At 35.7% G+C, this 68,474-nt stretch overlaps 1 protein-coding gene and 1 long non-coding RNA gene across 5 annotated transcripts in view; one reads left to right on the forward strand and one right to left on the reverse strand.

Moving 5' to 3' along the window:
• The first annotated feature begins 339 nt into the window (after positions 1 to 339).
• On the forward strand, positions 340 to 32,425 carry LOC138697536 (uncharacterized). 4 transcript variants are annotated; one of them, XR_011331583.1, is made up of 9 exons: positions 340 to 641; positions 19,390 to 19,540; positions 20,579 to 20,628; positions 21,864 to 21,912; positions 23,936 to 24,016; positions 25,319 to 25,568; positions 26,619 to 26,759; positions 28,571 to 28,715; positions 32,153 to 32,425. It is a non-coding gene; the product is annotated as an uncharacterized lncRNA (long non-coding RNA). The 4 variants fall into 4 exon arrangements; XR_011331582.1 differs by having other exon boundaries at positions 341 to 641; positions 23,936 to 24,080; positions 28,571 to 28,651; XR_011331581.1 differs by having other exon boundaries at positions 346 to 641; positions 28,571 to 28,651.
• A 2,785-nt stretch (positions 32,426 to 35,210) lies between these two features.
• The window catches only part of LOC138697535 (Kv channel-interacting protein 4-like), an 80,719-nt gene continuing 47,455 nt past the window's right edge, over positions 35,211 to 68,474 (reverse strand). The window contains exons 3-7 of the mRNA XM_069822856.1: positions 44,985 to 45,188; positions 43,580 to 43,718; positions 41,856 to 41,994; positions 41,508 to 41,570; positions 35,211 to 35,830 (exon numbers count right to left, since the gene is read on the reverse strand). Of these exons, the coding sequence (XP_069678957.1) occupies positions 35,783 to 35,830; positions 41,508 to 41,570; positions 41,856 to 41,994; positions 43,580 to 43,718; positions 44,985 to 45,188 (593 nt within the window). The 3' untranslated portion in view covers positions 35,211 to 35,782. The remainder of the gene's footprint in view (positions 35,831 to 41,507; positions 41,571 to 41,855; positions 41,995 to 43,579; positions 43,719 to 44,984; positions 45,189 to 68,474) is intronic.

The following is a 68,474-nucleotide window of genomic DNA, read 5'->3' on the forward strand; positions in this document are numbered from 1 at the left end:
GCGGACGGGAAAAAAATGGCTTTGACGGGTGACGGATTTTCTGACGGAAATTACGATTTACATCGTCTTTTGACATTTTTAATTGTTTAATTTTTTAGAGATTTTACTTCTTATTTGAACAGCCCTGCGTAATCCGTAAGAATCTCCTGTTTCAGATTTCCTCGTAATCAAGTTAGATTTTGAAGAATTATTATTTTAATCAGGATTTGTAAGTAAGTTGTGTTAAAATTTGCTTTATATTAGGCCTATATTGGGTCTTATTATTATTATTTTTTTAATTTTGACGGATTCTGACGGATTTCCAGGAGTTATACTGACGGGGATACAATTTATGTGTTGGCAACACTGCTATTCGCTGATGTAGCAGCCATTTAGCCGCCATTCATTAATCACACAATATAACTGGAAAGAGCTACCGGGACATTTTTTTGGTTTTTTGGTAAAATGTCTGGAACAGAAGTAAAGAGAATAGCTATTATCAAAGCTCTTCGTACTTAGGGCGAGGAAGGATTGACGAAATATAAATTGCAGTTAGCGATGAAGCTGGATTCTACAGTCAGATCTATCAATATCGATGTTGCTCTGAAGTCTTTGCAGGAAAATGGAATTGTAAGGAAAAATGGGCTACTGTATTACCTGATGTAAGTAACTCAGATCACATGTTTAATTTACTGTTTTATAAGTTCCAACTTTCAGATCTTTTGACAGCACACTAGAACTAGATGACAAAAGCTTCTCAACCGAAAAATAACAGGCATTGTCCAATTATTTATTCTGCATTTAATTTCCTGCCTAGTGTCATTTATATTTGTTACTGTTGCTCCAAGATACTTAAATATTTCCACCTCTTTGAAGGACAAGTTTTTATATTTCCATTTCGTACAATATTCTGGTTACGAGACATAATCATATACTTTGTCTTTTCGGGATTTACTTCCAAACCTATCACTTTACTTGCCTCAAGTAAAAATTCCCGTGTTTTATCTCATCGTTTGTGGATTTTCACTTAACATATTCACGTCATCCGCATAGACGAGACAACTAGAGATTACATATCCACAAATATTATTTAATGAACTGAATTCACTGTAGGGTCTAACTCATTTTTGGAGTTTTTTTCCCCTCCATCATAACATAAATAGAGTGTTAATTTTAACTTGTTAGAGCCTGGGCCGTATTCACTAACGTTGGTAAAAATTTTATCTCGGTTTTTAGCTACAAAAACTTAAATAGCTAAATTTGTATTCACCAACAAAATTATCTCGGTTAATTGGGATTATCTCTGTTTAAAATTTTACCGGAGAATTGTTGGCCGATAAAATAGGAAAAACTGAGATAATCGGAATAACAAGATGGCTCGTAGACGACTGGAATATTTAATTGATGAAAGGTAAAATGACAGTGATGAGGAATATGGTCAAGAATACAAAAGACGACGTCCTAGGTGACTAAAAGAACGCGCCACTTACTTTCAGGACTACAATGACTCAGATTTTGTAACACATTTTAGATTATCTAAAACTTCAGCTTTATCAGTCTTATCAATGATAGAACATAACCTGGAATTTACAACAAATAGGTAAGCTGAATTCTCTACAATACCTATTGTTTATACCAGAGACGCAGCAAAAAATTACCGTACTTTACAAGGGATGTCGGGGAACAGATCGCAAGCAATCGACTCACCGATCAGCTGTAGCAGCGCGTGCGGACCGAGCATTCAGTTTCATTACGGTAGACCTAAATTATTAGTTTCTCGCCATTTTCTGAATAACTTGGTTATGTATTGCCTCGAAGGCATTTCAGCGTCACGAAACTGATGTAGAAATTTGCGAACAGTACAGTCATAAGATTTGTTGGTCAATGTTACTTATGTCCCGCCCACTATAGAGACGTAGGCCAATTTTACACATATTTAGTATAACTTGTTGCTCCTTTGACAGGTTAGGTTTGGTTAGTTTAGGGGGAAAATTTTAAGAACACGGATTGCACCTACCAAATTATGTCTTAAAATACTAAAACGAGCAGATTTGTCTGCGTTTGTCGAATGCGCATCATTATATTTACGAAAAGGCACTTTTCAGTGCCAATAATTTATTTTGTGCGCACAAGGTTGGAATTTTGAAGTATGAGGGAAAGGGTGCAATCCAAGTTCTGGAGTTAATAACGTGCACTCAATAAACACTCCACTCGTCAACTAAACACTCCATACGCTTCCCGCTGTCCACACACTCAATCCTCACCACTTGGAATTTTAGGCCTACCGTAATAAAACTGAACGCCTGGCCCACCCGCGCTGCTACAGCTGACCGGTGAGTCGAGCAATGGATTGCGGACAATCTGTTCCCCGACGTCTTCTGCATAATGCGGTAACTTTTCGCTTCCTCTCTCTGTAGTTACCCAATTTATATACCTATAAGTTAGTGCTATAAATACACACACGTGCATATACATGCATACTAACGATCGTATTGACAGGCATCGTGGTTGGCTACGGCATGTATCTTTACATTTTTTTTCATAAAATTAAGAAAATTAAAATTTGAATAAGCAGTCGTGGACAGCCGATAAGGGGTGGTCCTCCAGCTTGGGGGTTGGGCGAAGGGCTAACAACCCATCACCGTAAAAAACAGCTTGTTACGAATTCCTACAGTAAGCCTCGGCAGAAATGCATATAGAGTGTTAGTTGGGAGACCGGAGGGAAAAAGACCTTTAGGGAGGCCGAGACGTAGATGGGAGGATAATATTAAAATGGATTTGAGGGAGGTGGGGTATGATGATAGAGACTGGATTAATCTTGCACAGGATAGGGACCGCTGGCGGGCTTATGTGAGGGCGGCAATGAACCTTCGGGTTCCTTAAAAGCCATTTGTAAGTAAGTAAGTAAGTAGTGACCAGCTCAGCGTTGCAGATTACGCTGGTGTTGGTCAGTCTACAGCTTCTCGAATTGTACATAGAGTCAGCAGTGCCATAGCTGCTTTACGATGCCAATATATTAATCTTCAAACTGTACTTCAAACGCAGATGCGTTTTTACAAAATAGCCAGATTTCCAAAAGTAATAGGAGCAATGGAGTGTACCCATATTAGGATACGATCCCCTGGAGGTAATAATGCGGAACTCTTCCGAAACAGGAAGACTTTTCGCTAAATGTACAAGCAATATGTAATGCTAATATGGAATTTAGCGACATAGTGGCTAGATGGCCAGGCAGTAGTGACGACAGTACCATTTTCAATAATTGTGTACAATGAGCCAGGTTCGAACAGGGGATCTACGGGGAATTCAGTGTTACTAGTAGATGCAGGCCACCTCTGTAGATCTTACCTAATGCCTCCTCTGGATATACGTAGTTCATACACCAGCAGAGAATCTCTATAATGAATCGCAAATCAGATCAAGAAATGTAATAGAGAGAACGTTTGGCTTATGCAAACGAAGATTTCCGGTTCTTGCTTTGGGGATGAATGTAACATTAGATCATATGTTTGCCGTGACAACTGCTACAGCAGTAATGCATAATATTCTTCGTCGAGCTGGAGAAGAATTACCTCAGGACGATCCACGTCTACAGTTCGCTGCACCATGGGCTGAACTCTTAGGAGAAGGGCAGATTGATGGACGACTGTATCAGCAAAATAGACCTATATCTCGCCGCGACAATCTAGCAGTGGCGGCTGATTGACTGAGGCAAGTGAGGCCGGGCGTCAGTCACTTGGCTTAACTGAAATCAAATTTTGTGTTTATTTGAATGAAGCATATATCGCTGTAGAAGCATTTGAAAACTTTGATGTATATAGACCTGTTTTGCAGTAAAATTTGTTCCTGAGGCCGGGATCGCTCGTGCCGGGTCTGGCTTGTGATGTATATAGACCTGTTTTGCAGTAAAATTTGTTCCTGAGGCCAGAATCGTTCGTGCCGGGTCTGGCTTAATGCATTTCATGTCCTTTCGCGGGCTTTGAGTTTACGCTTAAAACGTTGTAGCTGAGGCACAATTCGGCTGGCCTGGTCAGGTTTCACTCCTCCCATCCATGGGCCGGCCTCAAGGGTAGAGTGGGGTGGGAATAGCAGTGGTGACTTGTCTTCCGAACTAGGCCATAAATAACAAAATTCCAGCTCTTTGGCAGGCAGAGACCCACTCGAGATTCTCTCTCCTTATGTCTCAGTTTATGACATAAGCGAGGGTGTTCTACTATTGTACTTCGTAGTACAGTAGTGAATCTGGGCCAATGTTATGTATTTCGGGAAAATATAAACAGAAACAAATGAGAGAAATAATGCTGGTGCAGTTAATTCATTGTTAGTGTCCTTTTCCGAGAAGAAATAATACTAAAAGAAAGGAAGTTTTAAATAAAGAGAGAGACTACGGAGATACCTACAACATCGCTGATAATTTTTCTGACACATAATCTTAAAACGCGAGTTTCTATTGCATCCTGGTATGGACAACATAAATGGTTATGTGGTAATATGATGCAAAATAAACTTCTCTTGGCCTTGTTTGTTGCTGTCAAAGGAAAAAAATAAAAAGAAAAGAAAGAAAGGGGAATTTCAACACATAATATGGGATGCTTCATCACACTGAAACAATCACTGAAACTCAGAGCATAACAGCTTATTTGGTGAGTGAAATTATTATTTTTTCATTGATAGTAATAAGAATAGACTAATAAAAGTAATAATAATAATAATAATAATAATAATACAGTAATAATGATATTAATAATATAATAACAATAACAATTAATATCATAAACAAACATTTCCTATCAGAGGCACTTAAGCTAGTTCCATCTGGCCTCACTGAGGATTTGGATCACCGGCCGCTACTGCAATCTAGTGAGACGAACATTAATTGATACCCACTTTAGAAGTCTCCTACCACAGTAGCAGCACAGCATTTTACATTATTAAAAGGTCTTGCATAAATGTTGTCTATTTTTTATTACACATTGTTGTTTTATTACAAAACATAAGAAATAATTTGCTTTTTTCATGGTTCAATTCTGTAAACAAATGTACTATTTACATATTACTTATTCATTACATATTAAGACTTATTTATATTCCTTATTCTTTTAATGTACTGACACGGCTAAATTATTTTTTCATATAATGAAAACAATGAAATTGAATTAATAATTATCAGCACAATGCATTGTAACAATTTTAATTGTTGTTTAATAATATTTCAGTTTTCATTTTCTCGTGTTTGAGTAGTTCATTTTCTCTTTCAAGTTTTACTCTTTCGATTTCGAGTTTTAATTTTTCCTGCTCTAGTCGAAGAGAGTGAAGCTCCTTGTTCCACAATGTTCTTGTGTTGCTTGTTCAATGCTCTTCATTATTGCCTCAGCCTTCAACGTGTGGATTTTTGCTAAGGGCTCTTCTGACATGCTAAGCATTGGTCTTCTGTGTGTAGTCCAGCTTGGGGGGACATTTTTTGAAGTTGAAGGAGATGTAACACTGACGTTGGTCGAGTCGTTACAGGCAACTTCACTTGTAGCTTCAGTGGAGCAGTTTTTTATGGCTTGAACATTAGCGCTGTCGGCGGCTGTACTGCAGCTTGCAGTCACAGTCGATTGTAGCGCTGGATGCTTGGAAGACTTAAGCATATTTGGTGTATATTGACCCCAGTTGAATTGCGTTGGATGAATTTCAAAATTACTACTTATTTCCGCGGATTCTTCTGTCAGCACAATTGTATCACCATTATTAACTGCAATATCTAACGGTTCATGTCACTGTCATATGGGTTTTTCAGTCCCTCTACTGAAGGCCAAATAAATTCTATTACCCTTTCAAGGATAGGATCATTTGTAATAACCTTACTTGTGCCCCCACCTGTTTTCAATGCTTCCATCTTGATTTCCGCCGATGCCTTTCTAGAAGCCTTCTTTAAACTTTCCCAAACATTTCTCAAGTTTGTAGCATCCCGAATAGGCCCGTTTCCTTGAGAATTAAAACTAATTGAAATTGTTTGCCACTGTTAATTTTTCATTTGAGTTGTTACACCATCTGTTATTTTATTTTCTATCACATTTATATTTTATGCCACCAAATCCAATAACAATTCCTTCTCTTGACATGTCATATTAGGTTTCTTTCTACGTTTCTGATCAACACTAGCCATAACTTACTGTAGATAAACTATTTTCGCACACCTAACCTACATACACTCGTAAACTTGTTTATTTTTATCATGAATTTATAGTTTCCATGGCGTTAGTCAATTGTTTCCCCTCTATGCTTTCCGTGCTTCGTTATGAAAAAATTAACGATCAAATGCAGTCTGAAACGAAAACTTCGTTTTTGAAAACCAGGATAATAAATTATGTGGTGAATACAGAACTAAGCGTTATCCGAGATAATGGTATTATCAGAGTTTTAGAAATCTGAGATAATAGCAAATATTACTGACGTTGGTGAATACGGGCCCTAGTGTTTGAGTACGAATTAATACGCATCCTAGTTTTCAAGACAACATTTTGTAAAAACAAATGTGCGTAGTCTATTATAATCACGCAAATACGGTTTAATGTGTGTTCATTAAGATGTGGCCGGTTTTGAAATTCTTGGAAATTCGAAGCTGCCCATTCTTGTCTCCGCACGTGGTAGCTAAGTAGCTTCAGTAAATCGGTTATGCGCCAGTAGGAGAATAAATTCCGAGAGGGAAGAGAGTAGGGCTATGTATAGAGGGAAGATGTAGAACATTTTAAACAATGAGAATCCAAGTCCAAAGCTGTGACCGTACTGAATACAACTATCCTAACATCCCTGCAAACTGAAAATATTTTGACAATTGACTCAACCTGATATGACGAGAAGGTTGCTGATTAGTTTTTGAACTCCAATGAGTGGAAGAAAGAGAAAATTTGTAAACTAGCTTTTTTTTTTTTTTTTTGTAAAATAATCATATGTTATTAAGTAACTATTAATGCTATTTCAGATGTAATTAAATGTCATTTCAGTTATGTTTCTTTCTTCAGACTCCCATAAAACCACATAAAGTTTTACTGTAGTATAAACATCAGTAATTATCTCGAAGCTTTAATGCTATGACACAAATTTTACTGTCCTTTGAATAGTACCGTTTTATTTGCTATGTTTATTATTGAAACAGCCCTATCCACAGATTTTTTTTGCAGATATAAAAAAGACGAATATTCAATGATGTGGTCTTCATTAAATACACAGAATATGTTTGCAGTGGTTCTTGTAAGGAATCATGTCGATTTAAGCATGGGAGCATATTACTTGCTTCCCCAATAAATTCTTGCATCACGAGACTTGCAGTTTTATCAACACCTGCTAAAATATTTGAATCATTAATATATATAAACAAATTTATACTTATGTAGCAAAATCAATTTCACATGATCAACATGGGTTTATGATTGGAAGATCAACTGTTACAAATTTACTACATTTCACTCAATTTGTTTCAACCCAACTAGATAATAAATTACAAGTTGATGTTATTTATACAGATTTTCAGAAAGCATTTGATAAAGTTGACCATGATATTCTTTTATTAAAATTGAAACAATCTGGATTTTCTTTCTCATTGCTATCGTTAATTAAATCTTACTTGAAAGGAAGAGTACAAGTTGTGAACTTTCACGGACATACTTCTAAGCCTTTTACGGTAAATTCTGGTGTGCCTCAAGGATCCAATCTTGGTCCATTATTGTTTTTATTGTTTGTTAATGATATTGTGAATTGTGTACAACATTCTAAAATTTTATTATTTGCGGATGATATTAAATTGTATAAAGAAATCAAAACTATATCAGATTGTAAGCTACTTCAAACAGATATTACAAACTTACATATTTGGAATATTAATAATAAATTGTTATTTAATATTAATAAGTGTATACATATGACCTTTTCTAGATTGAAAAATACAATTAAATTTTCATATAAAATAGAGGCAAAAGTTTTACCAGCAGAAAATGAACATAAAGATTTAGGTATATTATTTAGCAGTAATTTTACATTTCATAGTCATATTAATATTATTATAAATTTTTCCTATAAAAGTTTAGGTTTTGTTATGAGAAATGCTTGTAATTTTAAAGTCAAAACTATAATAATTTTGTATAATTCCATTGTTCGATCTAAATTAGAGTATGCTGCTGTTATCTGGAACCCAGTTACTAACAAATATATTCTGTTACTAGAAAAAATTAAAAACTTTCTGTGCTGGACCCCGGACTCATTTCACTGGCATTATCACCTTCATCTCATTCAGACGCTAAATAACCTGAGATGTTGATAAAGCGTCTTAAAATAATCCAATGAAAATTACTACATTAACACATTTAATATACCACAAGACATAGAATGAACGAATTAAATGTAATTAATATGAAAAGCACCATATTTTATTAATGAAATTACGATCCACTTCCATTAGATGGCTACCGACAACAGCAGCAGGGCTGGCAATACATGCAAACGAAATTATATTAAACGTTAGGAATGTTACTACAGGTTTGTAGTATGTGAATTTATTTTAACTCAACAATAGGATTTTATTCTTCCAACAATAATTCCTTTCTACAATTCACCTTAAACGCTCTCGTCAACAATTGGATTTTCACTCAACACAGTATTCGTTATAGCACTCCACCGACGACAATGACAATTTACTTGGACTATTACGAACAACAATGAACTGTTAATCTTAACTAATATTTACAAAGCACTATTTACAAATCAGAACTATCAGTTCTCAGTTCACAGTTCTTCTAGCTCAGTCACTCGAGTTCATCGTATCTCGAACCACAGACCTTCAGAGACAGTTCACTGTACTCGAACTCAGGTCCCTCCAACTGGGGTCCACTGCACTCGAATTCAGATCCCTCCAACTGCGGTCCACTGCACTCGAACTCAGGCTTTCGGATGCTGGCACAGTTGCGGACGCACACTCAAGTCGAACTCCGGTACACAAGACTGGCTAGCTTGCTCTGTTCACTGGCTTACTAATCAACTGAAAACTGCTACTGCAACTGCCCAAGTTCGCTGGCGTTTCTTCCTTTATAGCCACAGTGACGTAGCCTGGAAAGTTCGACTTCTCGAATTATCTCGCATGCTGCTGCTCTTCGGACGGACTTCTCTAGAAGATTCGGGAGGGTCCGTCCCTCCTTCACCGCGCGTAGCCATGCCCCAGGAGGCAGATGCGCGCGCACCCCACCCAACACAAGGCCGACTTAGCCTCTCCTCCGTCGGTCGTGAGATCGAATCTCACGTGGGCGTCACAGTATTATGCAACAGGTTAAGTCAGTTTAGATTAGATCGTGTATTAACTTATGTGACAGGTTAGGTTTGATGTGTAGTTATGAGAAAGGTTAGGTTAGGTGTGTAGTATAGTCACGAAGCTTGAGTTTATGAGGGTTGTAGGAACAATAAACTATGCAGGTACTATTTTACATTGTCTGTAATGAGGCGATAGTGGTAGAAACTATCTATGGATGCATATTTACTACGTTTTGAGCTTCGATATAATTCATCAGTTATTTTGAAACTTATATTGAACCTTTTTCTGATGTCAAACAGGACTTCTCTGCTGAACAACCCCTACCTAATTTTGCTATATGACAAGGGTCAAATATAGTCCAAGCCTTACAACCTAAAGCAGTGAGGATGGTGATATTGGGAGATAAACCATCACAAGTAATTGACCATATTTAATACCTATTTCATGCAATTTAGTTACGCATATATTCAAAAGCTATGCCTGGACATTAGAATTTACTTTGTCAGTAAAAAAATATGCAACAGGACATTTAAAATCAAGTTTAATCGAAACTATCATAAACACCAATGCTTCTGTAGCTAGTACATCTTTCTCGTCTAATTCAACATAACCAGAGTGCCGTGAGAGTGTAGTGTCCCATTGAATTTGTTTTCTCAGTGACATAGATTTAATTATAAGTGTGCAGTCTTTAAGCCATGGTTTTTCTGAAATATTAGCTTTTAGATATTCAGACACCTCACTTATGAAACCTGGCTCACATTTAAATTTAGATAAGTAACTACTCAGTCTATTTGGGTGAGGCAATTTAAACATAGTTCTAACATATCTGTAAGCTTTAGGTGACTAAAAATAAAGCGTAAGAGAAAATTGCTTGATAGCTTCAGTGTACCTGGCACCATTCTTTTTTTACATCTTAATTTTTGAGTTCATTTTGTAATAGTTCAAATGGAAATTCACTAAAATAATTATGTAACGAACTATTTCCTTCAGGTGCAGAGTTAGTCTTACTCTTTAGTTCATACAACTGAAGGCTTAAAAAAAAAAAAAAAACAGTAAGAACACTGAGAAACCTTGACAAACATCCTATGATTCAATAGTAATTTTCTAAAGATACTTACCTTCTCTGGTACAACTGAAGTATTTCGAATAAGAGGCCTTCTCCTTTTTATAACTCTATGCAGTCGTTCTGGATAGTATAATTTAATAAAACCAACAATAATGATATTAAGCTCATATTAGTCACCTTTGCTATACAATATATTAAATTTTATTCAAAATAAAGTTAAAGAAACGAAGTAAACAAACCAACTTTAAACACAGTAAATTAAACTTTCAAACAATACAACATTGGTATTAATACAACAATAAAATTAAGTTCATATTAGTTATATTTATAATATATTATAAAATTCTAATTGTACTCAATTTATACCGCATTTTTTGGTCCAGGGAAAATACTAGTCTTTCACAAAAACACATTTTTACTAGTATTTTCCTTGGACCAAAGAATTAAAAACAAAATTGGTGTAAAATTAGCATTTTACCATGGACCTCACTGGAGATGTTCCGTTTCATCTTCTCCGTTATCCAAGTGATTTCACAAAGTGCTACGATACAGCGTTCCTGTGTCTATCATTTAATACCTTGTAATTTCCAATGACATCTCCACAGGAGTTCATCTCGTTTACTTTTAAATTTCTTCAGTCTCATCCCAGGATTGCATGTTTCGCAAAACATTTCACTCCTAAGTAAACCATATTCGCATAAAAAAACCATAAACATAGCCTATGTCTTTATTCATGGATAAAGCTACTAAAAAATTTACAACTTATTTATAATTCCATAATTTCCATTTCGAGGCCTACATTTTAAATCAAGAGGGAGAATTTGATCCACTTCTTTTTTTTTATTTATCTATAGCATTCGAAATTGCCGCCATGATTATGATCAAACTAATTTACTACAATATTGATTGGTTGGCAACATAATGAAAACAATATATATCGATCATTTAATTGATCGAAACGCAACTTCCGTTGACCTTTTTTTTGTGGCTTAGCATATTTTTATATTTAGGTTGGGTCCTATAATGCATCTGTTCCGGATTAACTTTGCGCCATTGTGATTAACAAAATGCAACTTAGAAGCCTTGAAAATTGACTTCATTCTTGCTTCGGTAGACTGCTCCACTTGCTACCTTGGAGGAAGTTCATAATTTATCACAAAAAGTCAGGGCCAAAAACTGAATCCGCCGTCACTGTAAACATGTAAATCATGTGATCGATAGTTTTAATTATTGACGCTTTTTGTAAGATCTAGCCGCGTTTAGTTGAGAGTAGTTGCTGTGAAGGTGGGGCTGATGAAGAGGCGGGATCACATTCCTTTTGCATGTAAGCTTTTTGATAGGTAAATAGGAAGCTTGTGTTCGTAAGGTCCGAGTATCATTGACATTAGGTTTGGTTAGTTCAGATTTTGTGTGCTTTGCACATAGTTTGGTCAGGAAGTTGGATGGGTATGGATAGATAGGGTCGATTGCAGAAACAATATTTAGACAATGTTTAAGGTTAAACAACGCCTAAGTATGGCTGCCACGTTGCGAAGACGATGTTTAATAGTAGACAATGTCTAAAACCGATGTTTAGCAGTCGGTTTAAACACCGTCTAGAACACTGTTTAACCTCAATCTCACACAAGGAACGAGTGTATCAGTGTAAATTCAATGGAGCACGTTAATTATATTGGTGTGTTGAGACGGTTCCGGAGATATTTATTTCTACTTCGACGGCCTCCTCTACGTCGCAATCTTTTGCTTGATCGTAGTAATCCTTTTGAGACATATGGAGAAGCAAAATTTAAAGCAAGCTTTCGCTTTCTGTTATTTTCCTCCACGCCGCCTTCTTCTTCTCCAAAGTTTCACTGTTGTAGGACTTATTTTCTACAACATCGTAATTTCTTACAATGTCCGACAACACGGTCTTTTCTTCCTTTGAAAAGTTCGAAACACGTGTCGCCATTATGCCTGTTGTGAATCAGCTGATTTTAGAGATGGCCTATATTTCACAAACCGATATTTTGTCAGGTATTTTTTTGTCACAGACAACCCTGTGACTGATGACGCGAAATATCTGTGACAAAATATCGCTATCGAAATCTGCTCCGTATTCTGTGTGTTGCAACGTCTGCGACTGATATTTTCTCTTCTACGTCGTGGGTTTGCGCATGCGCACCATACAATAACAGCAATCGGGCGGTGGTATTTGATTATTTTTTCGTGACATTTTGTTCAATATTATTTTTTTCAAAGTGATAATATAATCATGAATCTAACATTTTGTTTTCATATTTAGTCTGCATATATGCTTTATAAATATTTTATGTATTCCCCGAGATCTTCACATTTTCATACTACTGTGAATTTATATTAATGTGTAAGTATTTTCCACCCAATTTTTACGCAGTAACAATATTTTTTTTTTAGTTATACTATTAATTACAAACAGAATAGGCTAGTCACAGGAGCCTACATTATTTTAATAACTTTACCGTCCTGTACTTCTCTCATTTATGCATGATCCAGTTTTAATGTATAGCTCCAACACGAACCGTGCAGGGTAGTATTAATTAAAATAATTAAACTTAAAATAAAATTATTTTTGTAATAAGTTCTTTACCGGTATGTTGTTTATGGTTATTAACTCTTATGAAATCGCACAGTGCTTCCTAACATTGGTACTTGTGTGGGGTGTTATTTCACCCCAATTAATAGGCCTAATCAATGCTCTAAACTTGATATTTAGTGATTTTTATCTTGATATTGTTAAAATAATCAACTTGCAAGTAATTTTCAACTTTTAAATATATTACTATGGGGCAGTTAGCAAAAATTGTCAATTTTATAAATTCCAAAAAGATTGACATCTAGCAGACACTGCTCCATCAAATCGTTCTCATTGCCCTTGCACACTTTTAAAATAGGCCTACACTTACACATAAATGGGATAATTAATTACATTTGAAAATAAGGGGCATCAAACGTAAATCATGTTAATTCACTCCGTGTTCCTGAACGTTATGTTCTTCCGAACTTTCGAAGCATTTCTCACAAGCCGACAACAGCATCTAGGCCTATATAATTAAAACCGAACGAGACAAAACTGGCTAATATGATGGGCAACTTATTTGGCTAAACTAACTTTGAGATAGTTTCCTTCGTATTCCCCTTATACACCTTGCATATACGAATCTGTGACAGGTCAGGTTTGGTTGGTTTAAGCTTTTATTATGCCTAGACATATACGATCAACGACTAAACTAGCGTTTAGGTAGTTCCCTTCGTACTACGCATATACACCTTGCATATACGAATCTGTGACAGGTTAGCTTTGGTTAGTTTAGTATTTGTTATGCCTTGGATATACGATCAACTGAATCTCCACAAAAAATCAAAGTCGACGACTTTCACTTCCGAAATCACCGAAACTACCTCAGCGTTAGTTTAACCCAAGCAACTGTCTCTCCGCAAAAAAAAAAAAAAAAAAAAAATCCTTACAAATGCAACGATTTTCACATCCAAAATCGCCGAAACTACTTCAACGCTAGTTTCACCATCTTATTATGAATGATATAGTGATTACACGATTAAATAATACCATTGGTTACCAATACTTCATCTTGTGTAAAATTCTGTCTGAACAACCGTTTTGTTTTGTTTTGTAATTATTTTCCATTGTTTTTCCGAATACTTATGTTTCGTTAATTTTTATTATGACTCAGTATTATGATGTTAATGCACGACTTAAAATAATTTATCCATTATATTATATACAATAAAAAGGATCAATTTTTAAAACGATTAGGATAATCACATAACCTCACTTTCTCCATACCCAACTACATTACAAAATTATCAATTGATTCTATATCTACAATCAATTACGATATAACGTCTTGGTATATGAGGTTAACTTTTTACATGTTACTGTTCAGTTAGATTAGTATTTATTTGTTAATGGTACATGTACATAAGTTATTTGTTGGATTTTCCCATATAAACCACTGATGTGTGGCGTGTATAGAGAAATCGTATTCACATTGCACTGCTCTTCAATATTTCCTGTTAATTTTTATCGGTGTGACAAGATATCGGCGTAATTCATGCATATTGTGCTTACTTATCGATATAAAATATCGGTGTGACAAAATCACAGGTAAAAGTCACAGATATTTAATTGTCACAGTCACAGATACTTGAAAATATCGTTTAAGCTCAACTCTAGCTGATTTCCATTTGGCGCCTGCGTTAATGAAACGTTTCCATTGGCTCCGCCATTGTTGATCGGCAAAGAATCTAAATGCAAGATACTCCATACTTCTCCTTCCCAGCTAAAACCGTAACTAAAACGGTATCTTACTAAACACCGGCTGAACAGTGTTTAAGCAACGGAAATTCGTACATAACTTAGACGTTGTTTAGTTAAACAGTGTCTAAGACTTAAAATCGGTCATCGTTTCTGCAATCGGCCCATAATGTCTTCCTTTGGTAACGTAATGGTAAATAATTACAGTCAAATTTTACCTTTTTCATGTAGACTGTTCTTTCGACATTTCTTTAGGTGTGTCTATTGATTGTTCTCTTTTTGTTGTAATAGAGAGCATGTAGTACGTACGGGCGAATCCAGAAATGCATATAGTGTTAGTAGGGAGGCCAGAGGGAAAAAGACCTTTGGGGTGGCCGAGACGTAGATGGGAGGATAATATTCAATTGGAGAGAGGGTGGAGGGGAAGGATGCAATCCGCGTTCTGGAGTTTATCCCAATTAGATTTGAGGGAGGTAGGATATGATGATAAAGACTGGATTAATTTTGCACAGGATAGGGACTGATTGCGGGCTTATGTGAGGGCGGCAATGAACTCCATTTTCCTTAAAGGCCATGAGTGTATTAATGTTTCATGGACCTGACCCGAAATGTTTATAAATTTGTTGTAAAAAAGTTGGAAATTTTGTTAGTATCTGAAAGGACTTTCAAACAGCACATAGGCCTATAACTGGGAAGATCAGGCCTGAGCGAAACACGTGGAGAGGGAAGGCATTTTCTTTCTTCTGTCGGCCATTACAGAGCAGATGATGTCACAATCGTTTCGAGGGCTGGACCTGGGACACCCATCCTTATACTTAGGCATGCTTTAGCCCATTGTGTGCCCTATGTATGTGACAATTATCGAAGTCCAGCAAGTAGCCTGGGTGATATTCACGAATCCGACGCTGATAGATGGGCCATCCTGCCTCATCGGAACTCTGTACTACCCCAAAGACTACACCTCAGCCTATTTTTTACAAGGCTTATTGTAGATGATTGATGGAATGAGAGGGAGATGGAGATTTTTCGTGAAATGATTGAGGGAAACAGGAGCCTTATTCACATTTGTTTTAGAAATAGTTATTTGGAAGTTAGAATAATGATATATATATCAAATTAAACAGAAAAGAATGTATAATTTTATAGCATAAAAATCGAAAAAAAAAAAAAAATTCAAGAAATTTTGCCTACCGGATCCCCTTAATAGGGAAAGGCTCTACGTGGCAATGGAAGAATTGAATACCTTTCCCCATACCACAAATAATACAACTTTCATAGAATACTATAGTGAGGGTCACATAAGAACAGTTCCTAAACATCAAATATTGTCGTCTTGTCAGTGTTGCCAATTGTTACCAGATATCACATGATCCATCGTACTAAATGACTTATTTACTTACCTTACTTTATGTTGGAAGGTTATTCTAAATAATTCAATAATTTGTAACATATTTTCGTAGGCAAACTATACGAGAAAGGAATCAACATGTCAAGTATTTTATCTGGCAGTACGAAATTCATTGGTTTGACTAAACCATTGACTCACAAACCTAACCTAAAAATGTAGTTTGTTTGACCACATGAAATTGTTAGTACCGGTACTAGCTCCGAAAACTTACCTGACTATAGTCTTGAATTATAATCACAACACAACACATAAAATAATTATTATGTATTAATATTAATACTGATATTAATAAATTATTAGTACCGGTATGTTCAAATTTCATTAGTTTTCAGTAACAGGTTCCGAAATCTAGTACAATTTCAATTTCATGGAACTCCAGTACCGACAAATATTGTCGATATTTGTCTCAGCTGCCAACATACTAGTTACAAAATCACTACTGTTTGTAGTATTTGTCAGTATCGAAATTCGAAACGAAGTTGGCAAAAGAAAATTCAACTTGCAAACTAGAAAATCACCATAATCCACTAGCATATGTAGTAATGGGGGGAAAATGGTTAGGTTTCACCCTTAGGGTATGAAGTAAGCTGACCTGGACTATATAATATGCCACACTGTCCAATATTTTCTCGCTTTCCACTATTTTGTGTCCAGTATGAAATTTTCCAAAAAAAGTATAACCACGACATCACAACTTTCAACAAACAAGAAATACACACAGGACAACGATTTAGAGAATTTATAACCAATATAGAAGAACAGGAGACCAACACAATACAGATATACACCGACGGATCCGAATCCAATGAGGGCGTGGGGGCAGCCTACGTAAACACGACAGTGGAGGTAGTGGAAAAATCAAACTTCATCATCAATCATCCATTCGTACAGCAGAATTATTTACAATACGGCAAGCTCTGCTTTCAGTCAAAAACCTTACAGGAAAGCACTTCCTCATCTTTGTGGATTCCCTCAGCACCATAGAAAAAGTAAAGAACAACAACCTATCAACGAAAACTCCCTGGATAGTAATAAACATCAAACAGCTGATGCATAATCTAGGAAAACAGAATAACATAAAACTAATATGGATACCAGGTCACAAAGGGATTCAAGGAAACGAGACTACAGACTCAATGGCAAAAGCAGCCATAACAACCAGTTTGCTCGCACCAGTAAATATCCAGGTCCCTGACTTAATAAAACACATCAGGTAAACGACCACAGAAGTCACCCAGACAGGCAAACCACGGTATTTACCAAAAAAAACTAACGCTTCCATTCATATCGGTTATCAACAAACTTAAACACAATGCAGCCATAACCCCAAAATACCTACACCTCATTGGAAGGGGGGGGAATAGCCATTGTGCGAGTGTCACAAACAGCCAGGAGAAATAAATCACATGTTCTTCCAATGCCAACTACCGTACATAAACAACAGGAGTACATCGAGAAAAATCCTCTGTCGTAGTTCCAGTGCAATGAGTTGACAGCGAAATGAGTGTAATGTTGAAAGGTACTTGTGCAGATATGAACATATCATACTCGTGGGTTTTAGTTCGATCTTAGTTTTAAGATACAAATTAGAATATTTCGAATGTTATTTTAAGTGATCATTTCATTTAATTTAGTATATTCCCTGTTGTTGTTGTTATTATCATTGTCATTATTGAGTGTAATTAGTTACCACTGCCACCGGGTATATACCCATTGCAGTGTGAATAAATACATACATACAAATCCGTCCTGATCTGGCCCAGGATCGAATTCATGCCACCTGTGTTGAAGATCACTTGAGCCTCAGATGCAGTGTCTACCGTGCATGTCAATGTTTGACTCAGGTCTTACTCTCAGGCTGTAGAATTTTATTTTTAAGCTATAAGTATCACTACAGATTTAATATTGTGTTGTATAAAATCATCACCAGTAAGTTTCAGATAATGTCAGCTATTCATGTCTGAGGTTCAGACATGTATCGTGCGTTTTTTTTTAAAGCGCTTCAGTAAAGCACTTCATGCCTTTGCTGCAGCAAAATGAGAGTCGAAAAAAACGTAAGTAGGTCAACTGACTGCAAAATGGTGGACAATTAATATTGGCTTCTATTTCTGCCGTAATAAATTTAACCCTAAAAGAACCGAACATGTTAAATAGTTTCGACTTCTATGATAATGACATGGAATTATTATTACTAGACGATTTTAACAATAATAAACGTTGCAAAAGACCAGATATGGAGGGTAGCTGCGAATATATTGAATAATCAGTCGTGGACAGCCGATAAGGGGTGGTCCTCCAGCTTGGGGGTTGGGCGAAGGGCTAACAACCCATCACCGTAAAAAACAGCTTGTTACGTATCCCTATAATAAGAATAAATATGGGAAACGCGTGTTATTATTCGGTTGAGAAGCTCTTATCATCTAGTCTGCTGCCCAAAAATCTGAAAGTTAGAATTTATAAAACAGTTATATTACCGGTTCTTCTGTATGGTTGTGAAACTTGGACTCTCACTCTGAGAGAAGAACATAGGTTCAGGGTGTTTGAGAATAAGGTGCTTAGGAAAATATTTGGGGCTAAGCGGGATGAAGTTACAGGAGAATGGAGAAAGTTACACAACACAGAACTGCACGCATTGTATTCTTCACCTGACATAATTAGGAACATTAAATCCAGACGTTTGAGATGGGCAGGGCATGTAGCACGTATGGGCGAATCCAGAAATGCATATAGAGTGTTAGTTGGGAGACGGAGGGAAAAATACCTTTGGGGAGGCCGAGACGTAGATGGGAGGATAATATTAAAATGGATTTGAGGGAGGTGGGGTATGATGATAGAGACTGGATTAATCTTGCTCAGGATAGGGACCACTGGCGGGCTTAAGTGAGGGCGGCAATGAACCTTCGGGTTCCTTAAAAGCCATTTGTAAGTAAGTAAGTATGCAAAAGACCAAAACACACATTCTGTCATGATGGATCGTGCAGCAAACTTGTAAAGCGAAGTTTTGATTTGCTGCACGGTTGCTACAGCGACGGTGAAGCAAATGTAATAAAAGAATGGTCTTGCTGCAGCGCTTTACATCTTGCTTTAAAAAAAAACACATGGGTAGTCATAGTGTTATGTTCTATTGAAGTAATTGAGTGGACTGGACCAGTGATGAAAGAATATGTGTTATGAGAAAAATGATTTTTCTTACATGCACTACCAACTGAGGCATTGCTTCCATCAATACTGACTGCATTAATTTGTTTTAACATGTTGAAGTTCCTAGTCAAATCCAGTATACAGATGATGATACTTGGAGATTGACTTTTTCTCAGGTAAGAAATTTTTATTGAACTTGAATATAATTATTTCATTTTCAGACATTGATAGCCAAGCCAAGGAGAATATTCTGCACAGATCCGGATGAGTGGACACAGACGATTGTGAGACATTGAAAATAAAGTACAGAGACTGGTGGGCAGGTGTGTCCATAGGAATGCTGTGCGAAGCATTTTTTCTACACCTCAGCCTGTAAGTTAAAGAGACATATTTGAAATCTTCATCATAGGTGAGATGTGATGTAGTTTCCGGTTCCTCAGATTACATGTAGTGCATCTCATTTTGAATTTATCAGTCGGCTAGTGCATCTGGCTGCGAAACCAGGTGGCCCGGGTTCAATTCCTGGTTGGGGCAAGTTATCTGGTTGAGGTTTTTTCCAGGGTTTTCCCTCAACCCAATATGAGCAAATGCTGGGTAACTTTCAGTGTTGGACCCCGGACTCATTTCACCATCATTATCACCATCTCATTCAGACGCTAAATAACCTAGATGTTGATAAGGCATCGTAAAATAACCTACTAAAAAATTATCAGTTTTTTTTACAAGTAATGAAGTTCTGATAACACAGTTCTACAATGAAAAAAAATTGAGAGCTTTTTGAAATCTAATAACTTACTTACTTACAAATGGCTTTTAAGGAACCCGAAGGTTCATTGCCGCCCTCACATTAGCCCGCCAGCGGTCCCTATCCTGTGCAAGATTAATCCAGTCTCTATCATCATACCCCACCTCTAATAACTGATTTTGTATATTAAAACTGTATGGATTACAGAAATGACTTCCATTTTCCTGTATCACATCCCAATTCTAAAAAATTATATATAATACAAATCTTTATAACATGTTTAAATTGACAGAGCCACAGCTGCAGTGTCATCATGGTCTACCTTGCATGTGAATGTTTGACTCAGGTCTTACTCTCAGGCTGTAGAATTTTATTTTTAACCTATAAGTATCACTACAGATTTAATAATGTGTTGTATAAAATCATCACCAGTAAGTTTCAGATAATGTCAGCTATTCATGTCTGAGGTTCAGATATGTAGTCATAGTGTTATGTTCTATTGAAGTAATAGAGTGGAGTGGGCCAGTGATGAAAGAATATGTGTTATGAGAAAAATGATTTTCTTACATGCACTGCCAACTGAGGCATTGCTTCCATCATTACTGACTGCATTAATTTGTTTTAACATGTTGAAGTTCCTACCTACGGTACTTATTTATTTTTAGGTCAAATGGAGTATACAGATGATGTTACCTGCAGATTGACTTTTTCTCAGGTAAGAAATTTTTATTGAACTTGAATATAATTACTTCATTTTCAGTCACTGGTAGCCAAGCTTTTACTTTCATAAGTAATTGTTCAAGAATTAAAACAGAAAATCAATATCCCGAATTTAAAAGAAAACTTACAAATTAAACCAAACCCTTTAACTCTATTAAATATAGAATATAATCTAAATTTAACAGAAGAAATACTGAAATCAGAAGTAAACACTGAAATAACGAAACAATTGTCTTTAGAGACAATTAATATTAGGTACCCTCCACCAAACTGGCTTCATTTATACACCGACGGATCCTTGATCTCCAGAGAACAAGGTGCCGGCGCAGGTGTTACGTGCTGTCTCTTCTCACTCTATAGATCTCTTGGATATGGAACAACAAGTTTTGATAGAGAAATCATTGCAATAAATGAAAGTCTCAGGAATCTTCTATGCCACATCAATAAATTTAGGAATGCAGTTATATTGTCAGACTCCAAAGCAGCTATTCTATCAATCGTCTCTAAACACACACCTTCATCTCAAACAGCAGAAATAACCAAAATGCTCTCTCAATTAATATCACTCAATAAAAGAATTGTATTCCAATGAATACCATCCCATTGTGGAATCCTGGGAAACGAGAATGCGGATGCTTTAGCAAAGAAGGGCAGCACTGCTACTTACAGACGTGTTACTAAATCTACGTATTACTCTGTGAAAAGATTTATTAAATCTACATACTTAGACTTCAACAAACAAAATTTGATAACACAATCTCAAGGGAAAAAATGGAACTCTCTGCATCATAATCCACAGTTAATTCCCGATTTACCACGAAAATCGTCTGTAGCTGCATTTAGATTGGCAACAGGCCATGATTGTTTGGCCAAACACCTGCGTAGAATTGGAATATATCAGTCCCCTAACTGTCCATTGTGCAACTCAAACCAGAAATGGATTCGGAACACCTCAAAATCTGTGCTTCAGTGGCTGGCCATGATAATATCTTTGAAAAATATTGGAGTGCAAGAGGTCAAATGACTTTATTGACTTTATATGGTATTAGTGGTAATCATGTGTTCTATTGAAGTGATTGGGTAAGCTGTGCCAATGATGAAAGGATATAGATAGATGATAGAAATGATTTTCCTACATGCACTACCAACTGAGGCATTGATTCCATCATTACTGATTCCATTAATTAATTTTTAACATGTTAAAGTTCCCATTTACTCGTTTATTTTCAGGTCAGTACAATATACAGATGATGTTACCTGCAGATTGATGTTTTGTCAGGTAAGAAGTTTTTATTGAGCTTGAATATACTTATTTCATTTTCAGGAACTGATATCAAAGTTTTTATAAGTTTTGTTATGGAAATGGCTACTGTACTGTATTTTCATTTGGTGTAGAAACATCTTTCTGGAAGATAGTGACACTGCTTGCGAGGTTTTCTTTGAGATGTTACTTTTTTCTGTGTTTTGATTTTCTGAATTTAAAAAAAATTGTGTTTTAAGAGCCGCCAGTTGTACTCTGTTTTGTTAATACTTCGAAGCCCAAATCCAACTGTCATTTATGCTTGGTGCAGTTGTATGAAGTGGGTGACTGAAGAGTCCAACTTGGACTGACATTGAAATTTAATTTCTTTGTGTTCATACAGGGCTTTTTACTCTGTGAAGACGTAGCGTTCTATGAATATTTCATGATACTTGTGTGATTGATGCTAACATCTGAGTGAGATGTCTTATGCTTTTAGCATAAGGCCGCACAGTACACTGATTCATATTTGGTAGCAGACAGTATGATTGCATCACATTCATCATGTGTTTATTCCTTCTGACGTCAAGACTACAGATTATTTGTAATTGCAGTTAGTGTTACAGCAGACATTTTGGACCCAAAATTTATAATGCATTAATCAGAGTTTACCCTGAGCTAAGTACACTTAACACACATAGATTCAAGAAACAAATCAGATTAATTATTTAATTGTTTAAGCTAATTGAGTTAAAAATTGATACTCTAATATTCATGTACTTTTGTATTTTCTATTTGTATATAGACCCTATTACTATATGCTGTAAGTATTTTACCACTTAGTAATGTTATTGTGCTCAATGAACTCTCTTAATTTTGTGATATATTTTGTATAACTGATCTGAACTGCGCCCGAGCATGAGCTTCTGCTCTTTCGGGCTGCAGTGTTTAGTATTAAATAAATGAAATGAAATGAAAAAAAAAATGTTCTGCATGATTGAAAGGATACTTTGACTATGGCTATTAAACTTCTAGTCTCATTGAGGGTCCTTTAATATTAACTAAAAAGATGGCCATCTGCATTGCATCTTGACAGCTATAATATTACTTACTTACTTACTTATTGGCTTTTAAGGAACCCGGAGGTTCATTGCCACCCTCACATAAGCCTGCCATTGGTCCCTATCCTGAGCAAGATTAATCCAGTCTCTACCATCATATCCCACCTCCCTCAAATCCATTTTAATATTATCCTCCCATCTACGTCTCGGCCTCCCCAAAGGTCTTTTTCCCTCCGGTCTCCCAACTAACACTCTATAGGCATTTCTGGATTCGCCCATATGTGCTACATGCCCTGCCCATCTCAAACGTCTGGATTTAATGTTCGTAATTATGTCAGGTGAAGAATACAATGCTTGCAGCTCTGCGTTGTGTAACTTTCTCCATTCTCCTGTAACTTCATCCCTCTTAGCCCTAAATATTTTCCTAAGAACCTTATTCTCAAACACCCTTAATCTCTCTTCCTGTCTCAAAGTGAGAGTCCAAGTTTCACAACCATATAGAACAACCGGTAATATAACTGTTTTATAAATTCTAACTTTCAGATTTTTTGACAGCAGACTAGATGACAAAATACAGCTATAATATTAGCAAGTAATTTGGAATTGTAAGTGTACTTGGGAATTTTATAGCATAAGAGGTAAAAAATTGTGTAGATGCTATGAATGTAAACTTTTTCCTTGCATTTTCAACTATGTCTTGATTGTACCTATGCAGAGTAAAATATTACCATGGCAACTAAAACTTGCGATTAAGCAAAGCCTGTATGGTATAGTCAAAAAACAAGGTAGGCTACAATAAAAATGTAAGGAAAAAGTTTTTGATGTCATTGTATCAGGTGCTGTTTGTGATGAAGTCTTTAGCCAGTGATGAAAACGTGAAGTATGTAATGAGGAAAATGATTTATATTTACATGCACTACCAGCTGAGGCACTAATAGCACTACAAGAAAATAGTACTTGCTCATTTTATGTTTGAATAGCAATAATTCTTTTTGTTTCAGATGAAATAATGTGAACCAGCTATGCAGAAATGGAGAAATACGGTGCAAAGGATAAGTCGAGTTTCGATGTACATGCCCAGAGTAAGTTGATGAGGCTAAGAATATGCTTAATCTAATGCGGAGTGTTCAACCAATCCCTCTACAGGTAAAATCTAATTCTTAAGGTTCACCTGTCAATGAAGGAGAACTTACTACTTCAGTACATTAATTACAGTTTTTCTTAAGTCTCGTGTGTCTTTATAAATGAACAAATATGACCTGAATTTAACACAGCCAATTGAAGGAAAAGTGCATAGTACATTAAATATAATTTTTTTTTGTTCCAGTCCAAATTTTAACTACAATTTTCAATATATATCAGTACATAATTATTTTCATAATTTATATTTATTGAAAATTCATGTTAAATTAGGGACAGGGCTTGTGGCAACGTGTGTGAAAATTTGAAAGTCCTGTGTGTAATAGAAGCTGAAAAAAATTGCATTTTGTAGGATAAAAACCAAACTTACAGAAAAACGTTCAAATAATTCAAAATATTAAAACTTTTATTTTCATTCAAAATATTAAACCTTTTTTGTCATATATATTGTATACTATAATAGTTTCATATATTGAATACTGTAATAGAGAAAAAAATAAGTTGCAATTATTAAAAAATGCTCCCTGTGACTGTACAGATGTACCCCGTCCTAATCCATAGCCTACACCGTTTCATGGTACCGGTCCCATCTCGACTGTAGTCTGCTCCAGGGGCGGCTAGTCATGTTCACCGATCAATGGGGGGTTCAAACCCTCTCCATGTCACTGGTTAGATGCTAACAGTTTCTGAGCGGACCACAGCCACCCAGCAGGCACGTCCATCAGCCACAAGTAGGCTACCGAGGTCTGGCCATACCCCGGTTTTGCCTTAACTTGCATAGTGCGCAGATTGTGTATATATAGTTAAAGTTAGTCAACGCGTACTACTCGCAAGCAAATGTTGCAAATTTTCTGTTGTATATACGGTATTTTCTTACATATTGACACCTAACCTATATATTTCCCTACTAAATGAGACTGTGCTAAATTATCAATACATATGATCAAAATATAGTGAAATAACAGCTATAGAAAATATTTTTTGCTACAAAACTAATTCACTGGTACGACTGAAAGTTTGGTAGAATAATTATATTTCATGATTCCTCTTATTCCACTCTTACTTATATCTTTATTTTCCATTCATTACTGTTAGCATTATTATTTATAAAAACAAACATGGCCAAATGTCACGCTGCCATTCGAAAGATTCCACAGGCTTGAAAATAAATGGCAAGTGCAATAAGTCCGAGAAGGAAAAGAGTGCTGTTTTTCATAGAATGACAAATTTCTTATGTTTGACAGGGAATTCGTGGTCGCCTGTGGTGTTCTGTCACAATGACCTGCAAGAGGGAACATGTTGCTTCGACTAGATGGGGAGGAATCGCAAGTCTCTCGGCCCAAACTCGTCATTATAGACTTTGAATTTTGCTGCTACAATTACCGAGGTTTCGACTTAGCCAATCACATGTGCGAATGGGTATATGACTACAGCAACGAAGAGTCTCCCTACTTCTGGGCCTCTCATGAGAACTTCCCGTCGCTCAAAGAACAGGTAAACTTACTAGAATAACATAATAACAATATACATTTTTTGTTTACCAAAATGATGCGAGTAATATACTATACTCGTATTTCCTTATATATGGAAATGAACCTCCGGATTCCTTAAAAGCCATAAGTAAGTGTATATATATATATATATATATATATATATATATATATATATATCAATAAAGGAATCTGGAAGCTTTGGTATAATAAAATATGTAAAAAAGGTTATTGGAACATAAATTATTAGAATGGCTTCATTGTTACGTTAATTATAATGGTTCTAAGATGAGAGAAAAACATGCGAGAGAACTGAATAGTCGAAGACTTGGCGAGACTAGACTTCCTAGTTTATGTAGAGTCACTCTGATTGAAACATATTGACAGATATGTTAGTACAGTACAGTATTGTTGAAGCAAGGAGGATAGAGAGGGGCAACAAACGATATCATTATTGTTGAATGAAATAAGTTTAGCAAGCGACGTTTAATTTAACTGATAAAATTCTGGAAGCTATTAATAAAAAATTACAAGTAGGAGTGATATTCTGTGATCTCTCCAAAGCTTTTGATTGTATTAACCATAAAATTCTACTACAAAAATTAGAATACTATGGTATTAAAGGCATAACATATCATTGGTTTGAGTCATATCTCCTAAACAGAAAACAAAAAGTTGAAATCAACGCATTTAATAACTCCTTTAAGGGGATCCGGTACGTCCTATCTTGGCTATATTAAAATCATTATTTTTCATGCAGCTTTTCTCAGAAACTGGTAGTAGTAGGCACTTGATTTTTTTACACGTTGTTACATATACTGACCTGAATTTAACACAGCCAATTGAAGGAAAAGTGCATAGTACATTAAATATAATTTTTTTTGTTCCGGTCAAAATTTTAACTACAATTTTCAATATATATCAGTACATAATTATTTTCATAATTAAGATTTATTTTATTTTCATAATTAAGATTTATTGAAAATGTCATGTTAAATTAGGGACAGGGCTTATTCATTTTATGTTTTAACAGCAATAATTTCTTTTGTTTTAGATGAAATGATGTAAATCAGCCATGCAGAAATGGAGAATTACAGTATATTACATTCTCCAAAGCCACATTCAACTTCTTACGTCTTCCAATTTTGGGGTTTCCTTCAGATTCCTGTTCAGATTCAGACTGATGTTTTGTCAGGTAAGAAGTTTTTATTGAGCTTGAATATACTTCTTTAATTTTCAGGAACTGATATCAAAGTTTTTATAAGTTTTGTTATGGAAATGGCTACTGTACTGTATTTTCATTTGGTGTAGAAACGTCTTTCTGGAAGATAGTGACGCTGCTTGGGAGGTTTTCTTTGAGATGTTACTTTTTTCTGTGTTTCTGAATTAAAAAAATGTGTTTTAAGAGCCGCCGGTTGTACTCTGTATTGTTAATACTTCGAAGCCCAAATCCAAGTGTTATTTATGCTTGGTGCATTTGTATGAAGTGGGTGACTGAAGAGTCCAACTTGGACTGACATTGAAATTTAATTTCTTGCTGTTCATACAGGGCTTTTTACTCTGTGAAGACGTAGTGTTATATGAATATTTCATGATACTTTTGGTGCTAACATCTGAGTGAGATGCCTTATGGTTTTAGTGTAAGGCAGTACTGTATACTGATTCATATTTGGTAGCAGACAGATATACGATTACACATTATATTAGCATAGCAGACAGTGTGATTGACTCACATTTTTGGCGTGTTTATTCCTTCTGATGTCAAGACTATAGATTATTTGTAATTGCAGTTGGTTTTGTACATGATTGAAAGAATACTTTGACTATGGCTATTAAACTTCTAGTCTCATTGAGGGTCCTTTAATATTGACTGAAAAGTGGTCATCTGCATTGCATCTTGGCAGCTATAATACTAGGAAGTAATTTGGAATTGTAAGTGTACTTGGGAATTTTTATAGCGTAAGAGGTAAAAAATTGTGTATATGCTATGAATATAAACTTTTTCCTTGTATTTTTAACTATGTCTTGATTGTACCTATGCAGTGTAAAATATTACCATGGCAACTAAAACTTGCGATTAAGCAAAGCCTGCATGGTATAGTCAAAAAACAAGGTGGGCTACAATAAAAATGTAATGAAATAGTAATATGCGTTACAAGATCGGTATGTTGACGTTTTCATGTTCGAGGAAAAGATTGAAAAAGCAAAACGTAATTGAAACAAACATACCGCTCATGTATTGTACATTATTTTGTGCGAAGATCGTTTATTACTTACCTGAAAGAGGAATTTCTAATTAGTTGCAATGAAATCTCAATCTTGGTTTCTGTTCAATGACGGCAACTTTGGAAAACAAATATATCTATCTTCAACATTGTTCCTATAAAATGTTTTCTGTGTTTACTATACTGCAGCAGGCCGTGATATACGTCTGTCTTTTTTTTCCCCCAGTCTATGATGAGTCTGGAATCTTGTTGATTTTTTCACAGCTTCCTTAATATTACTTGCATTACAAATGCTGTAACTTTTGTGGTGTTGTAGAGTTTACTTAAATTTTGCAAATATTTACAAACAATAATTAACAGTGCAATTTAGGTGAAATTGCAGTGGTAAGTTTCCAGTTTATAATTATTACTATATTGAACGTCTTTAAAAATAATATGTTAAAAGCCTAAAGCAGTAAAATGAATATGACGCTTAAGCGGTAAGAATAGGGAAATTATGTGTGTTACGTTGGGAATACTGAATGTGGTATTTCACACTTACCACGTATTGGTTTTGTGTGGAAAGCAAGCAAATACGCACAATCTCACACAAAAGTTTTTGATGTCATTGTATAAGGTGCTGTTTGTGATAAAGTCTTTAGCCAGTGATGAAAACGTGAAGTATGTAATGAGGAAAATGATTTATATTTACATGCACTACCAGCTGAGGCACTAATAGCACTACAAGAAAATAGTACTTGCTCATTTTATGTTTGAATAGCAATAATTCTTTTTGTTTCAGATGAAATAATGTGAACCAGCTATGCAGAAATGGAGAAATACAGTGTAAAAGACAAGTCGAGTTTCGGTGTACATGCCCAGAGTAAGTTGATGAGGCTAAGAATATGCTTAATCTAATAGGGTGTGTTGAACCAATCCCTCTACAGGTAAAGTCTAATTCTTAAGTTTCATTTTCACCTGTCAGCGAAGGAGAACATGGTACTACTTCAGTACATTAATTACAGTTTTTCTTAAGTCTCGTGTGTCTTCATAAATGTACAAATATGGTACTACTCAGTGATTGTGACAATTTTGTAATGGAGATATTTACCCTTACTAATAGAAGCACTGAAATGTTATTGTGCCAGATTTGTAAATTATTCTCATAAGTGATTGGAGTGAGGAAGGGAGCATGACAAAGTGACACTCATATGCAGGCTTTCCCATGCCTGCACTAGTTCATAGAAATAATATTCTTGTACTCTTTCTTCTATTGTTGTTACAAGAGGTTTAATGTCTGTGAGGTAAAGCATACAGTTAATGGGAATAGATTTCACTCCTCCTGTGATAAGTCTGAGTGCCTGGTTTTGTACTTTGAAAAGTGGGTTTAGTGTAGTTTTTGGTGCAGTGACTAGAGGTTCACAGCAGTATAGAAGACTAGGCTCAATATACATCTTGTAGGTTGTTACTAGTGTTTGTCTTTTGGATCCCGATGGCTCGAAAACAGACCCTCAAGGAAATGTAGGAGCTGGTATTTTTAGTAATCTTTTTTGCTTCTATCTCCCAGTTGGTTATAATCTATCTGCCTATGATGGAGAAATTGAAGCTATACATGTTGCCTTAAATCAACTTTTATTCCATATGGATAAATTCACAAATGCCGTCATCCTCTCGGACTCAAAAGCAGCCATTTTGTCCATAAATAAAACTGATCACCCCTACACAGAACAAATCAATAATTGTCAAAAAATTCTTGCAACTTTAAAAGAACGTGGCAAAACAGTTTTGTTACAATGGATCCCAGGACATTGTGATTTACATGGGAATGAACAGGCTGAAGGATGCCAATCTCAGAATAAACCCACGGAAACCTTTGTCATTTAACTCAGTACAACAATATATCAAGCAACTACAAAAAAATAATCACCAACAAGAACTGGACATTAACATTTTGAACAACGTAGGAAATTACTGAAGGATATACCTCCTGAACCCAGAAGACTGGCAGTTGCAAGCTTTCGTCTTAACACTGAACATGACATCCTGGGTAAACACCTCAATCGTCTTGGCATCTTCCATCAGTATCGTGCATTTTGTGCCATCAACAGGAAGACATGGATAGACAACATCTTGCAAAATGCCCTGCTCTGAAATCCTCCAAGGAAGTCGACCGCTACTGGGAAGCCAGAGCCCAAATGTTTTTAATTACTTAATCCGTAGTTTTGTTCACCACTTTCTTGTTTTTCCCCCAGTCAATGATAGTAAATATCATGTACTAGCCAGTAGACAAATAAATAAATAAATATTCTTGTACTCTTAATGTGGATGTAATAATATTAGGTTGCAGTTCATGGAAAGTGATATGAGAATGTTAGAGGCAATATGATTCTAATTTGTATTTTTTTCTATTATTTATTTTCACACAGGATCAGAGAGTTGCCTTATGCTTTTAATGTAAGGCAGTATGGTACATTGAATCATATTTGATAGCAGGCAGTTAAAACTATACATTAACATAACAGGTAGTGTGATTGCATCATATTCTTCACGTGTTTATTCCTTCTGATGTAAAGACTATAGATTATTTGTAATCATAGTGTGCTGTTTTACATGACTGAAAGAATACTTTACCTATGACTATTAAACTTCTAGTCTCATTGAGGGTCCCTTAATGTTAAGGGGAGAGGATGGTATTTTTTTGGTGAAAAATGAGTAAATTAAAAAAAAATCTTTAAAATACCGTGTGATATGTGTGGAGTGCATAGTGTAACATTTTGTGGGTATTTGTGCCCTTATCTGATGTTGAGACGTCATTTTTAAACTTCCTGCGCTATGGATTTTTAAATCACATGCCCCCTTTATCGGTTTCCAGTAACTTCATTTTTTTTGCTACATTGCCGGACAAAAATGGATATAATTTGTGAACTATTAAAGATACATGCATGAAATTTAGAACACACATTCTTTAGATTATTAGGAAACTTTTCTCTGTAACAAAATTTTTTTAATTGATTTCATTTTAAAAATACATCCGTTTGTTTGCAAGAAAGGAAATCAGAAAATTGTTATTAAATTTTAATTGTTTATTTTACAAACGTAGGGACTAATATCAAAATTCTGTTACAGACAGTTTGTAGAACATGCTTTTGCAAATACATTGCAAAAAACTGTTTGAATCTATCTTTAAAAACGGTTCAGATATATCGGTTTTAGTACAATCCTGCATTTGGTATATTTTTTCAAATTTGGGCCCCCAAATATGATATGATATATATATATTTCGTCACAGCACTTCTTTACATGTAATGGTGTACCTCACATTTCTGTATCCGGTGCCACCATTAATATATTATTACAATAACACATTATTTGCAGTACACGTCTACACACATACTCTCAATTCCGCTATGTACCTTTTTTTATTACTTGGTCAATCTCCCCTTCAGTATTTCCCTACCTTTCATTTGCTATTCTCTATTTGTTCATTAATCCTAATATATCTAATATTATATACTCCTTTCACACCCCCCTTTTCCTCTAACTACTATTCACTAAAATCTCAATTTCAATTTTTCTCTATAAATTATCATATTGAATTATTTGTCTATTTGTTCTTTGACCTTTTATTCAATTACTGTTCCAACATTCAAATGTTAGTACTAATTTTTGCGCTCACTTTAACTTTCACACTATTCTGCTTACACCTAATCCATTGTCACTATTCTCACTTCCTATAAATACTTATATTTTATTTTACACATCTGCTTATACATTATCTCTCTCCCCTATACTTCTCGATCTTTTCCAGTTTCACTATACTTGCACTTTTTGATCACAACCCCACTTTTTTTTTACACATATCAAATATCTCTGCTAAATCCTCAACTGTCGCAAATTCTGACCTTTCTTTACTGTTCGTCTCTGCCCTGTTTCTGACTTTGTCTTTGGCCCCCAAATATATATATATTTTTTTTCAAAATATTTTTATTTGGTTGAGTTGCCACAGCTATGAGCTCTCTACATACAAAAAATTAATATTTTACACCAAATATGAAAAAAGTTTTAAAGAATACCATTCTCTCCCCTTAACTGAAAAGATGGCCATCTGCATTGCATCTTGACAGCTATAATATTAGCAAGTAATTTGGAATTGTAAGTGTACTCGTGAATTTTATGACGTAAGATGTAGAAAATTGTGTAGATGGTATGAATGTGTGAGGTGCTGTTTGTGATCGAGTCTTTAGCCAGTGATGAAAACGTGAAGTATGTAATGAGAAAAATGATTTATACTTACATGCACTACCAGCTGAGGCACTAATAATACTATAAGAAAATAGTACTTATTCATTTTATGTTTTAACAGCAATAATTTCTTTTGTTTCAGATGAAATGATGTAAATCAGCCATGCAGAAATGGAGACTACAGTGTAAAGAACAAATCGAGTTTCGATGTACATGTCCAGAGTAAGTTGACGAGGCCGCATGTTGCCAGTGTGCTGACGAGTTTGCGCCATTGTCTACAGTACATCTACACAGTGACTTCACTTGACCTTCGACATTAATGCTCCCATTGTCTACAGTGTACTTCAATGTTCAGTGGGAACAAATATAATGTATTTGTTGAATGTAATAATAATAAACCAGCTCAATTTAATTTTTTTTTAAATCAATCACCCTCCTCTGTGTTGAACATATGGAATGCAAATGTGGCTCTGGCTTTTATTTTGCTTCCGTTATCTTGGCACCTTCTTGAATGCCTTCTCAACATAAGATCCTGACGAATGTATCATAGAAGATGTTAACAGTGCAGCACTTCTGGAATTGTCAGATATCTCATAATAGTGCCATCACAGACTACTGCCATATTCTGAGCAAAATCAACAAACATCGTAATGTTAGCTAAACTTGCAGATTTAGATCTTTATTTAGAGTGCCTTTATTATTGGAGGCTTCAGTCTTGAGGTGCTATATCATCAGGTTAGTAGGTCTATTAATTAGAAATACCATGACAGTAGCTTGAAATTAAATGATCGGGACTATTGTTGAGGTGCCAAATCATGGTATTCGATAAAACCGCGAATTTACAAGCATTTAAGCAAAGAATATGAGATGCCAGCCATTACTTTTATGCCTGATATCAAAATCAAATGTTTTCAGACATCTTACATCCTCCATGTCAAAGTGTGTTAATGATTAATTGAACATAATGTTTCTGAGTCTAAATTTATTGTCGGTATGGTAACAGCGAGTTTTTATTTTAGACTATGGCCTTCTGGCCCAACTACAGCACTGTTGATGTTACAATCTCGATCGTCTGGATCGAAGACATCAACAATCTCTCCCCCTGCTCTCGGCATAGGGTGCGGCAATGCTCTGGAGCTGCTAGCAGCACTTCCACAGGAAGTGTCTTTGCTATAGCAGTGCCTGCCTATGCCACTACTAGCCCCCCCTCCCCCCCAATCTATTGAGCTGATAATCCACACATGACTCAAGTACCCTGCACTTTTATCCCTACACTCTAGAGAGTATGGGCCGTCTGCTCCTACAGCTGGTGTGGATTAACCAGGCATCATCCCCTTTGTTGATGATGTAGACCAGGCTCCTCCAGGTCGAGCCAAGATCGCGAGAGGGCATACAGTCCTGCTTACGACTTCCGCTGCGGGCAGTACACTTGTACACTGCAGTCTATCAGTGGTGGAACCTATCGAGGTCGCTTGGGGGCACCGGTGCACTGCATTTTGCACCAGGAATATTTATGTGCTAAAGCATGAACCTTAGCAATTTAATGGATGTTGTTGTGCAAACAATTAATTTCATAAGGTCTAAAGAACTCAATCACAGGGTGTTCAGGGCACTGCTTGATGGTATTAACAGTGAGTATGGAGATTTACTCTACCATACTGAGGTTAGGTATTTAAGTCGAGGAAAAATTCTGGAACGTTTTCTCCCACTTGGAAAAGAAACTGCCTTATTTATGGATGTACATGGGAAACCTGTTAGAAGCCTTGGACATGAAAGAATATATAAGAATAATGCAACAATTGTGCGAAGGTTTCGAACGTAAATTTGAGGATATTAGAGAACTTTAACAACAATTTAAGATATTTGCAATACCTTTTTCAGTGAGTGTCCTGGATATCCCTGCTGAACTACAATTAGAAATACTTGATTTACGAAGCGATATTGAGCTAAAGGATAAGTATCAAGACAGGGAAAGTATTAACCATTTCTATACTTGTTTTCCACGAGAAAGGTTTCCTAAACTGTACAATCTTGCTGCAAGAACGTTGTAAATCCTACGTATTCGAAACACTGTTTTGTTTAATGAAGTTTACAAAGTCACGTCACAGAAACAACTAAGTAATGAACACTTGAAAGCATGTTTGCGATTGGGTGGTACTAAAACGATAGCTCCGAGAATTCAAAAGCTGCTTACTAACAGAAAACTGCAAAAATCGCCGCGGATCTCTGATGTTTAAGAAAAAGTACTATTGTTAGGTAATTATATTTGAATAACAACGTTTGTACTGTTGTTTTATTTTGTTAATTGAATTGTATAGCAATGAGAAGAAAACAGTATGTTAATTTGTATAAAAGTGTATATTTTGTTTTGTTTCATTATTGTGCAAACATGCAAAAGTTTGTTTCGTATATAGTTAACTGTACCAAATTGTATAGAGTACTGTTTTTCAGTATAGTGCAATTAACAGTGAAAGTGTGATTCAATGAAAAGCTGAAATTAATTTATATTCTTATCACAAATTTGGTTCACATACAAGTTCTTAGCTCTGCCACTGTGGAAGCAGCTACCCTTGCCCGCAGCCGTACGTCAGGGCTTGAGGGTTTGTACGTACACACCAGAGTGTAGTCACTTGATGCTCCCTGATGTAGACCATTTGGACCAGATTCCCTGCAGATGCAACTCTTCGGTCCATATTGGCCACTGTGTGTGCTGGATGACGAGAACTCCACAGAGACTGGACTTGATCCGAAGACCCAATCTCGTCATCCAGCACATTAACCACAACTTGTTTCAAATTATCCGACATTTTCTTCAGTGCCTTCTTGTGAACAACAAAAACTCCACACTGCTGTCATATAAGCCAACGGAACATGATTATCTGGGATCAGCCTGCATTGAAACACTAGATTTATTGACAAAATAGTGAACACTTAAGCTACCTTTCATATGCTTAGTACATTTTACTGTGAAGAGTAAACTTCTATATAGCTATGTTAGCCAGTTGATATTTTGTGTATACTTACACTGTTAACTCGTCTCCTGAAACTTTCAGTGACTTTGTAGAAGTTTTTAGAACCTTTGCAATACTGTACTGATAGGCTTGGAGAATCGGATACTGCCGAAGTCTCCCAGGCTGCACAAACATAACTAGGACGAGAAATGTCTGGAGGTAAAGAGATTTAAACTAAGGTCCTTGTCGTTATTCATTCTTCAATTACTGGTGTGGGTTTCATTACAATACTCCATGCCGTTCCCGTTGGCACTATTCCCATGTAAAATGTGTACAGGGAAAAATTACTTGAACTGGCCATACTAAAAGATGGAGATCAGTTATATTTTTGTATGTAATACAGTTTTCTTATCAGTAACTTAAGATATAGAGGTAACCAAGATAGGAAAAATGTGATTCCAGTTATTCATCCATTACCACCTTTCAATTTCACTATGCATTAATCCATATAACAAATAATGACATTGGCTATATTACAAAATAAAATGTTCATTACATTTTAATTTTTATTGCTATTTTGTCTGAAGTGAATGGTTAACATAGGTGAATCCTATAATTACCACACTTTTTGATAGACAGTTTCTTTGCACATAACATCTTGTAACTGCATTCTATAGTTCTTGATACAAACATAAACTCTTGCAGTTCGGTATAACAATTGGTGACACTAGGTGGATTTTGTGGGGAGTAGTCTTACAGAAGTTGAGTCACATAATCTTGAAGTGCTTCTTATTCTTTTGTCTTCAGTAGTGTGCAACTCTTTACCATAAGTCATCGAAGACAGCAAATGAATTCCGGATGTTTTCGTCCTATAATAATAAAAGAGAATTATCATTAAGCATGATACAAATTCTGTATTGGCCTGAATATGACGATCTTTTTATATTAAAATGTTGTTTTCTAATGCCAGGCATTTGACAATAAAGTCATTTGACCTCTTGCACTCCAATATTTTTCAAAGATATTATCATGACCAGCCACTGAAGCACAGATAATGAAAATGGCAAGTTGTAGCCGATTTAAGTGAACACCATATTTTAACGTTTTGGTGGCTACTTCATTCACACACAACCCCCAGAATGTCTGGAGGACCACACCTGCTGTTGGTCGACGAGTCCATTGGACCTAGCTGGGAGATCTTGTTGATCACCAGCTTTCCCTCCTTAAGGCACTGGAGGACGATTTTAGTGCCATAGCAGGTCAGCACTAGGAACAGAAAAGTAGAAAGAGGAGGAAGGAAAGTGAAATGAACCCCTAGGCCTTGAATGCTCTAATGCCGTCGGGGTTGAAGAAAGTAAGAGTTCAGTCAGAGGACTGGATAGGAAAGGGTAAAGAGGGAATTGGGTATTGAATAGAGGAAAATTATACCAAATTCAGTCATTAACTCATCAAGCTGACCAGTGCTAATTGATGAGTAGCCCCTCCCTTTAGTTCAGCTCGTAAAATTATGCTTACTAACAGCTGCACCACGGGAAGGTAGGGATGGGACATTGGGTATTTGTCCAGGTTGGTTCCTTAAAGCCTTCAATGGGAAGGATTAATGGCTCTCCCCCCTGTATCCGACAGATACCCTTTTGCAGGCTTATATTAAAATATACTTATAAAAACCATACTTATCTTATATGCGCAGCTTACCATTTAAGGTATCCTTAATGATTTAGGGTTGTGTTTTATGTGAAACCATCTTATATCCGGGCCAATATGGTATTTGAGGAAAATGTGACAATTGTACTCGAAAATGATATACAAATATAAAGAACAATATTTTTCTCAGAGCTTGAAAGGAGTATGTGGGGTAATTATTATTGTTTTTAGAAAGGCAACATAACTAAATATGACTGAATAAGATTTAGTATTTATGGAATGCTGAAACATTTACATTTCTTATGTATATTACATAAACATAGACTTCACCTTCCTTCACGAAATAAATAATTATGTACAGCTCCCTTGAAAGATCTGAAAGCCCCATGACCGTTGAGATTTAAACTGGAGGTATCGGTTCCTGGACAGGAGACACGCAAATCACCCATTTCATTTAGTTGATCAAAGTCCATGACCATTAACAGGAGCTATTGGAGCAATAGTGAAGTTCACTTACAAAACATTTCTTTGTGCCAGTCATTGGTTTGCAGTGGCATAGCGTCAATGTAAGCTAAAAAGCTTAGCTTCCCCAGTTAATAATAATTTCATAACAAACCTGCAGTTTATTAATTTTAATAGAATTTATATTTACGCGTTAAATATTGTGATGATGATCAGGATGATTTGTAATGCAGCAGTAAACAAGAAGCCTGCACACACCAGCTTCCAAGCAGACTGGTTTCTTTTGTGTAATCCACCCCGCAGATTTTCCATCCCTTTCTAACTAAACTACCCTAATTGCAAGGCTCGCAAGAAGGTAGCTTTAACGTTTAAAATAAGTAGTTTCCGAGTTATTCCTTTTCGTCAGTTGTGTTCAGTTGAAATGTTAGTGTGCATTGTGGCTGATATAATAAATATTGAGCGAAATAACAGTTCCTGACACTAATTTACTTGAATTTTTTTAGGACAATTGTATTATCAAGACTGACTTACGAACAAAAGTGCGATTTAAAAAACAAATGAGGCGCTGACATGGGAAAGGTAGTAACTGCCAGAAACAAAATTTTTCAGGGGAAGCAAAAAACAAATTTATGAACACTTTCTCACTTACATTATTATAGAAACTGCTTTAAATGAAAAGCATACACTCATTTTTGTGTTACATATGAAATTTGAAAAGTCTGGCACAGATTTATCTGTGAAATCCTATTTTATGAAAATACAACATTGAAATCACTCCTTAGCCAAACTGAGAATTAACATTATTTATACATTATGCACAAATTTTTCGGTAAACTGCATGATACTTTTCATCGAGGAAGTATAACATAGATAACACGTCTCTCTTTTTGGCATCAGGGACGACTGGTCTTCTTTCAAGGCGTTGCAAGCACTGCAAGTTAGTGATTGACGTTAATGACTGTCCTTTCTTAAAAATCCTGTGCTCTGTCCACATTTCAAGGTCATTAAATGACTGTTTTGTTTTTATTAGAGGAAAATCAGCTCTTGAGAGTCTAATCCAGTTGAGGGTGCTGATTTTGATAGGAGTTGTATTCAGAAACTTGTCACATTCTGCAGAAAAGTCGAAGAAATCCTCATCCTTCATCATTATTACATTATTAGGCCTTACCTCTTCTGGAACCATGGTCTTGCATCTTTTTTTTTTCTTTTCTCTATGATGCCAAATTCCCTATCACATGGCATGTAGGAATGTTCTGAAACCAGGAATTTCAAGTCCACTGAATCAAAATGTTCCTTGGCAATAATGTAAATCAGGACCATTAGAATCATCCGATTCTTATTCTGCCTTCTACATTTCCAACTTCGTTTCATTACATACGGACATACTACTTTCTCTGTGCTATTGGCATGGCCATTTACTACCTTCTCAATGAAAAACCTAAAAATTCGAATTTTTGGCAATTACGACCTTTCCCATGTCAATGCCTCAAATGACCGACTCCCTTGCTGTCAATGAAGGACACAACCAAAAGACAGACGCATACTTACGTAATGATACTAATATTGTGATTTCTCTAAGTATAACAGGGAGTGAGCTAATGTTATACGTATACGTGTCTATTTGTTAAGAGATATGTGTAAACCGTGAAATCATATTTTACTACATACCAGTTGAGATCATGCCTTATTGGTGTTACTTACGAGGTTCCAACCAATCTTCGACTGCTGACTTGAAATTGACTACTATTTATTTTAAGACTGTATTTTTGTAATACGTTTTCTCATATTGTATGAAAGACAACTTGAGTTAGCTTCCCCTGCTCAAAATTTCATGCTACGCCACTGTTGGTTTGCTTCCTAACAGGTGCTTGTATTGAATTACTTTGTTACGAAAGTAATAAAAATATTCAGTGGTAGCATTTGTGTGTATTTAAATGGTGTATATATGTAGTTAGTTGAAGCGTTTGTAAATTGCACTTCTAAAGAATATGGCTCCAATTTTTTTTTTCAAATTAAAAGAGAAGAAGCTTCATAGTCAAACTAAAGAAGTTATAAATAATGTATTGATGTTTATGTCTAACAAAGCTTCTCAAAGAACTGAAATTTCTCTACATAACGTTCACGAGCAAGTGATAATGGCTGCAGGTGTGTCCTGTAGTAATATCCAAAAAATTGTGACAAACAAGGAAAATGGAGAATAGCCGGATGAGAAGAAAAGAATTAAAAACAGTGTCTTGAACCTATACACATTTGATGACAGTGTAGTGCAAAGAATGGTGTATGATTTTTACATCACTGAGGAATGTGTTCTAGTAGCAACTGCATTAAGTAAGAAACTGACTTTAATAGAGGCAATACTAGTGTTACAACTCTGCTGAAAAGACTGGGGTTTTCTTGGAAGAAAACGAAAACAAATAGGTAGTTCTAGTTGAAAAATACGATATTAGGTAAAACAGGATAAACTACTCAAGGCAAAATTCTAATTATCGAACTGAGAAAAGAAATATTGTGTATCTCGGTGAGTTATAAATTCTGTCATTTCATCTGCACAGCAAGTCTTGGAGCAACGACTCAGCACATGGACTTCTAGTGTCGCTATCAAATGGGCAGTGTTTAAAAATGAGACACTCTCGAGGTGAGCAAATGTTTGTCTCAAATGTCCTACTGATGTGAAAAGCTTAGCAGAGATCTGGGGATTAATATTCTTATCATCATCATCATCCTTCATGCATTAGGAAATTGATTCCTGTAGCAGCTACTGAAACTGGTCCATCCATCTTTTGGCTGGTCTTCCAATATCTCTTCTTCCCCGAGGTTTATATTTCCAAAACTTATATGGTATCCTGTCCTCCTGCATCCTTGAAATGTGAGACATCCATGTATTCCTACATTCTTCTATTTTGTTGTTTAATTCATATATCCCAAGTTCTTCTCTTATTTCTTCGTTTCTTTTATGTTTAATATTCTTATATGAATCAAATTGGCGTTCTCTCTGTGTAAATGTTAAAAAGAAATTGAAAATGATTATATGGAATGCAAGTTATTTTCTGATGATATCATAGACCTTGGTGGTATCAGTGATGACAATGATGGTCATTCTAGTTGTGACAATGAAATGAGTAGGATGGCAGAGCTTGAAGACTCTGACTAGCAGTTTATGGTAAGAGGTCAATATTTTCAATTAGATGTTCAGTGCACACCTTTTGTCATTTTCACTCTGGCCTCTCCCCTTTTCAAGTGACTTCAACCAGGCTTTCAGATCTCTTGCGCTAGCTGTAACACAAAATTTATCTAGAGGAATAAATTGTATGGTCGTCACATCAAAAAAAAGAAAAAGTTTATTACCATTTAACTCGATTTATCTGTTATAAAGGCGGAACATAGAGAATGGTTAATTGAAAAATGGATAATCTGTTTCATTAATTTTGGTGGGCTTTGAAGGATTCTGTTGCTTTTTTCCTGCATTTTCCAAAACAAGTTATGCATCCATACTTGTTTTTTTGAAAGATGGGACATGACAGGAGCGTTGCGATTGGAAAAACAACTGAATGTCACATAGTGTGATAGGCCTGTTGCTATGGTAACAACGGTTGAGTTGCCAAACTTACAGTTTCCATATGGCGAGTGCTTAATAGCTCTCTTGGCTACATTTATTGTGCACACAATGTTAGCATTGGCACGTTTCGTCTTTGATTCTCTGTCGAGTTTTGTATTGTTTTCTTACCTTCGCGTCAATTGTCAATGAATGTTTTAACGTCAGCCATCTTAACGACAATTGCTAGCTACCATCAGGTGGCAGTGTGGTAGTCCATATTGGCAACATGACATTGTAGTTCCAAGCTCGGCCGCTTAACTGTCATGTCCCGTCTTTAAAAAAAACAAGTATAGCGAAGTCAAGTGATCAGGGCGTGTATATTTCAGAAAGTAGAGAAGTCATTACTATACACTACTTTAAAAATCTCGTCTTTCCTTTTTTTTCTTTTCTTTTCTTTCTTTCTTTCTTTCTTTTTTTTTTTTTTGTGACACATAATCAGTGAACTGAGGTTCTACTTTATATAGGTATATCTAATATTTAGAATAACAAATTTTTTTGGTTAGATTTGTTATTGAAGTAAGGTTATTAGCACAGATATAAAAAGAATAGTTGCGTTCAGCTGGGACAGCACTAAGGCAATGAAATCATTGAACATCTTGCTGGCTGACAGTGCTTCGGATTTGCTGTAACTGCAGTTGCAATTTTTTGTAGCAACATTTTTTCACTGGTCACTTAGCGAAGTTGCAAAGGTATGATGGTTTGTAAACACGGTGGACATTTTGGAATCTGGTAGTTCAGCCTATCACAGCTGCCACCACTCATAAAAAATTAATAGCTGAGTTAGTGCTGTTCCGGCTGACTGAAGTTCATTTGAAAACTAGTAAATTTTTTGTGATTATACTCACCATAGAACAATAATTTATGAATTCATCTACTGTGATAACACCATCATTATTCAAATCTAATTTCTGCAAAAAAAAGACAATTATTGTTAACCTAATTACTTGAGATGTTAGAAAGTTTAAGATAATATTTTGAAGATTAAGTCTACATTAATGTAGTTTTGACTATTTGTACTAAGATTTGATATGGTGTTTCTTGGACCATGTGCTGCAACAGCTTCAGTAGGTGCAAAATGACATCTGTAAACATCTTTATAAAAAAAATAACTGCAGCATAAACACTGCTTCTATATATTCATTGACATGTTGCCTGCTCTGTTCTAAATTATAAAATAAGTCTTGTAACTGTACCTTAAATATTTTATTAACATGTGACTGTGGACAATGGTGTGATATATTCCCACTGTCTCCCAACAGTTCATATATTGCGGTAATTACAGCAAGCATCTCTGCCCTTGTGATGTAACCATCGTGATTTACATCATATAAACTGCAAGGAAATATTCCATAGCGTTAGTCATGTTACTCAACAGAGTTGGTTCATTTTAATGTCATATTTGTAAACCTGTCCGTGACTAAAACTAGTCTCTTTCACAAGAGCTTACAATTTTAACACTAAAAGCGTATGTAGCTAAGAGAACTGCACAACTGAAATTTTAATATGAGCTATATGGAATTATTCTACAGTAGCGTGCAAATTAATCCGAACAACGTAATTACTTATGCAAAAACACTCAAACGGGATTAAAAAAGGGATCTAAGACATACCTCAGTAATCTATGTGGCCTCCCTTGTTCCTAATAACAGCTCTGAGACGATTTGGCATGGATTCCACTAATTTCCCACAAATATTCTTCATTTCTTCATCGCGAAACCATACACCAATGAGGGCAGAAATCATCTTCTCCTTTGTAGAACAATCCATTTTTTGCATTCTTCTTTGACCATAAGTTCTCAATGGGGTTGATGTCGGGTGAGTTGCCTGGCCAGGGGAGTACCTGAATATTCTTCTTGTTGAAGAATTCTGTAGTTTTTCGAGACATATGGCATGGTGCCAGGTCTTGTTGGAACACATCTCTGCCATCCAGAAATGATTTTTGCAGCTGGGGTACGATTCTGGTTTCCAATAAGTGAATATATTTGTCAGAATTCATCATTCCCTTGATAGGTATTAATGCTCCAGGCCCTTCATGTGTAAAACAACCCCAAAACATTACTTTAGGGGGGTATTTGGGTGCTTGTTGGAGATGAGCTGCTGTTACTTTTTCGGATCCTTTCCGTACGTAAGAAACACGGTGGCTGTGGTCCTCGAAATGAGACTCATCGGAAAAAGTACATTCTTCCAGTCATTCACTGTCCAGTGTTGATGTAATTTTGCCCACATTAAGTGTTTTTTGCACATAACAGGGGTCAGCAGTTGCTTCTTAATAGGCTTATGAGCCCTTTGTCCAGCTTCCAAAGCCTACGCCGCACTGTTGTGACGTGAATATTCGCCCCAGTGGTAGCCATTAACTCGCGGGTTAAGTCGACAGCAGTTAGTCTAGGATTTAATTTACTTTTCCTGACAATTAAACGATCATCTCCAGGTGAAGTCTTCCTTTTCCAGCCACAGTTTCCTTTTTTCTGGGGTGTGATGGATCCAGTCTCCCTGTATCGTTTTATGATCGAATTAACAGTTGTCAAACCGATGTGACATTCTGCAGCAATTTGCCTCTGTGTCATAGAAGAATGCTCTGCTAATGTTATAATTTTAGACCGTTTTCGTGGAGTTGTATACATCTGTGAAGACGACAGAATGTACACAGGGTTGCAGTATTAAGTCTTCAACACAACTGAAATGCTTATAAGTACAAAACGACAGGCAAAATGTCACATATTATAAAAAAATAATAACGACAGACCTTCAACAATGGAATTACACGTACTACAGATGTCAATTAAAGCGGTATGAGCAGCTGTGAGGCCAACAATGACAGAAAATGTAAAAATATGTCGTGTTCGGATTAATTTGCACGCTACTGTATTAAAACAGATACATTAAAGCACAATTTCGTTGAGATATTAGTTTAACTTACGAGAAAGCCCATCGAAGTCTTTCCTGTAATGTCCCCTTCATGACGATAGAGAGTCCGAGCATGAAGTCTCTGAATGTGATGGTTCCCGAGTGCTCTCGGTCCAGTGCAGCGAACACGTAGTGCGCATAGTGACTCGAATCTTCACCATGAAATAAAGGTTATAATTAGTTGGGCCTTTCAACCATATATGTCAAAATGTGCTGCTTAAAGTTTTCCAAAATACAAACAGTAATTTTTTCCTTTGAATATTGTCGTTTACGCAATGAACTGGTAACTAGTAAATTCCTCTTTTAGAAGAAACAGATAAAAATATAAAATCAATTAAAACGAGAAAGGTTTGAATTGGACTTTTTTCATTGTTGGTGGAAAAATAAAAATACTGATATGCTGAAAAAAGTATAGAATGTTTCGAAGTTTAGACCTACCAGTATCTCTGTTTTTGTACCATTGCCATTTAATGGCACATACTTTCTCATTATACTTATACACAGTAACTAATGAAAATGCTATTTGAAAATTAACAAGTCATCCACCATTTTAATACAGTTACAACAAAATGGTCATTTCACTTCAAATCAATAATTTGATACTCTTCATCATGTTGGGAGGAGATTGCCATTTTGTTGAACAGTTATTCAAAAGACAAAACCACATTACTGACCAACAATTGAAAACAATGCATTAATTTATAATACCTCTGACATTCTACGAAATAACAGAATATATTTTAAGAAATTTAGTGCAATGTGAGTATACACACACAAACATTGTCTAAGGAACACCATTATTTTTGTTTAGTTCTCAATTAAAGAACGTGATGCGATATAAGTAACATATTTTACTTACACACACACCTACGCAGATATGTACATACATATATACCAGGGATGTATTTCAGGCTTGGCTGGCCACTACTCCAAGGCACTATTTTTCGAGGCCGGGTGACACCAGGACACTTTTCTGATTTTAATTCATTTTGTATTTATAAAAAATTATGTTTTATTCATATTTAAGCAATTTCATAGTGAGATCTAACATACAGCAGTTTGGTAGAAACTATTAAAATTAAGGGAAAACAAAAAAAACTTATAATTTAGAATTCACAGCCACATGAGAACAGTGCTGATAATATGTAATTAACTTGTAAATCCGTAATATTCATTACCGGTACCTAATTAAAAAATAGAGAATATATTCTGAATAATTATCAACAAGATCTGACAGATTTTTACACGCGAACACTGGTTTGAAATGTAGAATTTTCTGAAACTTTGTTAAAGAACAGTTGATAACAGTATTGTTACAATGACATTGAACTTAAAATTTTCCTGCATTGATAAATGATAACTGATGATACTTGTACAAAATTGACGCATATAGGTGTATGATGTTCTTCTACACTGACCTCCGAGTGGAAAGAATTTGGCATAAATGTTTTTGAAAGTGAGCTCATTTATGGCTCCACTCGGACACTCCTGCTTGAATGCTCGGTACACCCATCGTATTTCAGCCTTGGAGAATTTTGTAGCTGCGGTAATGTCATCCAGGTTGTCTGGGCGGTACCGCACTGCTGGACTCCCCAGGCCATCCTCATCTTCCACCTCCTCATCTGCTGACAACATTGAAGCATTAGTACAAACGTGTTGTAGGACACAAATGATTTGAATACATTCGGTTCTCATTCAGTTTAGAAAAAAAGACATACTGCTTTAAAATGCTGGCTGGCACACATTTCGTATATGACAGAAATAAATAAACAGGGTGGCCCATATAAAGTGTTACAAGTTAATATCTCTTAAATGAATATATAAAACTGAATGCTTTGTCTTCTAAATTTTATTGGGGGAAGCGGTTTTGCAAACTGTGATATGGGCAATATTCTCTGGGGCCCTTATAAAAATTTTAAATTATAGGTCTTTTCTTGGTAGTGTGTTGGTTTGAAGAAGTGATAATGAATGTATGGATTTTATTGTTGGTAATGTATTGGTTGTTAAGGAGAGAATGTTTTTTAATAGTATATTATGAAATTAGTTTAAAATGTTACACTTTATTGTTTTGCCAATTTAAATGTTGATCTAGCCAAATAGCTGGAATGTAGTTTCGTGTACGTATTCTATCATATTTATTCTACTGTATCATAGTAAGCGGTGCTAGATAGGTTTGCATTTTTGTTTTGAGGCAATTGAAAAGAGATTGCTATAGTTTTTTTCTTTGTTTACTATTAGCTTATTTGTTTCGAACCACTTAACTAATTTAATTCATTGTTATTTTCATTTTCTCCTTTCATGAAAATAGTTGTCAGCAAAAAGAGTTAATTTTGTATGAGTGGAGTGGAAGTCTAAATCACTGATATATACTAAGAACAATATTGGTCCAAGAATAGGTCCTTGTGGCACTCCATATTTAATATGATTTTCACTAGATAATGTACTACTAATTATTATATCAGTCTTTTTGTCTACATAAGTAACTTCTACAACTTGCCTGGGATTTTCTGGATATGATTTTAATCCATCTAAAGCTATCTCTCTAAATCCAAATGCTTGTAGTTTTTCTAGTAAAATAGTGTGGGCTATGAAATTAAAAGTTTTTGACAAATCTGGAAACAGTCCTATAGTTACATCTTCATTGTCCATAGACTCATATACATTTTTAAGAAATTCAGTTATGGCAGTGTTTGTAGATTTCCCTTGGTAAAACCCATGTTGAGTGTCTGTTAGAATATATTATTTCACGAATGTTGCAAGTCTAGAATGCATAACTTTTTCTAATATTTTTGATAAACAGGAAAGTAGAGATGCCGGTCTATAATTTTCTACTATCATACTTCTTCAGAACTTTTAATATATATATATATATATATATATAACGACTTTATCTTTGCTATCTTGAACATATTTGAGTGTATATTATCAAACAATGTCATTTATATGCATCTTTTGAGTGACTGTTGAACTGGAATATGCGAATCAGTGGCGTAGCATGAAATTTTGAGCAGGGGAAGCTAACTCAAGTTGTCTTTCATGCAATGTGAGAAAACGTATTACAAAAATACAGCCTTAAAATAAATAGTAGTCAATGTCAAGTCAGCAGTTGGAACATCGTAACACCAATAAGGCATGACCTCAAATGATATGTAGTAAAATATGATTTCACGGTTTATACATATCTCTTAACAAATAGACACGTATAAGTATAACATTAGCTCACTCCCTGTCATACTTAGAGAAATCACAATATTATAATCATTACGTAAGTATGCGTCTGTCTTTTGGTTGTGTCCTTCATTGACAGCAAGGGAGTCGGTCATTTCTTTTTTAAATCACACTTTTTTTCGTAAGTCAGTCTTGATAATACAATTGTCCTAAAAATTCAAGTAAATTGGTGTCAGGAACTGTTATTTCACTCATTATTTATTATATCAGCCACAATGCACACTAACACTTCAACTGAACACAACTGACGAAAAGGGATAACTCGGAAACTACTTATTTTAAATGTTAAAGCTAGCTTCTTGCGAGCCTTGCGACTAGGGTAGTTTAGTTAGAAAGGGATGGAAAATCTGCGGGGTGGATTACACAGAAGAAACCAGTCTGCTTGGAAGCTGGTGTGTGCAGGCTTCTTGTTTACTGCTGCATCACAAATCATCCTGAGCTGCCGCATCACAATATTTAACGCGTAAATATAAATTCCATTAAAATTAATAAATAATTTTGTCCATAAACTGCAGATTTATTATGAAATTATTATTAACTGGGGAAGCTGAGCTTTTCAGCTGACATTGACGCTACGCCACTGATGCGAATATACTGAAGTTAGTAATCTGATGAACTGACTTATTACGAAGCATTTAGAACGTGCAATGATAAAGCCATCTTCATAACACTGGTTTTTGTTTGTTTACATATTGATATAATACAGAGTCACACAATAGCAAGGTCCTAGCCCATGCTCTGCATCATAAATAACAATATAAATGTGCAGTTGCACCGATTGTGTTATTTATGGCCTGCATAAACAGGCGGTGCTAGAGAGTGGGTTGAAGTATCTTCATAAAATGCTTGTATAAATAAAGTGAAGGGAGGGTTCGATTCTTATTGATAGAGGCGGTCTGAGTCACCAGAATATAGCCATTAAACTGTCAGTTCTATATTTACGTTCCTCCTGGTTAATTATAACTTTATAACTAATCCATTTTACATTGGCACTTGTAACATGGTCACAGATCAGATTGCTTACTGCTGATTGAAACTTTTTTTAGTAGGTTATTTTACGACGCTGTATCAACATCTCAGGTTATTTAGCGTCTGAATGAGATTAAGGTGATAATGGCGGTGAAATGAATCCGGGGTCCAGCACCGAAAGTTACCCAGCATTTGCTCGTATTGGGTTGAGGGAAAACCCCGCGAAAAACCTCAACGTGTGGTTTTCCCTCAACCCATTAAGAGCAAATGCTGATAACTTTCGGCGCTGGATCCTGGACTCATTTCGCTGGCTTTATCACCATTTCACTCAAACGCTAGATAACCATCGCATTTGCTGAAGTGTTGTAAAATAAACCAGTTTAGAAGTAATACATAACAGGATATTTAGTTTCGAACATTTATTTAGACTAGCGGGGGATGTGCACCAGTGGCGGCTGATTGACTGAGGCAAGTGAGGCCGGGCCTCAGTCAATTGGCTTAACTGAAATCAAATTTTGTTTTTATGTAAAGTATTAGTTATTTGAATGAAGTATATATCGCTGTAGAAGCATTTGAAAACTTTGTGATGTAGATAGACCTGTTTTGCAGTAAAATTTGTTCCTGAGGCCAGAATCGCTCGTGCCGGGTCTGCTTCTGGATTTTCGTTTGTCTTCGCGGGCTTTTGACGTTGAGCTTTAAACGTTGTAACTGAGGCACAATTCGTCTGGCCTGGTCAGGTTTCACTCCTCTCAACCATGGGCCGGCCTCAAGAGTAGAGTGGGTGAGAATAGGGTGACTTGTTTTCCTAAATAGACCATAAATAACAAACATTCCAGCTCTTTGGCAGGCAGAGACCCACACTATTCTCTCCTCTTATGTCTTAGTTTATGACTTAAGCGAGGGTGTTGTTCTATTGTACTTCGTGTAGTGAATCTGGGCCAATGTTGTTATGTATTTCGGGAAAATATAAACAGAAACAAATGCCAGAAATAATTCTGGTGTAGTTAATTCATTGTTGGAGTGTCCTTTTTCGAGAAGAAATAATATTGAAAAAAAGGAAGTTTTAAATAAAGAGATAGCCGACCGAGATACCTATGACATCGCTGACAATTTTTCTGACAGATAATCTTAAAACGCGAGTTTCTATTGCATCCTGGTATGGGCAACATAAATGGTTAAGTCGTAATGTGGAGCAAAATAAACTTCTCTGTTGGCCTTGTTCGTTGCTGTCAAAGGAAAAAAATAAAAAAAAAGAAAGAAAGGGGAATTTAAACACATAATATGGGTTGCTTCATCACACTGAAACAATCACTGAAACTCACAGCATAACAGCTTATTTGGTGAGTGAAATTATTATTTTTCATTGATAGTAATAAGAATAGTTTATAATAATAATAATAATAATAATAATAATAATAATAATAATAATAATAATAATAATAATAATACAGTAATAATGATATTAATAATATAACATCATAATATCATAAATAAACATTTTCTATCGGAGGCATTCAAACTAGTTGCATCTGGCCTCACCGAGGATTTGGATCACCGGCCGCTACTGATGTACACATACAGTGATTAGTATTAATAAGGTTTTAATAATTGCAATCTAGCGGTTACTTCGTCGAAAGGAAGAAATCTATGTACAATATGTATGTATGTAGCTTGTAACGAAGCGTGACATAAAAAGGACGAAACAGCCTTAGGTTTGTTCGACACTTTTACGTAATGAATCTTATCCCAGAGATAATCTATAATCCTGCAGAAATGCCAAAACTGCTGTCTGTGCTCCGCCTTGCGTGCATTTTCTCTTTCGCAGGGTGGATCTGTGTTAAGGTCACAACAGAGGGGCTTTTACTATAATACAGTTTCTATTATTAAATCCATTCCGTTCCAAACCTCCCCCAGGGATCGTCACGCGAAGGGTGATATCAGAATGATACCTACGTTTATGCCGAGAATCAGGAAATGTGTCGGGATGGGTTAAAACTTTAGCAAAAATTTTTTGTTCAAAAGTCGACGTTAACGAAATTATTCTGTCGTAACTTCATTGGTACAAAATATCGTATTATTATTATTTGTTATTATTATTATTCAAATTATTGGGGATCATCAGTGTGGTTTTAGGCGTAATAGATCGACTATTGATCAGATTTTTTGTATTCGACAGATAATAGAGAAAAAATGGGAGTATAAGGGTACAGTACATCAGTTATTCATAGATTTCAAAAAGGTATATGACTCGGTTAAGAGGGAAGTATTATATGATATTCTTATTGAATTTGGTATTTCCAAGAAACTAGTTCGATTAATTAAAATGTGTCTCAGTGAAACATACAGCAGAGTCCTTATAGGTCAGTTTCTATCTGATGCTTTTCCAATTCACTGCGGGCTAAAGCAGGGAGATGCACTATCACCTTTACTTTTTAACTTCGCTTTAGAATATGCCATTGGGAAAGTTAGGATAACAGGCAGGGTTTGGAATTGAACGGGTTACATCATCTCCTTGTCTATGCGGATGACGTGAATATGTTAGGAGAAAATCCACAAACGATTAGGGAAAACACGGAAATTTTACTGGAAGCAAGTAAAGAGATAGGTTTGGAAGTAAATCCCGAAAAGACAAAGTATATGATTATGTCTCGTGACGAGAATATTGTACGAAATGGAAATATAGAAATTGGAAATTTCTTTTTTGAAGAGGTGGAGAAGTTCAAATATCTTGGAGCAACAGTAACAAATATAAATGATACTCGGGAGAAAATTAAACACAGAATAAATATGGGAAATGCCTGTTATTATTCGGTTGAGAAGCTTTTATCATCCAGTCTGCTGTCCAAAAATCGGAAAGTTAGAATTTATAAAACAGTTATATTACCGGTTGTTCTTTATGGTTGTGAAACTTGGACTCTCACTTTGAGAGAGGAACATAGGTTAAGGGTGTTTGAGAATAAGGTTCTTAGGAAAATATTTGGGGCTAAGAGGGATGAAGTTACAGGAGAATGGAGAAAGTTACACAACACAGAACTGGACGCATTGTATTCTTCACTTGACATAATTAGGAACATTAAATCCAGACGTTTGAGATGGGCAGGGCATGTAGCACGTATGGGCGAATCCAGAAATGCATATAGAGTGTTAGTTGGGAGGCGGGAGGGAAAAAGACCTTTAGGGAGGCCGAGACATAGATGGGAAGATAATATTAAAATGGATTTGAGGGAGGTGGGATATGATGGTAGAGACTGGATTAATCTTGCTCAGGATAGGGACCAATGGCGGGCTTATGTGAGGGCGGCAATGAACCTCCGCGTTCCTTAAAAGCCAGTAAGTATCATCATCATCATCATCATCAGTTAGCGCTACAACCCGGGGTGGGTTTAGGCCTCCTTAACAACAGCCTTCCAGCTTACTCTGTCCTTCACCATGGTAGTCTATCCTCTCACTCCCATAATTTCAAGATCTTTGGGTACCCCATCCATCCACCTTAACTTTGGTCTACCCTTTTTCCTCCTGTTATATAGTCCACCCTTTTAACATTTTAATAGTAGTGCGTGTTTCAGACATCCTGTTTGCATGTCCCAGCCACCTCAGTCTTTGAGCTTTCATAAATTTTACATCTTGACCTCCTATCAGGGTAAGAAGTTCATTGTTGGAGCGTATCCTCCATCCTTGATGATCATTGACTGGGCCAAAGATTCTACGAAGAATCTTACGTTTAAAACTTCTTAAGGAGTTCTCGTCTTTCTTCCTAAATGTCCATGTCTCTGAACCAAAGGTAACTACAGGACGGACTAATGTTTTATAAACTTTAATCTTTGTCATTCTTGATAACAACTGATTTTTAAACAGTGGAAGATTAGCGTAATAAGCCCGATTTTCAGCCTGTATTCTGTCGTTGACATAACCACTCACATCACAGTTATTATTGATAATAACTTCAAGATATCTGAATTGGGATACACCTTCAAATATAAACTCCTGGATGGTAATATTCTTAGGGGTCCTTCTCAACTTAGAGGTGGACATAATCATGTATTTAGTTTTACCTTGATTCACTGTGAATCCAATGTTTTTGGAATTCCTGGATAATTCGATAAATAACTGTTTGAGTGTGGGAGAATTTTCAGATATAATAGCTTTATTATTATTGAAATTATTGGGGATCATCCGTGTGGTTTTAGGCATAATAGATGGACTATTGATCAGATTTTTTGTATTCGACAGATATTGGAGAAAAATGGGAGCATAAGGGTACAGTGCGTCAGTTATTCATAGATTTCAAAAAGGTATGTGACTCGGTTAGGAGAGTAGTTTTATATAACACTCTTATTGACTTTAGTATTCCCAAGAAATAGTTCGATTAATTAAAATGTGTCTCAATGAAATTTACAGCAGAGTCCATATAGGCCAGCTTCTGTCTGACGCTTTTCCAATTCACTGCGGGCTAAAGCAAGGAGATGCACTATCACCTTTACTTTTTAACTTCGCTCTAAAATATGGCATTAGGAAAGTTCATAATAATATAGAAGCTTTGGAATTGAACGGGTTACATCAGCTTCTTATCTATGCGGATGACGTGAATATGTTAGGAGAAAATCCACAAACGATTAGGGAAAATACGGAAATTTTACTTGAAGCAAGTAAAGCGAAGTAAAGTTTGGAAGTAAACCCCGAAAAGACGAAGTATATGATTATGTCTCGTGACCAGAATACTGTACGAAATGGAAATATAAAAATTAGAAATTTATCTTTGGAAGAGGTGGAAAAATTCAAATATCTTCGAGCAACAGTAAGAAATATAAATGACACTCGGGAGGAAATTAAACGCAGAATAAATATAGGAAATGCGTGTTATTATTCGGTTGAGAAACTTTTGTCATCTAGTCTGCTGTCAAAAAATCTGAAAGTTAGAATTTATAAAAATAGTTATATTACCGGTTGTTCTGTATGGTTGTGAAAATTGGACTCTCACTTTGAAAGAGGAACAGAGATTAAGGGTGTCTGAGAATAAGGTTCTTAGGAAAATATCTGGGGCTAAAAGGGATGAAGTTACAGGAGAATGGAGAAAGTTACACAATGCAGAACTGCACGCAGTGTATTCTTCACCTGACATAATTAGGAACATTAAATCCAGACGTTTGATATGAACAGGGCATGTAGCACGTATGGGCGACTCCAGTAATGCATATAGAGGGAAAAAGAACATTGGGGAGACCGAGACGTAGATGGGAGGATAATATTAAAATGGATTTGAGGGAGGTGGGATATGATGTTAGAGACTGGATTAATGTTGCACAGGATAGGGACCAATGGCGGACTTATGTGAGGACGGCAATGAACCTCCGGGTTCCTTAAAAGCCATTTGTAAGTATACTATTATTTGTTATAATATAATATAACAAACTAGAAGCGGGGGGGGGGACTTTAGGGGGTGCAAGAGCATGACCTCCCTAGAATTTTTCCTCGTTGATTTTACTAACGTATTATTATTATTATTATTATTATTATTATTATTATTATTATTATTATTTCACAGCCTACTAAATATAATAACAATAACAACAATATAATGATATTAGTAGTGATAATAATAATATAAATAAGAAGAATCCTAGAAAGGATATGCGTCTTTGCACCCCTTAACCTCGATACCCCTGTAACAAATACTAGACATTTGGAAATAACCCGGTTCCCTGGGCGCGTGGTTAACATGGCTTTGCACACTGGATACACAGTCGATGCTATTGAGGGGGAATCGAACCCGGGTTCGCTAGATTTGTAGCCAGACACGCCGTCCTCTGAAAAATAAGAAACCTCACATGCACGTAGAAAGTGTCTCATTTTCCCAAGTAATTCGTTGCTTAATGTTACAACTGAATGTATGCAGGTAAATCATTTTATTCCGTTTAAACTAATCGATACAAAATCAATGCAGTACGAGGACATCTGCCCCATTCTCACTGTAAGACCCGTCGCATCGTGGCACCCACTCAGTTTCTCAAGCCAGTAGTACGTTACTCGCCCTCCCTGTCTATTGAGGCGTAGCACAATGGTATTCTTCACTTTTACGGGACATTAGCTTTTGGGAAGCACAAAGAGCTTAAGATTATCTTTTTTATTTAATTTCCATTGTAATTATGCTTTTAACAAATGATCTTTATGCTATTTGCATTTGTTATCCGTTATAAGGTATATTATTATTATTATTATTATTATTATTATTATTATTATTATTATTATTATTATCCCTTACAGTGTGCTCCACTCTACCAAATCAAAACCAAATTTCTTAATGATTTAGATAAAGTTACCAGAGGAGCATGCAAAGAGCTTATTGGTCTTCCTCATGACTGCCCAGACGGAATGCTTTATTCCCCTAAAAAATATCGTGGTCTTTCGTTAATGAAAGCATCTTGGGAAGCTTATGTGCAACACATAAATATCTGTAATACTCTTCTTCGTGTTGATGACTCCCATCTCCACAATGTTAGGGACCTTGTAAGTGAAAAAGTTTCTGCTCTGTCAAAATTGAATATCACAGCTATTGATGCTATCAACTGGTCAGGTCGTAAAATTCGTAAACACTTAAGAAATGACGCATTCCAAACTTGGACAAACCATACCTTGTGTGGTAAAGGGGTTATTGTTTATAGTGATCTCCCCAAGGCTAACTCATGGGTAAGCAATCGAAAGGGCCTATCTTCCTCAGAATGGACCAATGCTTTAAAAATGTCAAGCAATATTTCGGCGGTTCGCGCAATACCGGGCAGAACTCTAAGCACAACCCGCTGCTTGAAACACTTGGACACGTGCTTGGACAATGCCCCAAAGGCGAGCTGCTGATCAATGCTAGACATCATCGTGTACGACATGCTTTGGCGATATCGTTAAAAACTTTAAATTGGGAAATTCATGAGGAAGTACATTGTGTATCATCAGATGGTTCTTTTAGACGGGCAGACATTATTGCTATCAACGGACGCTTAAAACGGGCTCTTGTTCTTGACCCTACTATCCGTTTCGAAAGAAACCTAAATCAGGCCACCGAGATTGATATTGAGAAGAAGTCCATATATGAACCTTGTCTGCCGTATCTTTCTCAAAAGTACAACGTCCCTCTTAAACAATGGTCCGTCATTGGTTTGCTGTTTGGCAGTAGAGGTTCAATCACAAAATTCACGTGGAATTATCTTAAGGAACTTCACATTCCTTTTGATTCTGTAATGTCTATTCTTATAAATATTATCAAGGATTCTCTTCAAATATTACATCATCATCTCTATTTCAATTAATCAACTTCTATTTGCCTTCAACAATTAACTTTCTTTTTTCTTTAATGTATCACATCACATTATTATACATGTTTATTGTATTCAGGACCCTTGTGGTCACTCAAAATACTTTGAGCTGATGTCTATAATTTAGAAATTTATTTATTTATCCCTTAGAGTGATAGAGTAAAAAATCTAGGAATTTATATGGACAAAAACTTAAGTTGGAATACTCAAATCACACACATATGTAAAATAATTTTTATGAAAATTCACGCACTAAAGAGAATTCGAAATTTCCTTCCGTTGCTTCTCAAGAAGAATTTAGTGCAGTCGCTCTTGATGCCTCATTTTGATTACTGTGACACACTCTACACTGACCTTAACATGAGACTGACAGACAGACTGCAGCGTGTTCATAATGCATGCGTTCGATTTATTTGCAACGTCCGTAGATCTGACCGTATCACATCTTCACTAAATATGCTGTCCTGGGTCCGTCTCAAAGAGCGAAGAACTATTCACTCTCTCACTTTACTCTTCAATATTCTTCAAACCTCTAACCCTAGCTACTTAGCTTCTCGTTTTCAACATTTGTCCTTATCACGAAATAGATACTCGCTCACAACACCATATCACACTCTCCATTCCTAAACACAGAACATCCTTCTACTCTTCATCTTTCACGGTCTCTGCAGCTCATCTCTGGAACTCTCTACCACAACATGTCAGAGACTGTCGGACATTGTCTAGTTTCAAAAATAAATTAAAATTGCACTTTTTGAATTAGATTCCTTTCAGTTATAAGCCCTTTTCTCTGCCATAGTTTTGTAAAAATATAGGCTTTATATTTCTTTTTCCTTCCTTTCCCCTTTTTGTTCCCTTTATCAGTCGATGAATTTATTATCATAGCGTTTTTATCGTGAATTTTATTTAATTTTCGTATTTCTTTTCTTTTTTATTATTGTTTTATTACATTCCATTTTGATATATTCTTCCTTACGTTTTTCCATATTAACCATTTGTACTAAATGAGTTGCTTTCACTATATTCCAATATATTTTACTTTCTTTTTTTTTTTCTATTATGGTATTATTTTCATATTGTTTAGTGTCGATTTTATTATGCTATTATTATTTTTTTGTAATATGTTAGTATTCTGTTCTTTAACTTTTTGTTAAATTTTAACTGCTTGTATACTTTGTGACCTGGTAGAGTGTAAGAGAAAGCCCTATGACCTTAACTCTGCCAGTATAAATAAAGAATTATTATTATTATTATTATTATTATTACTATTATTATTATATTTTTCCTTAGTAGGCTTACTGTAATATGGTACATTGAAAATAAATTAGGTGCATATTTAGTGTTGTTAAATAAATCCAATTTTATTAATGTTAAAAGTTGTTAAATAAATCCAATTTTATTAATGTTAAAAATAAACAAATGTTTCAACTTTGTCTCTGAACCAATTTTATTTATTTTACTATATTTTAGCTCTTAGTATAGGGCTAAATGTAAAATATTCTTGATATACATGGAATATTCTTATGTTTCGCTTAAGGTGCGAAGCTCTATTTGCACCCTTATAAATTGTTAAAACTAGTGTTTTAAAAGGAATTAAAAGTGTCAAAATTAATTTTTATTAAGCAAATATAAATCATATCCTTTTTTACAGGACATTTTGTACTATTAATGCTTTTATAAAACGAGGAGTAAATATTCACAGCCAAATACTTATTATCCTATGAAAATAGTTACTTTTACAGTACATGGATTTTGTCCTAATAAAGGGTTCAAATACTGAAATAAAAAAAGTTATTACATTTTTAAGACTCTGCCTTCCAACCGAACTGTTCTACTTCTTGTACAATTGCAAGTACAAAGTATGTGGAATTTTCGTATCACGTACATATTATGATTATAAAGTTGTCCATAATCTATACCGATAAGAAATCTGTAACTAAGATTTTTCTGATAATTTTCGCTTTTCCAAAAATAATTGGTGTTAACATGTAGGGGAGAGTCGGGTAGTATCGGACATCGGGTAATATCGGACAGTGAGTTTCTTTCATCTACCACACGATGATTGACAAGGTTACGTTTTTGTGATGTCGCATAGAGAAAAATGTAACCATGTCATTCAGGTATTACCATCTGATGGTAGATGAAAGAAACGCACTGTCCGATATTACCCGATGTCCGATACTACCCGATTCTCCCCTATAGGCTAATTAACCATCCTGAGACCGAAAGTCGCTTTTTTGAAATTTTTGTATGTCTGTCTGTCTGTCTGTATGTTTGTTACCTTTCCACGCGATATTGGCTGAACCGATTTCTATGAAATTTGGAATATAAATTAAGTTCGTTCTAACTTAGATTTTAGGCTATATGGCATTCAAAATACTTTATTTAAAAGGGGTGTTACAAGGGGCCTGAATTAATATAATCGAAATATCTTGCTTATTATTCTATAAAAACGGTTTCCGATAAGTTTTATTCTATGCTACATTTTTGTAGGATTGATATTTAACGAGATACACGAGTTTTAAAATAATACGTTTTATCAGTGCCGTCTGAGACTAATAGGCTATAATGAAATGAAAAGTCCACACCTGTGGAGTAACGGTCAGCGCGTCTGGCCGCGAAACCAGGTGGCCCGGATTCGAATCCCGGTCGGGGCAAGTTACCTAGTTGAGGTTTTTTCCAGGGTTTTCCCTCAAACCAATACGTGCAAATGCTGGGTAACTTTCGGTGCTGGATCCCGGACTCATTTCACCGGCATTATCACCTTCATTTCATTCAGACGCTAAATAACCTAGATGTTGATACAGCGTCGTAAAATAACCCAATAAAATAAAACAAATAAAATGAAAAAAAAAATGACTCTGTCTATTTAAGGCGGTTTTGCATACAACAAACGGAGAATATTGTTAATTTAACACTACTTTTATATGGATATAATTGTATACAATGATGGGAATAAATAAATGTTTATCAATAGGCTATTAATATAAAGAGAATGTTTGTATATTTGTATGAAGTAATCTCAGAAGCTACTTAACCGTTTTGGATAATTCTTTCACTATTTGAAATTGTAGTTTCTCTAGATGGACGTAATGCTATATGCCATTACGGTAACTTCTGAGTGAGTCGAGGACCTAGGTAAGATTAAAATAGATCCTTACGCACAGAATTATCCTTGCACCAAAAACGGATGTTCCCTGAACCAAATGATCCTGTTTTAATTATTTGTATATAATAACAATTAATAAATATGTTAAAGGAATTATCCTTGCACCAGATGAGTGCTCTCTGGACCAAAATAACCGTATTTTAATTATTTAAATACAATTTCAATTAAGTAATATATTAAACGATTAATTAAAATGTGTCTAAGTGAAACGTACGGCAGAGTCCGTATAGGGCAGTTTCTGTCAGATGCTTTTCCAATTCACTGCGAGCTAAAGCAGGGAGAAGCACTATCACCTTTACTTTTTAACTTTGCTCTAGAATATGCCATTAGAAAAGTCCAGGATAACAGAGAGGGTTTGGAATTGAACGGGTTACATCAGCTCCATGTTTATGCGGACGACGTAACTATGTTAAGGCTCAAACACAATGAAAATTAAACATAACGTAAGCGTTAACTTAAGAATATAAACGTTACAGTAAAATCAAGAAGTCATACCATCATTCACGATGGGAACATAAACATAACCGCAAACATACTTGGTAACCATGGAAACATAACAACGACGCCATTTCCTCATATTTTGTCGTATACTTCAGCGCTCCACGATTGTGTTCTGTTTGCAAATCACGTAAGCATAAGCATGCAAGTTTGGAGTTTGCAAACTTTCATGTTAACGTCTTACGGTAATGTTTATGTCAATGCTTATGTGAATCATTGTGAATGATCTCATTTGTTAGCCTGGGCGCAAAACTTCTGTGTTTATGTTATGGTTATGTTCAATTTTCATTGTGAAAGGGCCTTTAGGAGAAAATCTACAAACTAGCTATTAGGGAAAACACGGGAATTTTACTTGAAGCACGTAAAGAGATATGTTTGGAAGTAAATCCCGAAAAGACAAAGTATATGATTATGTCTCGTTACCACAACATTGTACAAAATTGAAATATAAAAATTGGAAATTTATCCTTTGAAGAGGTGGAAAAATTCAAATATCTTGGAGCAACAGTAACAAATATAAATGATACTCGGGAGGAAATTAAACGCAGAATAAATATAGGAAATGCGTGTTAATATTCGGTTGAGAAGCTTTTATCATCCAGTCTGCTCTCAAAAAATCTGAAAGTTAGAATTGTCCACAACCAATGCCAGTGCCTAGATGTGACAATATGAAATTTACCTTATTTGTTAAAAATTGGATGGCTGTAAAAATTGTGTTTCAAAGATTTTATAAGGATATTTATGAATAAATTCCATTAGTACATAGTATGATATTAATAATTATACCGTAACATAATAATAATAATAATAATAATAATAATAATAATAATAAAAAAAAAAAAAATAATAATAATAATAATAATAATACTTACTTACAAATGGCTTTTAAGGAACCCGAAGGTTCATTGCCGCCCACACATAAGCCCGCCATTGGTCCCTATCCTGTGCAAGATTAATCCAGTCTCTACCATCATATCCCACCTCCCTCAAATCCATTTTAATATTATCTTCCCATCTACGTCTCGGCCTCCCCAAAGGTCTTTTTCCCTCCGGTCTCCCAACTAACACTCTATATGCATTTCTGGATTAGCCCATACGTGCTACATGCCCTGCCCATCTCAAACGTCTGGATTTAATGTTCCTAATTATGTCAGATGAAGAACACAATGCGTGCAGTTCTGTGTTGTGTAACTTTCTCCATTCTCCTGTAACTTCATCCCTTTTAGCCCCAAATATTTTCCTAAGCACCTTATTCTCAAATACCCTTAACCTATGTTCCTCTCTCAGAGTGAGAGTCAAAGTTTCACAACCATACAGAAGAACCGGTAATATAACTGTTTTATAAATTCTAACTTTCAGATTTTTTGACAGCAGACTAGATGATAAAAGCTTCTCAACCGAATAATAAGACGCATTTCCCATATTTATTCTGCGTTTAATTTCCTCCCGAGTGTCATTTATATTTGTTACTGTTGCTCCAAGATATTTGAATTTTTCCACCCCTTCGAAGGATAAATCTCCAATTTTTATATTTCCATTTCGTACAATATTCTGGTCACGAGACATAATCATATACTTTGTCTTTTCAGGATTTACTTCCAAACCGATCGCTTTACTTGCTTCAAGTAAAATTCCCGTGTTTTCCCTAATCGTTTGTGGATTTTCTCCTAACATATTCACGTCATCCGCATAGACAAGAAGCTGATGTAACCCGTTCAATTCCAAACCCTGCCTGTTATCCTGAACTTTCCTAATGGCATAATAATAATGCACAAAATTAAAAATATATACCGATAATGTAATTTATAAAGAATTTTAATAATGACTCCCCTCTTCTGCTACGCCACTACAAGTATCACTATGAACAGTACCGGGGATCGAGCCCGCGAGTTCGTTGAATGAGCTCTGAGCTACCGGATGAGCATATTATCAGGTTAATGTATGTACTTTGGAGTGTTTGAAGTTAAAGTTAGGCACCATCACGCAAACTGTTCTTGAACGTCGATCATAAAACTGCACCATAAAGCACTCTTCATAACCTGTAAACTGTGCAGTAATATTACAACGCGCTTTACACCAGCAACGTCGACAAGGCGACTCATAAAACTGTTTCCGTAGTTACGCGTTGCTAATTCATCTGTCTTTATCATAGTAATCCACGCATACCCACTGCTAATTTGTTTCTTTTGCGGTACGAAGTAATAAGCCTGAATATTTAAATACAAGATGTCTCAAATAAACGGGCTTCTTTTTGAATACAACAAAATAAATACGTTGCATAATGAGATAGAAAATAAAAATATAAGAATTGTAACATTACATGTATGTGTATGTATGTATTTATTTACACTGCAAGTGGGCAAGCACCCGGTGGCTGTGGTATATACAATGTAAACAATACACAATAAAATGATAAACAATACACAATAAAATTTACAATACACAATACAATTTTACAACACATATACAATTTTATACACAATACAATAAGAATACACAATACAATTTAACACAATAATAATAAAACATAAATAAAATACCTAATTTTATAATACAACCTACATAATTATCTATAGGTCCTACATAAGTTTCAATAGTCTTTCATTTTACTCTCATCTCATTCCCTGTAGTGGCACTATGACGCATTTCACTGACACTTTAGTACACATTTCACTGACACTCTGTAACACATTTCACTGACACTATAGAACACATTTCATTGATGCTATAAATTATCACTGATCGGAACTGTTCACTGCACTATAAAACCATAACTTCACTGACTCACCTCGCTTCACTGATACAACAGTTCAAATAAGACAAATAATTACATCCTTATGCATACTTATAAACAGAACTACATTTAAATTAAACATTTCTATCCTAAGGCCCTCTTACACGCTATTTTTAAATAATTTACAATTCAAACCAAGGAAGTAAACTCGTCAGGCTAGATAAATACATGTTACCTTAAAAATTTAAATGTTGAATGTCACCTTAATTTTAATTTGCACTTTATACACAACTTTTTAAATTATTCTTGAATATCCTTAAGGAAGGACAGCCCTCAAAGACCGCTGCAGGTAGGTCATTCCAATCATTTATAGTTCTATTTAAAAATGAGAATTTACCTACATCCGTTTTCTGTTTCCTACATTTGATTTTAAAATCATGATCGTTCCTACCATAGTACGTTGGCTTTTCTAACCGAGCCGTTATGTCTACCCATGCTTTCTGACCTAGATGTGCTCTATACAAAGATGTTATTCTAGTTTTCCTACGTCTGTTTTCCAAAGTTTCCCATTTAAGTTCTTCTATCGTATCGTTTCCATCTTCTCTTTTACCTTAAACAAATTTAGCTGCCCTATACTGGATTCTTTCTAAGGAATTTATCTGATATATTCTATAGGGATCCCAACATGTAGTTCCGTATTCCATTAACGGTCGCACTAACGTTAGATATGCTATTTCCCTCGATTTGGGGCTAGCCTTTCTCAAGATTCTCATAATAAAGTGAAGTGCCCTCCATGCTTTACCCGTAACATTATCAAATGCTCTCCCCAAGAAAGTTTGGAGTTTAAATACACTCCTAGGTATTTACAACATTGTACATATTGCCATTTATGTAACAACATCAGTCACATTCAAGTTTTGAAAATCATGTCCGGCTGGTGACGATCTTGACGATATTCTTAAGGTACGGTCACACGTCGCTACTTTTGCAGCGCTGCAGTACAAAAATCTGCGCAACTCTTGTACTGCGACGTGTGAACAACGGTGCAACCCGAAAAGTATCGGCTGCCGAAACCTGCTGCTCGCTACTTTTCATGCTGCGCGCAGCTTAAAAGTAGCGACGTGTGAACAGGCTTCTCAGGGTTGCAGCCGCAGCATTTTTTATATCGGTTTTATTGAAACTTTGCTGCGGTTGCAACCAGTGTTACCACCCGTATGTGCCAATGATACTTTTATTGTTTGGATATATTTTAATGTTAAATGTGATGAAAATAAATTATTTGTAACAGTTATTAAATACACAACACAGTCTGAGCATAATTGCTTACGATATAATTCATTTTTTAAATTTTCCGTAGCGTAGTTACAAACAGGAGGGTTGCCAACATTGATTACGTGAATATACTGTTGGTTATCATTTAAGTATATAGGCTTTTTTAAAAGCTTTATAGTAAAAATAATGTCAATTTCTGAATACTAGATACGACAGAAAAACAAATAATAGATAAGGAAGCTTTGGCATGAGTTTCTTAATAATGCGAACATAACCACAAAATGTATATTGAGAAGTCAACACGGAGATGGGAACCTGCAGCATGACTGCGGCTGCAAAAGTAGCGCCTTGCGTGTGAACAGACTCGCAACCTCCAGTTGCAACGTTTGCAGCACTCGGGTTGCGCAGCACGAAAAGTAGCGTGCAGCGCACTACTTTTGGCTTACGTGTGAACACGATACGCAACTTTTGCAGCTGCAGTACAAAAGTTGCGCTGCAAAAGTAGCGATGTTTGGCCGTACCTTTACTCAGAGAACCAGCGATGGAGATCAACTATGACATGTTCCAACATCACAATAGGGATGGATTCGATTTCAACACATGTATTCTTGAGCTCTTCAATGGTCTGTGGCCGACTTGCATACACTTTGCTTTTCAGGTGCCCTCACAAGCAATAATCACACACAATTAAGTCGGGGGACCTGGGGGGCTAATCAATGTCACCATTCCTGGAGATGACATGATTGTTGAAAATTTGCCGCATTGCTTGCATTAAATTTCCTGCTGAATGCGACGTAGCACCAATTTGGAACCAATATGGAACCAATATGGAACCAATATGGCCTCTGTGTAGGGAATCTTGCAAGTTCCCGTACGAAAGAATGTGTTTACCATTTTGGTATACCTGACATATTACCGTGGGACAGGACCATTTCTTCCGATATTAAAATAACGCCGGGAACAGACGTATTATAGGGGCCACCCAACTCCGGGCCATAAGCTTGAAACGGTGGAACCAAAAAGGTGTACTAATATGGCCGTCAAATTATCCATAGTTCATCTCTTTATCCAGTGTGTTTATGAGCAGTTTTGTTCATATTATTACGATTACAAACTGTTTCGTGTTGTCGTGAATATTTCAAAAGTGTAGTCAAGTTCAACAGGAGTTATTTTTTTATAAATAAGCTAATATTTTGTTCAGTTCAACTGTAGAATATGTCTGTTGATATGTCCCCCTATGCTTTAACATATGAAGGAGTGCCAACATTCTTCTTGATAAGAGAAAGAATGTGGAAATGAAGTGGTCAGTCCATGTCACAACCATGACAATTTTAATAAATATATAGTGAAATATGCATTGATATAATAATCTGCTAGTAATCCTGTTACCTCCACATCCATTCTAATCCGTTTACGTATGACCAAAACCGACAGTAGCAATTTAATACTTGGCAATTGGCGATATTTCGCAGTGGATTATGGGACGTAAAAGGTGTAGTTTGACGTCATATCCGTCGCACCGATTTCAAGCATATTTGCCTTGGAGTACTCCCTCCTTTCTTTTATCCTCTCAGGGGCCACTCCTCACACATTATACGCAAAAAAAAGGTCAGCGGAAGTAATGGTTCGATTAACGTTTTTAGCATTCGATATTCGATAAGCATTAAATGCTACCAAATTAAAAAAAATAAATAAAATTCAAACAGTTTGTTGCTACTGATGTGATTTTAGTCACTTTGTATTATATTTTTGGTCCAGGGAAAATATATTTCACTATTACTGCCGTTATTTTTATTTTGAAGTAGGCTACAAGTCAACAATATAAAACTGACTGTTAATTCAGAAGTTGGCAACATATTTTATGTCGATTATAACAACAATACATTTCGATAGCATTCATACCATTCAACCAATAAGGAGATTGGCCTTTATAATGCATCTGTGCCTAATGCCGATATTCCCTTCGAGCAGTGGCCTCACTATTATCATTTTTATAAAAAAAAACTGTAACAGCTATTGCTTGTTGAGATCCATTCCATGGATTCATATTTCTGGCGTAGTATTGTTAAACAGACGCCAGTCAAACATTGTTTCTGCAAATGGCGTAGTATCATTAAACAAAATGACGGTAAAATTGATGCCAACATCAAAAGTAAAAATTTTCCCAGAAAATTAATAAAAATCGCGTTTATTTGAGACACTTTGTATAGGCGAGCAATAGAACTATAGAATATTCATTCATATTCTTTATTTGCCTGAAGGTACAAGAATACAAGAGGCCTCGTCGATGTGATAATATAAAAAACAATGTGTCAATATTTAAAATATTAAAAGAGTAAAAAATAATAAAATTTAACTAAAATACTACATCATTTTCAAAAAATTCATTCATATTATAAAAGGGATTATTTTGTAGCCATTTCTTAATCTGAAATTTAAATTGTGTTTCATTAAGTGCCTTTATATTTGTAGGTATCTTATTATATACTTTTATTGCAGTAATTACATAGCTTGATTGTGTTTTTTGCAACCTGATATGTGGTACATTTAATTGATCATTATTTCTTGTTTCATAGCGATGCAGATCTACTATACTTGTATAATTAGTAATATTCTTGTTTACATTTCATTAAAAGTTTAAAAATATATAGATTGTAGACAGTCATAATCTTTTCATTTTTGAAAAGAGATCTATATGATAGTCTGGGTGGTGACATTGTTATAATACGAACTGCCTTTTTCTGCAGTAACAAAATGTTTGGAAGGTCAGAACTATTTCCATATAAAAGTAATCCATATCTAATAACACTTTCAAATAGTGCATAATAAACTTGTTTTAAATAATGTTTGGGAATCTTGTACATGATACTTCTCAAGAGATAAATTACTCTAGAAATTCTTTTACATTCATAACTGGCATGGCTATTCCACCTTAGTTTAGGATCCAAATACATACCCAGCATCTTTACAGATTCATTTATCACATTATTTTGGGTTTGTTTCAAACTTAGAGTTAACACATAAGTTTTTTCATCATTAACAATAAATCCATTAATTGAAAACCATGTTAATGCTTGCGAACGATACAGAATTTTTAGTAAATTTCGAACGTGGATTACACCAGGCCTGGGCACTATTAACTCAATTGAGGCACTGCAGGTTTTCCCCTAACTTCACCTTCCTCTACTTCCACCTTCCCTGGCTGAGGCGAGTACAAAGGAAGTCAGTACTGCTCAGTGACGGATTGTATAAGGCTTTTAGGAACTTTCGGCTCTTGCAGGTCGCCTGAAATCCATCGCTGATGCACAGTGGCTACTGTGTGTTTGTTTATAAGGCAGTGTAAGCGTAAAAGGACATGGACGAGAGTTTCTGAGTTCCGCTCCGCTCTCCCGTTGTGCCCAGGGCTGGATTACATAGTAACTACCGGTACAAAGAATATAATTTAAGGAATATAACATGGAATTATCTGCTGAAAAATACATATCATACGTACTTATAATAAACCTATTGAATGAGTTCAGAGGTGTTATTTCAAATGTTGCTTGGGAGGTGACAAGATTTTTTTGGAGAAGATCTTATATATACAGGGTGTTTCCGGGCTGGTGTTACAAACCTTCAGGGATGATGGCGAAGGGCACATGCATCAATTTGAGATAAGGAACCCTGGTCCGTAAATGACTGAGTCGAAAGTTATAAGCAAAAATAGTTATGTGGAAATAGAATTGTGATTTCGCACCACGTGCCCTCCTTCCCTTAACCTTTGGAACAGTCGGGGAAAGATGGTATGGGCCGGATGTCTCCTACGTGGGTACTTGTACCGATACAATCTGTGAGCTTGTCTACTGTTCCCATTGGCTCATCCGTATTCGAAAATCAGGTCTGCTTATTCCGCTCTCGTATACTCCTCCATTTCACTAGGACTGATCGACTGGACACTGCAACTTGTACACATACACTGCTGTCTACAGACGTGCATATCAGGACCGACCATGCCCGTTACACATTACGCTATCTGCATTGCTTTAGTGTAGTTTCCTGTCCCTATCCCTCAGACAGCGCACTGAATGGAATATTGTAAGTAGACAACGTAAACAACGTCAGATGAATACAGTATGTGTAAGATGTAGATAAATACACATAAATAAGGTGTACAGAGGAATAAAATTATTTCATTTCCACACAACTATTTTTGCTTGTAACTTTCGATTGTCATTTCCGGACCAGGGTTCCTTATCTCAAATTGACACATGTGTCCTTCCTCATCATCCCTGAAAGTTTGTAACACTAGCCCAGAAACTCCCTGTATATCGTGGGTCGTACTGCCTGCCTATTTCCTCTGAAACAAACTATTTTCCATACCGTAAACTGGGATAACTTGACCATTGGGTAAACTTCATCATAAAAAAATAAATCATGATATATGTACTGAACACGCAAATCTTGCTTTCGGGTATAGCTCCCTGTGAAACTGATTTGAATAATTTCAAGGGAAAAATTGTTCCGGGACCGGATATCGAACCCGGGACCTTTGGCTAAGCCCACCAACGCTCTACCGATTGAGCTACCCAGACAAACAGACTTTCGAAAAGTAACATATTTCAAGCGCTAGAGGTTAGTGTAATCGAGCATATGATAAGATAATTATTGAGAATAGAGTTGAGACACAGGATTCAAACATCGCCTACCTTATTACATAATCCAGTAACGCTTTGCTTCAAATAAATTCAAGTTAACAGCTTTTCCTTATTTCTCAGTGAAGAACTAGTTGTAATAATAATTTTTTATATTTCAGATGTAATAAATTATATTATAAAATAATATAATACATTATAAAATTAAGTATCAAATTCGTTTAATATTTGTATATAATATAATATAGGTATATGGTTTTACTTCTCATAAGAGTTTTGTTTTTTCATTTCAGTTCTATCAAATCATGTACATATTTTAATTGTTGTTGGGGTCAACGTCTCAACTCTCATTATAAAGGAACTCTAGAGTCTACACATTACAGTTATTGACGGATTTATTATTTTATGGATCCAATTTATTTTATTTGAGTACATAATGCACCTAGATGTATTAATTATATATGCTATATTTCCGCTGTGTCGACTGCTAGCTGGTGTGATGTCAGCGCCAACTCTAGGGAGAAAGCAGAATCTCACGCTCTAGCTGGCTTGAAGGTCATTGAAATCAGTCCGGCTACATCAAAGGTACCGACGCGAAGTGTCCATTCTTTATAATCCCTATTCGCTGGTAATACCCTGAGGTGACTGAGGGATCAGACATTCAGCCTATCATGCAGGTGGTCCGGTTTCGAGTCCTGTCAGGCCTGGGAATTTTTTTATCGAAATATCCATAGTGGACAAGATCGCAGTTGGTTTTTTCTCAGAGTTCTCCCGTTTCCCCATATTAGCCTCTACATCATTCCGTCAACATTTCTTCATTTCGTCATCATTCCACAGCATTCCCCGATCGCCAGCACGAAGGGGGTTGGCCTACAGACAAATGTAGTGCCTTGCTCGAAACCTGAGTACACAGCGAACCTTAGTGTAGTCAGCCGGTGTGGGTTTGGGAATGTTTCTAGCTTGAGGGTTTGCGCAATAGATCGTAGAAGGTCGCAGTGATGGGTCATAGTGCCCCTCCTCTCGAAAATTCCATTTCATTCCTTATGTAACCATTCTAACGCTTGATAGGTAAGCAATCACAAAACTCCGCATGCTTCTATCAA

This window comes from Periplaneta americana, chromosome 4 (genome assembly GCF_040183065.1).
Source record: "Periplaneta americana isolate PAMFEO1 chromosome 4, P.americana_PAMFEO1_priV1, whole genome shotgun sequence".
Classification (NCBI taxonomy): Eukaryota; Metazoa; Arthropoda; class Insecta; order Blattodea; family Blattidae; genus Periplaneta; species Periplaneta americana.